This window comes from Myxine glutinosa, chromosome 2 (genome assembly GCF_964187855.1).
Source record: "Myxine glutinosa chromosome 2, kmMyxGlut1.1, whole genome shotgun sequence".
Taxonomy (NCBI): domain Eukaryota; kingdom Metazoa; phylum Chordata; class Myxini; order Myxiniformes; family Myxinidae; genus Myxine; species Myxine glutinosa.
In genome coordinates this window covers 178,712,375-178,784,463 of record NC_136262.1, presented here as the reverse complement: position 1 = coordinate 178,784,463, position 72,089 = coordinate 178,712,375, and the positions used below count along the sequence as shown (strand labels likewise).

Here is a 72,089-nt window from a genome sequence, read left to right as displayed (position 1 = left end):
CATCTCCCCCAACCTTCTGCCTCGCTCTTCCCCCTCCTCAAATAACACCTCATTGTGGCTCACCCAATCACCATCAAACCTTTTGTCCGCCCCATCCTTCCCTTTCTCCGAGCTATTCTGAAATCTCTGACACACCTTCAACAGCTCTCCCTACCTCTTCCACCTCTTCCACATCTTACCCTACCCCTCCTCCCCCCTGTTCTGTATCTGATGCTCCCCCTTCCTCTTCATTAACGGTATGGACCTCAAACATCCGGGGCCTTCGTTCAAACTTAACTGATCTCTCCATACAGGTTGCTTCTGTCAAACCAGACGTGATCTGCTTAACAGAAACTTTCCTCCTTTATGATGTCTCTGATTCCATAGTATCTCTCCCGGGCTACTCCCTCCTCCGGTATGATAGACCTGAGCTTCGTCCTGGAGGCGGGGTTGCTATCTTTATCAAAAACTCTCTTCCTCACTCGCCCTGCACTGCACTCTCTCCACCTCACCCCCAGGAATACCTCTGGCTACGGCTTCCCCTTCGCTCCCACCTCTTGTTCATATGTGTGTTGTACCGTCCACCAAACAGTGATGACTCCATCTACATCTCGCTGTCTGATGATATGGACCAACTTCTATCTGCTCATCCCAACTCTCTCTTCCTCATATGTGGTGATTTCAACTGTCATCATGCCAGTTGGCTGGGTGTGGGTACCTCTCTCACCAGCCATGGCTCCTCAGCAAAGGACTTCTGCGACTCACTGGGACTGACACAATCTGTCAATTTCCCGACCCGGATCTCAGTCAACGGAACATCTTCTCTTCTGGACTTGGTTATGACTAACTTCCCTGAAAATGTCTGCTGCTCTTCTTCTGCTCCGATCGGATCATCTGATCATGTCCTTGTTAAAGTGGACATCTCTCTGACCATCCTCAGGGAGCCTGCTCAGCGTCGACGAGTCTGGCATTTCACTCAGGCCAACTGGCACGGTCTTCAAGCAGCCATCAATCATCTGGACTGGTCTCCCATCTCTACCACCTCTGACATCAACTCATCCTGGGAATTCTTCCAAAGTAAATTGCTCTCTCTCATGCACAGATTTATCCCATCTCGTCTTCAGTTGTCATACCCTTCCTCCCGTCCATGGTACACGGAATCTTGTGGTGAGGCTGTTTCCCAGAAACAACTTGCCTTCGTCTCCTGGAAAGCAAATCCAACGGAAGGAAATCTCATTTCCTTTCACAAAGCCCGAAACAAGTGTGTGTCCACCCTCAGGAGAGCCAGGAAACAATATCTCTCCATTCTCAAGACCGAACTCTCTTATCTGTCTCCCTCTTCCAAATCCTGGTGGCGTCTGGTCAAATCCGTTTCTGGTGTTTGTTCCCCCTCCATCCCCTCCCTTACCTCAAACGGCTACACAGCTGACTCCGCACGTGAAAAAGCTGAATGCCTCAACTCTGTGTTTGCCTCTAAATCTTGTGTCCCAAACCCATCCCTCTCTGTACCCACCATACCCAGTCGTACCCTGCTGCTCCTGGGCTCCGTGTCCTTTCCTCCTGACAAGGTGGAAAAGTTTCTGTCAACCCTCGACTCTGATTCTGCAACTGGACCCGACGGCATCAGCCCACGGGTCCTAAAATCCTGCTCTGCTGCTCTATCTCACCCTCTCTCTGTTCTCTTCACCCTCTCTTTTGCTCAAGGTCAACTGCCATCTGCTTGGAAATCAGCCAACATCACCGCTTTGCACAAAAAAGGTGCAAAAACAGATCCTAGCAACTACAGACCAATCAGCCTTCTCCCAATTATCAGCAAAGTCATGGAATCCATCATTGCTTCGGATATGAAATCTTTCCTCTTCTCCAATGGCTTGATCTCTGATCATCAATTTGGTTTCAGACCAGGTCACTCTACTCTGGACATGCTGCTTCTGCTGTCTCAACAATGGATGGAGGTCCTCAATGCCAAACAGGAAATTAGAGCTGTCTCCCTCGACATATCACGTGCCTTCGACACGGTCTGGCACCCCGCTCTGCTCACCAAACTCTCCTCCTTTGGTATCCATGGAAATCTCCACGCATGGCTGGCGGACTTCCTCTCTAGTCGTCGTCAACGTGTGGCCCTGAATGGGTTTCTCTCATCTCCTCTTCCTGTTCAGGCTGGAGTTCCCCAAGGCAGTGTTCTGGGCCCCGTGCTTTTTCTGGTCTTCATCAATGATCTCTCTGACTCTCTCGAAAATCCTCTCTATCTCTTTGCTGATGACTCCACTCTCTGCCGCTCCATTCCTCTTCCCTCAGATCGGCAGTCTGCTGCCTCCTCACTCTCTGAAGACCTGGACAAAATCACAGACTGGTCAAACAAGTGGAACATGTCTTTCAATCCTGACAAATCTCACACTCTTACTATGTCTCTCCGAAAAGATCGACTGGACAACCCTCCCATCTACTTTCTCAACAATCCTCTCCAAGAAGTTCTGTCGCTCAAGATTTTGGGTCTCACTATCTGCCATGATCTTTCTTGGGAAAACCACATTTCCAAGCTGGCCTCCAAAGCCAGTCGCCGACTGGGCATCCTCCGTCGTGCGAAGTCCTTCCTCGGCACACCTGAGCTCCTCACCACATACAAGGCTTTCATCCGCAGCTCAATGGAATACTGTTCTCCCCTATGGGCCGGTGCTCCTGCCTCACACCTAGCTCGGCTTCACGCTGTTGAAACCAAAGCTTTCAGAATTATTGGAATCTCCCGCGATGAAGCTATCTCTGAGGGCCTTTCACTCACTCACCGCAGGCAGGTAGGTGGTCTTTCTGTCTTCTACCGACTCCTCTCCGGCCTTGCACCCCCAGCTCTCTCTGTGCTCTGTCCCCCAAATATTCCTACAGGTCGCACAAGATCTGCCAGCAACCCTCTGATGGTTAAACTGCCGAAATCTCGGCTCTCTGCTCACCTTCACTCTTTCATTCCTCTTTTCTCCCGCCTCTGGAACAAACTCCCTCACTCCCTTCAATCCCACTCCTCCCTCCAGGTCTTTAAAACAGCTGTTCACCACCATCTCTTATCTTCCCCCATCCAAAACCTTGATCTTTTCTACCCCCGCTAATTCACCCCAGATCCACCTTGTTTGAAATTCCAACTTCTTTCCTGGAAGTCCTGGCAGTGTCCATATGTTTTATACCTCTCCCACCGCCCCCTTCCCACGCCCCCCCCCCCCAAAGCCCTCGCCCTCTCTCAGATCTCTCGATGTCTCCATGTCTCTCAGTCCCTGCTCTCAAATGTTGTGTTTGTGTCCTTCCCCCTCTCTCCCCATCTTGTCTACCGCTCCCTATGTTATATGTTTTATGTGTCGGTTTGTCTTTCTGTGTGATTAATGTTCGCTCTTTCACGAGCCTCGACCTTGTATACAAAAAAAAAAAAAAAAAAAAAAAAAAAAAAAAAAAAAAAAAAAAAAAGCCCGGCCTTTGTGTACAAGCAAGATACGCTACGATGTATGACATATGGTGAGGATAGATGTGTGAGGAAAAAAGTGAAGAAGGCGCTGCACTTGAAGGGTCTGGACTCTGGACAAGAGTGTAAACTGTGGTGAGAGGAATCAGAGAGTGTGTTTGGTTGGCAGGATGGCTGAGATGTACGCAGATATCGTCTCGATGTTGTCTCACCTGGGTTCGAATCTTGACCCAGCTATAAGCTGTCATCCTGGTGTTTCACAGTCAAGGTGATTCATCAATGTGTGTGTCATTCCTTGGATGGACGTTAACCTGGGTGTCCCGACCACCGTCATTAGTTGGTGGATGTTAAGGATCCCACGGTGGTCTTTGGAAAGAGTAGGAGAGCTCATCTCTGCTGCTGAGATACTGGGGAAGCTGAGAGCTCTTTCATATGGCCCCGATATAAATCCCTGACTATGACAGTGCCTGTGGGGCGCTACAATTGACCTTTGGCCTTGGGCACCACAAATCCAAATTCCACCACTTCCTACAAGTCCTGCCAATATCTGTGTACCCCTTTGTCTACAATGCATATCGGTACAAACAATGCCTATAGAAAAAGTGTACAACCCCCTTTCAAAATTTTCACGTTTTGTTGCCTTATAACCTGGAATTAAATTGCATTAAAACAGACGTTTTCTACGTTTATTTACACATCGCATCCCACAACTTCCAAGCGAAAAACAAATTATACAAATTTCAGAAAATTCATTAAGAATACAAAACTAGAAAGGGGTTACGATGTGCAAATATAGGTGGAAAAAGTCTGATTAAATGCATTTTGATTTCAGGCTAGAAGGGAAGAAAACGTGAAAATTTTAAAAGGGGTGTAGACTTGCTTGAGCAGTGGTTCTTTTTAAAGGCGCCGAACCCTAACGAAACCCACCAAACACTCGCAGAACCCATCAAATTTGACAAAGGAGATCTCGGAGACGGTGGGAGGGATTTTCGAAGCTCCACACGGTCTCCACGTTTTTCGAAGTTGTCTGTTCACAATTGTATTTTGTCGAAACTGTATTTATCTTTCGGTGTGTGAAGTTATTGTGTGCAACTTTGGTTGTTTCTCGGTGTTTATCTTTCATAAATTGATCGTCTGTTTGCCGTGTCGTGTCTTGAGGCCTTGTACAGTGTGCACTGTACAACCTTGAGGCTTTGTTTTTCTCTCAGCGGTCCGTCGTTTGTGATCCAATAACTTTCGTTCTCTGTATTCCCAGGCTTTTCACCCATAGCCTACTTCCTTGTGTAAATCTCAACTCAAAAAAAAAAAAAAAAAAAAAAAAAAAAAAACATTTCCTTCTCTGTTCTCATTCGTTTATTCATTCTTATTCGTTCGTTCGTTCTTCGACCACGTGTTTCTCCCCCATTTCCCCAGATAGTTTTCACTCATTAACCTTCAATGTTTACACTTTCCCCTCAAGTTATGTATTCCGTCATATTTTATAACACCTTTTTCTTCTTCTTCTTTAAAAGGCTGCTTTCAACTTGCTCACCAAATCAATTCATCCCAACAAAAATATCCATCTCCTATAGTGCCTTTTTTCTACATTCCCTAAACTCTCCTGCACTCCATCCTCCATCCAGCGTCCTTAAACGTATTTTTAACTCGAAGGTCACAAGGAACTCATTTTGCAATAAATGTTCGTTTCCCATAAATCGTACACTTTCAAAAATCCAATCTCACCCCTCCCCTCCAAATCTTCCCCATAACCCCTCCCCTCCAAATCTTCCCCATCACCACTCCCCTCCAAATCTTCCCCATCACCCATCCCTTTCAAATCTCCCCCCTTGCCCCCTCCCTCCTAAACTACCCCCTCACCCCTCCCCGCCAAGACGCCCCCTCGCCCCTCCCCTCCTAGACTCCTGCCTCACCCCTCCCCTCCAAATCTCCCCCATATCCCATCCCTTTCAAATCCCTCCCCTTGTCCCTTCCCTCCCAAACTCCCCCCTCACCCCTCCCCTTCAAATCTCCCCACCCTCATTGCTTCTCAATTTCCCCCCTCTCACTCCCCCTCCTCAAAGCGTCCTCCCCGCTTCTTCACCCTTAAAACTCTCACCTCCATCTCCCCCAACCTTCTGCCTCGCTCTTCCCCCTCCTCAAATAACACCTCATTGTGGCTCACCCAATCACCATCAAACCTTTTGTCCGCCCCATCCTTCCCTTTCTCCGAGCTATTCTGAAATCTCTGACACACCTTCAACAGCTCTCCCTATCTCTTCCACCTCTTCCACATCTTACCCTACCCCTCCTCCCCCCTGTTCTGTATCTGATGCTCCCCCTTCCTCTTCATTAACGGTATGGACCTCAAACATCCGGGGCCTTCGTTCAAACTTAACTGATCTCTCCATACAGGTTGCTTCTGTCAAACCAGACGTGATCTGCTTAACAGAAACTTTCCTCCTTTATGATGTCTCTGATTCCATAGTATCTCTCCCGGGCTACTCCCTCCTCCGGTATGATAGACCTGAGCCTCGTCCTGGAGGCGGGGTTGCTATCTTTATCAAAAACTCTCTTCCTCACTCGCCCTGCACTGCACTCTCTCCACCTCACCCCCAGGAATACCTCTGGCTACGGCTTCCCCTTCGCTCCCACCTCTTGTTCATATGTGTGTTGTACCGTCCACCAAACAGTGATGACTCCATCTACATCTCGCTGTCTGATGATATGGACCAACTTCTATCTACTCATCCCAACTCTCTCTTCCTCATATGTGGTGATTTCAATTGTCACCATGCCAGTTGGCTGGGTGTGGGTACCTCTCTCACCAGCCATGGCTCTTCAGCAAAGGACTTCTGCGACTCACTGGGACTGACACAATCTGTCAATTTCCCGACCCGGATCTCAGTCAACGGAACATCTTCTCTTCTGGACTTGGTTATGACTAACTTCCCTGAAAATGTCTGCTGCTCTTCTTCTGCTCCGATCGGATCATCTGATCATGTCCTTGTTAAAGTGGACATCTCTCTGACCATCCTCAGGGAGCCTGCTCAGCGTCGACGAGTCTGGCATTTCACTCAGGCCAACTGGCACGGTCTTCAAGCAGCCATCAATCATCTGGACTGGTCTCCCATCTCTACCACCTCTGACATCAACTCATCCTGGGAATTCTTCCAAAGTAAATTGCTCTCTCTCATGCACAGATTTATCCCATCTCGTCTTCAGTTGTCATACCCTTCCTCCCGTCCATGGTACACGGAATCTTGTGGTGAGGCTGTTGCCCAGAAACAACTTGCCTTCGTCTCCTGGAAAGCAAATCCAACGGAAGGAAATCTCATTTCCTTTCACAAAGCCCGAAACAAGTGTGTGTCCACCCTCAGGAGAGCCAGGAAACAATATCTCTCCGTTCTCAAGACCGAACTCTCTTATCTGTCTCCCTCTTCCAAATCCTGGTGGCGTCTGGTCAAATCCGTTTCTGGTGTTTGTTCCCCCTCCATCCCCTCCCTTACCTCAAACGGCTACACAGCTGACTCCGCACGTGAAAAAGCTGAATGCCTCAACTCTGTGTTTGCCTCTAAATCTTGTGTCCCAAACCCATCCCTCTCTGTACCCACCATACCCAGTCGTACCCTGCTGCTCCTGGACTCCGTGTCCTTTCCTCCTGACAAGGTGGAAAAGTTTCTGTCAACCCTCGACTCTGATTCTGCAACTGGACCCGACGGCATCAGCCCACGGGTCCTAAAATCCTGCTCTGCTGCTCTATCTCACCCTCTCTCTGTTCTCTTCACCCTCTCTTTTGCTCAAGGTCAACTGCCATCTGCTTGGAAATCAGCCAACATCACCGCTTTGCACAAAAAAGGTGCAAAAACAGATCCTAGCAACTACAGACCAATCAGCCTTCTCCCAATTATCAGCAAAGTCATGGAATCCATCATTGCTTCGGATATGAAATCTTTCCTCTTCTCCAATGGCTTGATCTCTGATCATCAATTTGGTTTCAGACCAGGTCACTCTACTCTGGACATGCTGCTTCTGCTGTCTCAACAATGGATGGAGGTCCTCAATGCCAAACAGGAAATTAGAGCTGTCTCCCTCGACATATCACGTGCCTTCGACACGGTCTGGCACCCCGCTCTGCTCACCAAACTCTCCTCCTTTGGTATCCATGGAAATCTCCACGCATGGCTGGCGGACTTCCTCTCTAGTCGTCGTCAACGTGTGGCCCTGAATGGGTTTCTCTCATCTCCTCTTCCTGTTCAGGCTGGAGTTCCCCAAGGCAGTGTTCTGGGCCCCGTGCTTTTTCTGGTCTTCATCAATGATCTCTCTGACTCTCTCGAAAATCCTCTCTATCTCTTTGCTGATGACTCCACTATCTGCCGCTCCATTCCTCTTCCCTCAGATCGGCAGTCTGCTGCCTCCTCACTCTCTGAAGACCTGGACAAAATCACAGACTGGTCAAACAAGTGGAACATGTCTTTCAATCCTGACAAATCTCACACTCTTACTATGTCTCTCCGAAAAGATCGACTGGACAACCCTCCCATCTACTTTCTCAACAATCCTCTCCAAGAAGTTCTGTCGCTCAAGATTTTGGGTCTCACTATCTGCCATGATCTTTCTTGGGAAAACCACATTTCCAAGCTGGCCTCCAAAGCCAGTCGCCGACTGGGCATCCTCCGTCGTGCGAAGTCCTTCCTCGGCACACCTGAGCTCCTCACCACATACAAGGCTTTCATCCGCAGCTCAATGGAATACTGTTCTCCCCTATGGGCCGGTGCTCCTGCCTCACACCTAGCTCGGCTTCACGCTGTTGAAACCAAAGCTTTCAGAATTATTGGAATCTCCCGCGATGAAGCTATCTCTGAGGGCCTTTCACTCACTCACCGCAGGCAGGTAGATGGTCTTTCTGTCTTCTACCGACTCCTCTCCGGCCTTGCACCCCCAGCTCTCTCTGTGCTCTGTCCCCCAAATATTCCTACAGGTCGCACAAGATCTGCCAGCAACCCTCTGATGGTTAAACTGCCGAAATCTCGGCTCTCTGCTCACCTTCACTCTTTCATTCCTCTTTTCTCCCGCCTCTGGAACAAACTCCCTCACTCCCTTCAATCCCACTCCTCCCTCCAGGTCTTTAAAACAGCTGTTCACCACCATCTCTTATCTTCCCCCATCCAAAACCTTGATCTTTTCTACCCCCGCTAATTCACCCCAGATCCACCTTGTTTGAAATTCCAACTTCTTTCTTGGAAGTCCTGGCAGTGTCCATATGTTTTATACCTCTCCCACCGCCCCCTTCCCATGCCCCCCCCCCCCCAAGCCCTCGCCCTCTCTCAGATCTCTCGATGTCTCCATGTCTCTCGGTCCCTGCTCTCAAATGTTGTGTTTGTGTCCTTCCCCCTCTCTCCCCATCTTGTCTACCGCTCCCGATGTTATATGTTTTATGTGTCGGTTTGTCTTTCTGTGTGATTAATGTTCGCTCTTTCACGAGCCTCGATCTTGTATACAAAAAAAAAAAAAAAAAAAAAAAGAACTTAAGAACAATTGCATATTCATGCGTTTTCTGTTGTTCTTTTCGGGAGGCGATCTGGGAAATGCGTGGTTTTGTTTTGGCAAGGGCCACCTTCAAATCATTTTCGCATGAAAGCCTGCTCCTTTTCTTTGTTTTAATGTCCACCAGTTTCGAAAACGCATGCTCGCAGAGATACGTTGTAACGAACGGCGTGAGGATCTCGAGGGCAATTTTAGCGATGTGAGGATACCCTTTCATTTGGCGGCACCAAAACGATGAGAGCGTTGTTGTGCCAAAGAGTTGTTGTTGAGTCTGGCTCTGCTGAAGTTCGATGAGGTCATCGAGGTATTGGTCGTTGACATCTGCCGTTGCAACGTCGAAAGTAAACGGCTGCCGCACCCATGCTGGGTATTGCTTTTGGTCACGGAAGTAGCCATCGAATGACTTTCCCAGCTCATCCAAGTGCGTGGCAATCGCTTGATGCAGCTCCCCCGGTACAGCAGTGGCTCCAACTTCAGACTCATCTTCGATCCCGCTCACGCACTCGTCCAGTAGCGAAAAGTTTGCGAAGTTGTCGTTCTCTGTTCACCGCCTCCACAATGGTAACTTCTTTCGGAAAGCGCTCAGCTTTTCTTCATATTCGATGACATTCACTCCACTGCCCTGCATCTGGCAATTGAGATGATTGAGTGCGTCGAAGATGTCAGCCAAGTACGCCAAGGCGAGGATGAACTATGACTCTTGAAAGTCGTTGCATGGCGATGCTGGTGTTCTCGCAAAAACGGGGCTAATTCTACACGCAAGGCAAAAACACGGCTCACTACCTTCCCTCGTGATAACCATCAAACGTTAGAGTGGTAGAGAAGGATTTCGAATTCAGAGCCGATTTAATTGCACAGCTCTTTGAAGATGCGATGATTCAGAGCATGGCTTCACACGTAATTCACAGTTTCAACGACGATTTTCAGAACATTGGCCAGTTTTGGAGGCAGGGTTTTTGATGCCAGCGCGTGTCTGTGCAGGACGCAGTGCGTGACGATGATGTGTGGTGCATCGGCCTTCACCAGCGCTCCAAAACCAGAGTTGCATCCCAGCATGGCTGGAGCTCCATCCAAGCAAACTGCAGACACCATGTTCCAGGATAGGCCATTGCTTCTGAAGAAGTCGTCCACAAGCTTCTTCACGTCAGCTGCCTTCATAGTTGTTGTGAGAGGCTTGTAGAACAGAAAGTCTTCCTTGAGCTCATCTCCTTTTACATAACGCACAAATAAGATGAGCTGGCTCAAATTCGAAAAGTCGGTGGTCTCGTCGATTTGAAGGCTGAATTTCGTCGGGCTCGCGACTAAATCTGCAACTACCTGGGTGAGGATTTCGTCGCTCATGTCAATGATTCTGCATCTGATGGTGTCATTTGAGAGTGGAACGAGAGACAACTTGTTTTCAGCAGCTTTTCCCAGCATGATGTTGGCCATCTTCAACGCGGTCTGTTTGATGAGTGTCTCGCCAACGGTGTGTGGTTTGCCCTGCATTGGGATCAGGTACGCAACTTCATATGACACGGTGAGGATCAGTTTGTCAATTGGAACGAAGCCAAGAGTGGGCAAGGAATCACTTCCATCGAATCGGACTCTCTTCAATTTGAATTCATCCAGCATTGCGTCTTTGTACTGCCCCTCGCCGTGCAGTTTTTTGAAGTGTTCCTGTAGTTTTGCTGTTGCTAGGCTGGAGTTGCTCAACTTGACATTGCAAAGCATGCATTGAGGACGCTGATTTCTGTCCCGTTCCGTCAAACACGTGAACCCGTACCGAACGTAATCCTCCGACCACTTCCTTTTTTTGCTCGACATACTGCAAAAAAAACAACAAAGTAACAAACTGATCTTAATTGAGTTCGGTCAAATAATTATATGACAAAAATTAAAAAAGGAACATGCTTAAATATAATCAGTACCCCTCTGAAAACTGAGAAATTTTAACGAAGAAAACACAACTTATAGTTACGATGACGGGATTTATTATCTACTCAACTCTATGTCACCTCAAATCCCATTTTAATATTACGTAGAAAACTGCGAATTGTTAGTTTTGAATTGCGACCAAAGGAGTTATATCACCTCCACCTAATTTTCTGAGTAATTCAATCATATTTTATAATCACCATCCACTTTTGACTTTAATATAACTCTGAACCCGCCCTGCATATCCACAAACATTTCCAATTTCCAACAACATTTCCAACAAACATTTCCATTTCCATCCTGGGAATTCTTCCAAAGTAAATTGCTCTCTCTCATGCACAGATTTATCCTATCTCGTCTTCAGTTGTCATACCCTTCCTCCCGTCCATGGTACACAGAATCTTGTGGTGAGGCTGTTGCCCAGAAACAACTTGCCTTCGTCTCCTGGAAAGCAAATCAAACGGAAGGAAATCTCATTTCCTTTCACAAAGCCCGAAACAAGTGTGTGTCCACCCTCAGGAGAGCCAGGAAACAATATCTCTCCATTCTCAAGACCGAACTCTCTTATCTGTCTCCCTCTTCCAAATCCTAGTGGCATCTGGTCAAATCCGTTTCTGGTGTTTGTTCCCCCTCCATCCCCTCCCTTACCTCAAACGGCTACACAGCTGACTCCGCACGTGAAAAAGCTGAATGCCTCAACTCTGTGTTTGCCTCTAAATCTTGTGTCCCAAACCCATCCCTCTCTGTACCCACCATACCCAGTCGTACCCTGCTGCTCCTGGACTCCGTGTCCTTTCCTCCTGACAAGGTGGAAAAGTTTCTGTCAACCCTCGACTCTGATTCTGCAACTGGACCCGACGGCATCAGCCCACGGGTCCTAAAATCCTGCTCTGCCACTCTATCTCACCCTCTCTCTGTTCTCTTCACCCTCTCTTTTGCTCAAGGTCAACTGCCATCTGCTTGGAAATCAGCCAACATCACCGCTATGCACAAAAAAGGTGCAAAAACAGATCCTAGCAACTACAGACCAATCAGCCTTCTCCCAATTATCAGCAAAGTCATGGAATCCATCATTGCTTTGGATATGAAATCTTTCCTCTTCTCCAATGGCTTGATCTCTGATCATCAATTTGGTTTCAGACCAGGTCACTCTACTCTGGACATGCTGCTTCTGCTGTCTCAACAATGGATGGAGGTCCTCAATGCCAAACAGGAAATTAGAGCTGTCTCCCTCGACATATCACGTGCGTTCGACACGGTCTGGCACCCCGCTCTGCCCACCAAACTCTCCTCCTTTGGTATCCATGGAAATCTCCACGCATGGCTGGCGGACTTCCTCTCTTGTCGTCGTCAACGTGTGGCCCTGAATGGGTTTCTCTCATCTCCTCTTCCTGTTCAGGCTGGAGTTCCCCAAGGCAGTCTTCTGGGCCCCGTGATTTTTCTGGTCTTCATCAATGATCTCTCTGACTCTCTTGAAAATCCTCTCTATCTCTTTGCTGATGACTCCACTCTCTGCCGCTCCATTCCTCTTCCGATCGGCAGTCTGCAGCCTCCTCACTCTCTGAAGACTTGGACAAAATCACAGACTGGTCAAACAAGTGGAACATGTCTTTCAATCCTGACAAATCTCACACTCTTACTATGTCTCTCCGAAAAGATCGACTGGACAACCCTCCCATCTACTTTCTCAACAATCCTCTCCAAGAAGTTCTGTCGCTCAAGCTTTTGGGTCTCACTATCTGCCATGATCTTTCTTGGGAAAACCACATTTCCAAGCTGGCCTCCAAAGCCAGTCGCCGACTGGGCATCCTCCGTCGTGCGAAGTCCTTCCTCGGCACACCTGAGCTCCTCACCACATACAAGGCTTTCATCCGCAGCTCAATGGAATACTGTTCTCCCCTATGGGCCGGTGCTCCTGCCTCACACCTAGCTCGGCTTCACGCTGTTGAAACCAAAGCTTTCAGAATTATTGGAATCTCCCGCGATGAAGCTATCTCTCAGGGCCTTTCACTCACTCTCCGCAGGCAGGTAGGTGGTCTTTCTGTCTTCTACCGACTCCTCTCCGGCCTTGCACCCCCAGCTCTCTCTGTGCTCTGTCCCCCAAATATTCCTACAGGTCGCACAAGATCTGCCAGCAACCCTCTGATGGTTAAACTGCCGAAATCTCGGCTCTCTGCTCACCTTCACTCTTTCATTCCTCTTTTCTCCCGCCTCTGGAACAAACTCCCTCACTCCCTTCAATCCCACTCCTCCCTCCAGGTCTTTAAAACAGCTGTTCACCACCATCTCTTATCTTCCCCCATCCAAAACCTTGATCTTTTCTACCCCCACTAATTCACCCCAGATCCACCTTGTTTGAAATTCCAACTTCTTTCCTGGAAGTCCTGGCAGTGTCCATATGTTTTATACCTCTCCCACCGCCCCCTTCCCATGCCCCCCCCCCCCAAAGCCCTCGCCCTCTCTCAGATCTCTCGATGTCTCCATGTCTCTCGGTCCCTGCTCTCAAATGTTGTGTTTGTGTCCTTCCCCCTCTCTCCCCATCTTGTCTACCGCTCCCGATGTTATATGTTTTATGTGTCGGTTTGTCTTTTTGTGTGATTAATGTTCGCTCTTTCACGAGCCTCGATCTTGTATACAAAAAAAAAAAAAAAAAAAAAAAAAAACTTACTTTTAAATTAATCAGTAACTCCAAAGTAAGGCGCGACCAATGACGCACTGCACACGGCAAGCTAATCGAGGCTATTCACTGGAATTTCCGGACACCTGCAAAGTCCAAAATCCAGTAAGTAAGTAAGTAAGTAAGCAAGTAAGCACCATCAACAGAATAATTATCAAGTTGCTCATTGATTCAACTTACTACAGTCAGTGTGAAACAACTTATCTTCAACACAGACCAGAGAAACCATGAATGGGATGGGAATACAATTACAAATAACATTTCCATTCGTTCGTAACATACATAGCAAAATAATAATAATATTAATAATAAGCGTAATTACACATAGATTCAAAATTGATACAAAACTAAAAACAAAACAAAAAACAAATTGCAATGCGTTTCGGCGTTTCGGAGGACCTCCGTCGAACCCCTGAGACTGGCTCACTGAACCCCTGGGGTTCGGTCGAACCCAGGTTAAGAACCACGGTGCTAGAGGCACTGCATCTATTTCCATTTTAAACCTATCTTCTCTTTCTGCTGCCACAAACTTTCTACAAAACACAAGGAAAAAGGGCCATGGCCAATGCACCAGCTGTAGGACAAGCACACCAAAGACAAACTCACCACGTATAATTGACTGAAATGAAACAATGTACAGAGAACCATGAGAACATCCTAATACTCCTCCTCCCCAACCTCGTGCATACATTATTACTGGATTGCTCCTCCACAATACCCCTACCAACATCACGGACATCAACACAATCCACATCAAACAGGAAACTTTGTAGGTTCCTGGAATAAAGAAAGAATAATCAATCACTTAGTTTTAAAAAAAAAGGAATCGACAAAGTCCATGAATTTGTTGATGTTGTTCTGGAGTGTGTCAATGTATGGATGAATCAATGTGCTGTTGAACAAGGATGGGAAACCCCAATAGATCCCCCACTTTTTATAGTGATGAGATGATGCATCACTCATTGGCACATGAGAGTCCTTTTCGCCAAATTGGTATTTCGTTACATCGGCTACCCCATGATAGACTATCCCACTTGGTTTAATCATTACCTTCTTTGGTTTTTTGGCCCAGCTCCGTTCAATTGGCGGAAACATCGTTTTGGCTTTTAAAATGTCAGTCCCTTTTAACACTAGGCCTCCTTCACTCGTCATGGTGTTGTACTGAGCATTGGTTATTGGAAAGGTGTGGTGTAAAAAGTACCAACAGGCCACTTGGGGCATCGCAAGATCTTCCATCATTGCACTCCAATTGTTCCATTTGTGTGGTACAATTATTTCATCAACATCGATGATAGCAATATATTTCGTGCGGTGCTTGTTCCGATACAAACAATCATTGATGGTGGCAATCTGACCAAAGTACTGAATGTCTCCGGGGTGTTTGCTTGGTCTCCATCCAAAGGAAGGCCGCAGGTAATTCGCAATGGGCCACTGGATGACCTCAAGGATACCAATCTCAATGTAAGCCCGCAGGATAATGTCCATGGTGTGGCTCACGCTCGTGTTGTAGACCGTTACACTTGTAGCGCCCAGTATGCGATACATCTCCATGCTCTGAACAAACTGCAGAGTGTTGTCAAATTGACCGAATAACGCTGGTAGGCACACGGCAAAGTCATGTTGAGGAGACAATTTCGGGGGAGCTTGTATTGGCAGATAATTTGTCAGAGGATGGATGGCTTGGTCACACCGGGTGAGAGCTACGTGTGTAAGTTGTAAATTGCTTCGATAAACTTCACAGAAAAAGTTAAAAACTGCAAACTTGAAGTCATAGTGTTTTCCCACGATTTCCCGTTTCGCTTCTTTCAATGACCTCACAGTAAAGCCGTCATTATATAGCAGGTGACAACACAAGCTCATTCTTTGTGCCCACGGAGCAAGAGCGAAGACCCTCACTCTGGGTTCATCTTTGTCACGCTCATCAAGGTAGGCAGAAAAGACCAGTATCGAGCTGTTTTCCACTCTTACGAATGTTTGACCACTCAGATCTGATGAAGTAGAAACGAGATTCACCGACTCGTGGAATTGGTGAAAGAATGGTGATTTTCTTGGGTTTTTGACAAGTTCGAACTGGCCTTGTGTCGCAAACCAAATGAGAATTGAAACAGAACATGTGGAAAGTCCAAGAAAAATCAATTTCATTCTCGAATTTATGACTGCCATGAGTCATTCACCGCAGTGTTTGAAGTGCTGTTCCTGCAAAACACACACACTGTTCACATTGGATTTCCACTTCATGTCAAAAACTCAACTTCTATTCATCATTCAAAAAAATCTCCTTAAACTATATACCATTTATTTAATGCTTCAAGTTGTTGTAGAAAAAAAAATTGACATATAACAATTCTACATGTCACATAAAACTTCATAATAACTGTTCATTTTGTATATTACAATTTATTCTTCGACTGATATTTGAGTTTTGATATGAAACGTGGAGGAAACTAAAAAAGCATTCTTGTAGAAAATAACCTCCTCGGAAATTGGACGAGCGTCTAATTGTAATAACCAATTACAATTGTAATAAACTAAAACAATACGACTGTGTCGCCAATATGCCCCCGCATAGTCCCACAACCGGTAGATGCCATCACTCTGCATACAGTGCATTCAGAAAGTATTCAGACCCCTTCACTTTTTTCACATTTTGTTATGTTGCAGCCTTATGCTGAAATCGTTTAAATTCATTTTTTCCCTTATCAATTTACACACATAATGACATTTACCCCATAATGACAAAGAGAAAACAGGATTTTAGAATGTTTTGCAAATTTATCAAAAATAAAAAACTGAAATCTCACATTGACATAAGTATTCAGACCCTTTGCTATGACACTTGAAATTTAGCTCAGGTGCCTCCTATTTCTCTTGATCATCTTTGAGATGTTTCTGCACTTTGATTGGAGTCCACCTGTGGTAAATTCAATTGATTGGACATGATTTGGAAAGGCACACACCTGTCTATATAAGGTCTCACAGCTGACAATGCATATCAGAGCAAAAACGAAGCATGAGGTCGAAGGAACTGCCTGCGGAGCTCAGAGACAGGATTGTGTCGAGGCACAGATCTGGAGAAGCCTGCAAAAAAAATCTCTGCTGTATTGAAGGTTCCCAAGAGCACAGTGGCCTCCATAATTCTTAAATGGAAGAAGTTTGGAACAAACTGTACTCTTCCTAGAGCTGGCCACCCGGCCAAACTGAGCAATCGGGGGAGAAGGGCCTTGGTAAGAGAGGTGACCAAGAACCGGCTGATCACTCTGGCTGAGCTCCAGAGATCCTGTGTGTTGCTGGGAGAAACTTCCAGAAGGACAACCATCACTGCAACACTCCACCAATCTGGGCTTTATGGCAGAGTGGCCAGACGTAAACTCCCTGCCTTGTTAGCAGCTTCGGAAGAGATGAATCCGCCCCGACGATGAATCCGGATGAAGATTTAATGAACAAGATGAACATGATGATGAAGATGAAGAAGATGATGAAGATGAAGAAGCTGATGAAGATGAAGATGAAGATGAATCTCACAACATTCATTGGCGGTGTGTCTTTTGTGAAATAGAATAAAACTTTAATTATTAAAGTGACACGCCAAGATAAGGTGTTTGAACTTTATTTTAATCTTCATCGTGAATAGATGATGAACTTAAAATGTAACATGAACTGATAAACAAAACAAGAATAACTTTTACTGAAAAAACCCGATATGCATCTGAACTTATATCCAGGTTCAATGTTCCTTATCATGAACAACATTAAATAAACAACTTTCACTGATTAAACCCGAAAGTGAAACTTACAAGCCTAATTTAAATGTTCCGTTAGCAACATTGTAGATGTGGATTATCCACATCAGTGCCATGGTTGACTTTGCATATTGGCTACGATATTCAAGGTGAACCCGTAGTTCAGGAACACAAGCTGATACTTTCGAGCCATGGCGAGTACCTTACGCTCACAGCTCAATCTTTCGAATGAAAAGCAATGGACATTCGCGTGTCGGAAACTAAACGGATGATCTGACTGACCGGATGCACGCGTGGTACATCGCGGTAGAAGAGTCCACACTATAAAGTTTGTGTCGGCGTTCGTTTGATCTCTGTTCTGTTGAGTCGGGAGAAGTAAATCGTAGATAAAGTTTTTTTCCCGCGATTTCTGAAACGATCGTGCGACCCATTGAAAATCCTTCGCGACCCAAACATTGGGTCGCGACCCATAGGTTGCGGAATGTTACATTAGAGTATCAATTATCCCAACTCCTTTATTTCTAAATTGATGACCCACACCCCGTTGTCTCTTAGGTTTATAGTATCCTCCACCAAGAAACATACCTTCACCCTTATAGTATGGTGAAAGGAACATCCCATCCCCTGTAATTATTTTATATTTTCCCAACTCGTGTTTACTCACAATAACCATTATTTATTTATTGGAAAACTTCACGGAGGTGAATTCTGATGGATATAATTTCTTCATTAAAGGAAATCATACGATTATCTCGATCGGTTATCCTAAAATTTACTCTGTATATGGTTTTTCCTGACACAGATAAATAGACAAGATTTTTCGGTTCCATATTGAATTTATAACCAATCAGGGTTGAGTATGCGCTGAATGAAAATATTGTATTTGTTCTTATTCCATCGTTATAAGCACCATCAATCAAATCACAATGAATTAATATAGAATTTATACCGGAGGATATTTGAATGACATTATCACTGTAAAACGTCCCGTTAGTTTCAATCTTTTTTGAAGAGAAACCCAATAGCTCTCTGAATGAATTTTCAATCGTGAAATCAACGTTATAATTATTTTTAAGTTTAACAGTTGATTTTAAAGTATGTTTTTGAATATCTATTACAATCTTTTTCGGTTCATCACCTTGGTCTTTCATAAGGCGGGCAATTTCAGAAGATATTTGAGAAATCTCGTATGCTCCGGATGAAACTGTTATAGTTTTATATCCACTTCCTGAATTATAACTAAACTTGTTGTTTTTCTCTGTGATATTAAACAAAGTATTATAAGTTTCCATCGACAATAAAGATGCCTCATATTCTTTTGCGGGGTCAAGTTGTTGTGGGTAAGGGAATGAAGCCGTGTAATCACTCGTTGTGAAATCAAACGTAAGCATTGTGCTTCTTATCTTTTTCAATATGTAATAAAATATCTTTGTATTGACATTTATTATTTATTTCCATCTTCATCAACTGGGCTAAAATGGCTGAGCCTTCATTAAAACAATCGCTGTTTCCAGCCTTCTTACTACCTAACAGCCTATTAACTAATTGTGATGGGTCATTTGGAAGAAAACTAACACCTGAACCAAGCTTACTTAAAGCATCAATAATATGTTTCTCCTTCTCATTGTCCCCCGTCGCACCGCGGAGCGAAAGGGGGACTATGGTTTTCCCCTCCGTCCGTGTGTCCTTCCGTCCATCCGTCTGTCCGTGCGTGCGGGCGTGCGTGCGTATGTGCGTGCGTAAGCGAAGGACCACATTTGAATTTGGTGTGTGGGTGCAACCCACGTCAAATCCAAGATGGCCACCGCCATGTATGTCTGACACCATGTATGTCTAAACATTGTGAGAGGAATATCTTGAAAAATAAGCGAAGTACCAACTTCTAATCTTGTGTGTGGGTGTATCTAGGCATAAGAAAGAAAGCTATTGAAAATTGGGTCGCCACGTCAACATCCAAGATGGCCGCCGCCATGTATGTCTGAACCTTGTGAGCAGAATATCTTGAAAAATAAGCGAAGTACCAACTTCTAATCTGGTGTGTGGGTGTACCTAGGCATCAGGAAGAACGCTATTGAAAATTGGGTCGCCACGTCAACATCCAAGATGGCCGTCTTGCGTCTTCCACTTTGTCGACTCACATCACTTCACCGATGGGGGACCTCGGCCTAACGCTTGTTCTTCTTATTTTTACCAGCAACATAAACCCCATAATCAAAAGAGTTTAGTAAAGCAATATATACTCTATCATCTTCATTTTTCATATTCCATGGTTCATCAAAATAACGTGAATTACGGCTATTACTTGTTGCTTGTTTTCCATCTTTTGTTAGAAGAAACATTAATCTCGTGGTTAATTTAATAGGGGGTTGAGCAGAACTCAATTACATCAATTCCTTAATTATGTCTCAATACCTTTTCTTTCACAAGATGAAACACTGCTGTTTCTTCTGTTGGTATGAGACCCGTGATGGTTTTTGTATCTGTTGAATATTCGTTGTTTAAAATAGCCTTCACAATAAAATTGGGGGGTTGATTTGTCTCTTCAAGTTGCCGGAATAATCCTTCATCATCATATTCTAATTCTCCAAGTTCTTGCTCTGTCATTTAACTAACATCTTCAAGCAATTGAAGTTTTTTCGGAGTGTAATCTATCGCAGGGATTGTAGAGGGTTGAGAAGTTTTTAAAAGTGGTTTAAAATTTTTATCTTCTTTTCTTTCAAAGGCTTCTTCACCAGTTAGTTTCTGTCTCCGTTTCTTCTTTATCTCTTCCTGTTGTTTAACAACTTTTGAAACTAACTCCTGACGTTCCTTAAATCTTCTTGCTCTTTCTTGCACATTCATTTGTTTATTTTAAAAAATATCATTTACTGAATTGTAACGGTCAATCGAAATTTTTTCCTTTTTTTTATCATCAAAGTGGATGTGTTCAAATAAATCCTTTTCTTCAAATATTTTATCAAATTCTTCATTAGCATTAATACGAGTTGTAATTTCTTCTTCACAAATACTAGTATCTCTGCTTTTCATACATTGGCGTTGAGTTTCTTCATCAATATCAAAACCAAATGATAAAACCTTAACTCCATTATCACTCAGATGTTTCATAATTTGTCTCATTCCTTCTGGATTAGTTTCTAAAGTCCCAAGACCACCAGATTTTAGTTTATTTAACTCACTCTTACAATGTGAATATTTTGTCATGCCAAGAGAGACCTCCTCAAATATTTGACCTTCATTCTTCAATCGCATATGTTCCTCCATTGAAATGTATTAATAATCTTCACCCTCCACTTCTCCTGGTCGCATTGCTCTGGTTGTTGTAGATACAATATGAATCATAGGGTGTTTCTTAAAAAAACTTACAATCTTTTCATTTTTACTCTTCAAGAGTCTACATTTATGAAAGTTTTTTCCTGAAGTAGATTTACCCACAAGATTAATAATGATAGTTGTCATTTATGTGTGTAATTATTTATAAAAGAAAAATATATCAGTTAGTATCTCATCTTGTTTCACAACAATATATTTATATTTTCCAATCGTGTGTTTCATATTCTCCTCAAATTCTTTTTTACGACAAATTGCAGAGCAATTGTCTCTCCAAAAATTATTTATATCTATTGAATTTAACTTGAACAAAATAAAAGTATTGGCATTGTTTCTTATTGAGCGACAAGGGAGTTGAAAGTATGATTGACTGAGATAAATACAATTACAAGAAGAATGTCTCACTCTTGTATAGTAGCTATCCATAACCGTTTGATTTCTCTCATTAACACAATCATCAAAGATAACGAGGTTCTTTTTTGATTTATCTAAATCTTGGCGTGAAGTTATGTCATTCGTATTATCACTGAGAATACAAGTTATGGGTTTTGTTTTCGGTTTTGATATTTTTGTGTATCACAAAATAGTTGTATTATATCCTCAATGTTATAATCATTTAGTTTGTTCTGATGTTTAAATAAACCGATTATATCTTCTTTTTGAAGACCCGCATTAAAACCTTGTGATAGTAGTTGATACTCGGGTTGAAAACTTGACTTTGTGAAAATTGTTAAATTATCATAATCTAAAAAGTTGGGGGTAAGGAGCATCTTTAAAAGCAAACAGGTTTTTTCATATCCGCTTGAACCAACTATTAGACATTTTAATGAATTTGGAAGATTTTTATGGTTGTTAAATTTTATCTTGCTTTCCAAAACAGGTAAAAATCATTCATTTATATATTTGGAAAAAAAGTCATCTAATTTTTTATGAGCTTTTTTAGAAACTATATTTTATCCTGAGTTCAGGTTTAATTTCAAGATAATTCATTATTTTATTTATATAATATCTTGTGTTGATATTTCCCTGAAAATGACAATCGTTGAAGACCACGGCGAGGTCTTTTCGAAGCTGTTCCATGCGCTCACGCTTTCGAAGCTAAGTAATCTTTCACAATTGTGTTTTTGTCGAGACTGTATCTATCTTTCGGTGTGTGTACCTATCGCGTATCTTTAGGAAAATTTTCGGTGCTAATTTTTCGTACATGTATACACAATCGTCGGTTAATGCGTATCGAGTATTCTGAGGCCTAGTACTCGTAGGCTTAGGCTACCGTACCGTCTCCGACCTTGTGGTTTTGTTTTTCTCTCAGCGGTTCGTCGAATGCGCTGCAATTATTTTCGTTCTCTGTTTCGTCCCAGTCGTTCACCCCATACCTCCTTGTTTAATATCTCTACTCAAAAAAAACAAAAACCCCAAAAAAAGATTTCCTTCTCAGGTCTTATTCGTTTATTTGTTGTTCTTATTTGTTCGTTCGTTCTTCATTCACGTTGTTCGCGATCACGCGATCACGTGGTTAGAAATGTATAATCTCTCCCCTGAACAACTATTTTCTCTCATATATTATAACACCTTTTTCTTCCTCTCCTATAAAAGGATGCTTTCGTCTTGCTCACCAAATCTATTCATTCCAAAAAATATATATAATACCATCTCTTACAGTTCCTCTTTTCTACATTCCCTAAACTATCCAGAACTCCACCCCTCCTTCAGCGTCCTCAAACGTATTTTTGACTCGAAGGTCTCAAACTCATTTTGCAAAAAATGTTCGTTTCCCATGAATCGTACACTTTTCAAAATCCAATCTCACCCCTCCCCTCCAAATCTTCCCCATCCCCCCTTCCCTCCAAAACTTCCCCATCCCCCCACCCCTCCAAAACTCCCCCATCACCCCTCCCCTCCAAATCCTCCCCATCACCCATCCCTTTCAAATCTCCCCCCTTGCCCCTTCCCTCCCCTCCCTCCTAAACTCCCCCCACACCCCACCCCTCCGAGACTCTCCCTCGCTCCTCCCCTCCTAGACTCCCCTCTCACCCCTCCTCCTCAAAGCATCCTCCCTGCTTCTTCCCTCTTCCAACTTTCACCTTCATCTCCCCCAACCTTCTGCCTTGCTCTTGCCCCTCCTCAAATAACACCTCACTGTGCCTCACCCAATCTCCATCAAACCTTTTGTCCGCCCCATTCTTCCCTTTCTCCAAGCTATTCTGAAATCTCTGAAATCTCTGACACACCTTCAACAGCTCTCCCTACCTCTTCCTCCTCTTCCACATCTTACCCTACCACTCCCCCCCCTCTGTTCTGTACCCGATGCTCCCCCTTCCTCTTCATTAACGGTATGGACCTCAAACATCCGGGGCCTTCGCTCAAACTTGACTGATCTCTCCATACAGGTTGCCTCTGACAAACCAGATGTGATCTGCTTAACAGAAACTTTCCTCCTTCATGATGTCTCTGATGCCTTGGTATCTCTCCCAGGTTACTCCCTCCTCCGGTATGATAGACCTGAGCCTCATCCTGGAGGTGGGGTTGCTATCTTCATAAAAAAACTCTCTTCCTCACTCGCCCTCCACTGCCCTCTCTCCACCTCACCCCCAGGAATACCTTTGGCTAGGGCTTCCCATTCGCTCCCACCTTTTGTTCATATGTGTGTTGTACCGTCCACCAAACAGTGATGACTCCATCTACATCTCGCTGTCTGATAATATGGACCAACTTCTATCTACCCATCCCAACTCTCTCTTCCTCATATGTGGTGATTTAAATTGTCACCATGCCAGTTGGCTGGGTGTGGGTACCTCTCTCACCAGCCATGGCTCTTCAGCAAAGGACTTCTGCGACTCACTGGGACTGACACAATCTGTCAATTTCCCAACCCGGATCTCAGTGAACGGAGCATCTTCTCTTCTGGACTTGGTTATGACAAACTTCCCTGAAAATGTCTGCTGCTCTTCTTCTGCTCCAATCGGCTCATCTGATCATGTGCTTGTCAAAGTGGACATCTCTCTGACCATTCTCAGAGAGCCTCCTCAGCGTCGACGAGTCTGGCATTTCACTCAGGCCAACTGGCACGGTCTTCAAGCAGCCATCAATCATCTGGACTGGTCTCCCATCTCTACCGCCTCTGACATCAACTCATCCTGTGAATTCTTTCAAAGTAAATTGCTCTCTCATGCACAGATTTATCCCATCTCGTCTTCAGTTGTGATACCCTTCCTCCCGTCCATGGTACACTGAATCTTGTGGTGAGGCTATTGCCCAGAAACAACTTGCTTTCGTCTCCTGGAAAGCAAATCCAACGGAAGGAAATCTCATTTCCTTTCACAAAGCCCGAAACAAGTGTGTGTCCACCCTCAGGAGAGCCAGGAAACAATATCTCACCATTCTCAAGACCTAACTCTCTTATCTGTCTCCCTCTTCCAAATCCTGGTGGCGTCTGGTCAAATCTGTTTCTGGTGTTTGTTCCCCCTCCATCCCCTCCCTCACCTCAAACGGCTTAACGGCTGACTCCGCATGTGAAAAAGCTGAATGCCTCAACTCTGTGTTTGCCTCTACATCTTGTGTCCCAAACCCATCCCTCTCTGTACCCACCGTACCCAGTCGTACCCAGCTGCTCCTGGACTCTGTGTCCTTTCCTCCTGACAAGGACCGAGGGTTTCCTCAACCCTCGACTCTGATTCTGCAACTGGTCCTGACGGCATCAGCCCACGGGTCCTAAAATCATGTTCTTCCGCTCTTTCACTCCCTCTTTCTGTTCTCTTCACCCTCTCTTTTGCTCAAGGTCATCTGCCATCTGCTTGGAAATCAGCCAACATCACCGCTTTGCACAAAAAAGGTGCAAAAACAGATCCTAGCAACTGCAGACCAACCAGCCTTCTCCCAATTATCAGCAAAGTCATGGAATCCATCAATGCTTCAGATATGAAATCATTCCTCTTCTCCAATGGCTTGATCTCTGATCATCAATTTGGTTTCAGACCTGGTCACTCTACTCTGGACATGCTGCTTCTGCTTTCTCAACAATGGATGGAGGTCCTCAACGCCAAACAAGAAATAAGAGCTGTCTCCCTTGACATTTCACGTGCCTTCGATACGGTCTGGCACCCTGCTCTGCTCACCAAATGCTCCTCCTTTGGTATCCATGGAAATCCCCACGCATGGCTGGCGGACTTCCTCTCTGGTCGTAGTCAACGTGTGGCCCTGAATGGGTTTCTCTCATCTCCTCTTCCTGTTCAGGCTGGAGTTCCCCAAGGTAGTGTTCTGGGCCCTGTGCTTTTTCTGGTCTTCATCAATGATCTCTCTGACTCTTTGAAAATCCTCTCTATCTCTTTGCTGACGACTCTACTCTCTGTCGCTCCATTCCTCATCCCTCAGATCGGCAGTCTGCAGCCTCCTCACTCTCTGCAGACCTGGACAAAATCACAGACTGGGCAAACAAATGGAACATGTCTTTCAATCCTGATAAATCTCACACTCTTACGATGTCTCTCCGAAAATACCGACTGGACAACCCTCCCATCCACTTTCTGAATAATCCTCTCCAAGAAGTTCTGTCACTCAAGCTTTTGGGTCTCACTATTTGCCATGATCTTTCCTGGGAAAACCACATTTCAAATCTGGCCTCCAAAGCCAGTCGCTGACTGGGCATCCTCTGTCTTGCGAAGTCCTTCCTTGGCACACCTGAGCTCCTCACCACATACAAGGCTTTGATCCGCAGCTCTATGGAATACTGCTCTCCCCTCTGGTCTGGTGCTCCTGCCTCACACCTAGCTCGTCTTCACGCTGTTGAAACCAAAGCGTTCAGAATCATTGGAATCTCCCGCGATGAAGCTAACTCCAAGGGCCTTTCACTCACTCACCGCAGGCAGGTTGGTGGTCTTTCCGTCTTCTACCGACTCCTCTCTGGCCTTGCCCCCCCCCCCCAGCTCTCTCTGGTCTCTGTCCCCCAAATATTCCTACAGGTCGCACAAGATCTGCCTGCAACCCTCTTATGGTTAAACTGCCAAAATCAAGACTTTCTGCTCACCTTCACTCCTTCATTCCTCTTTTCTCCCGCCTCTGGAACAAACTCCCTCACTCTTTTCAATCCCACTCCACCCTCCAGGTCTTTAAAACAGCTGTTCACCACCATCTCTTATCCTCCCCCATCCAAAACCTTGATCTTTTCTACCCCCGCTAATTTCGGTCCCCTTGTGTTTTACACCTCTCCCCACCCCCCTTCCCATGCCTCCTCCCCCCAAGCCCTCTCCCTCCCACACTTCTCCCTGCTCTCAAATGTTGTGGTTGCGTGCTTCCCCTTCTCTCCCCATCTTGTCTTCCGCTCCCTCTTTTTGTATATTTTGTTTGTCTGGTTGATTTGTTTGTGAAATAAATGTTAGCTCTTTCACGAGCCTCGATTCAGTAAAAAAAAAAAAAAAAAAAAAAAAAAAATCGTGAATAGCAAATAACATTAAACCCCCACACAGTTCCTCAATACAAATAGTCTCTTCCCTTGTAAGAAATGGTGTATTATCATCATCATAATGTTACGGATTCGTCACTTCCATTGTTGTGGTTCTCATCCACTGTAAACATTTTTGGTTCCATGTACTATTATTGTTATCGTTTAAGTGAATTGGAGATAACTGTTTTCAAAAGGAAAAAAAATTAATGTTTTAAAAAGAAACCGGAAACCGGATCGGGCACTGGACGAAGAAGAAGAGGAAGAAGAAAAGAAAAAAGAGGCCGAGCAAGTGAGGTCGGAGAACGATCCGAGCTGCTTTGAGGTCTGGAGCAAACGCTGGCGAACGGGGGTCATTAGCGAACTTTGGGGTTTCCTGGGAAAGGGATTCCTGCGACAGAGTTGTTATCGCTGTGACAGATAAACCTGTGTGACAGGTTTTGCGGTTGATTCCGAAGAGAATCATTTGAGTGCCGTTACGTCTCGAGAACGGACAGTTGGCCATTTTGCCTCGCACCTGATTTCGCATCGCTCCAGGTTTTTCACCTCGCTCCAACCATTTCAACGCATCCAGCCGTTAGCTTGGTTTGCATGTGTAACGTGGATTTTGAGTGGGAATTTGCGGTTCACCGTGTGGGGAGCCGTTGAACATCCATACCCGAAGGTGTGATTTCCCAGTCACCTCTTGAGGACACCTTTGCCTATCTTTGGCAGTGTGACTGTCAACCGAGCGGGATTCTGGTCTCGATACAACATCGTTCTGACGATCACTGGAGCATGGATCGACTTTGGCTTGAAGCCGGGACAGAGACATTGGGAATGTTATTTTCACTCACTTGGAGCACAGTGAGTTATATTGTACGACACTGATGGTACCATCATAGGAATGATATATTGGTTGTACAATTGATTAATATTGTTATTGTGCTGTTATTCTTGTGTGATCTTAATACAATACTTGTTTGTTGGTAATAATTGGTGTGGTTTCACCATTGATCTTTGACACACAGGATAACACATCTTTCTGCCGTGACTCCTCTCGAGGCTCGGAGGTACACCATGACCTGGGTTTGGGGAGGAGCACGTAACAGAAATTGGGGGCCCGTCCGGGATATAATTCCCTAACATTTCCAAAATTCCCAAATTTGGAATTTTCTAACATTCCCAAATTTTTCAAAACATTAGATTTTTTTTGTGTGAAGGTTACAGGTGCTAACTGATAGTCACCATTGTGTTTGACGCAGAATAGTTTGCGGCGTCCCCTAATGAGGCACAGTTCCAGGCGTTAAAAAGATCGGAACTCATGATATTGGCCAAATATTTTAACTTGGAGGTCCGCGTTAATATTAAGAATGCAGAGATGCAGACATTGGTTGTGGAGTCTTTAGTGGGACAAGGAACATGGGAAGAGGTAGCCTTGGATTGGTTACCAGAGGAAAAAGGAAATGTGGAGCTCCAGAAAATGGAGATGCAACTGCAGAGCCAGGAAAGGTTAGAGGAAAGAAGAGCAGATGAAAGGAGAACTTAAGAAGAAAGAAGAGCAGAGGAAAGAGCAGAGGAAAGGAGAGCTGAAAAGGAAAGAGCAGAACAGGCACGAGAACTCGAGGAGAGAAGAGCAGAGGAAAGAGCAGAGGAAAGGAGAGCCGAAAGGGAGTTAAAGAAACGTGACATGTCGTAACAGAAGGAACTTAAACTCAAGGAGCTGGAATTACTGGGAGAACGGAGAGAAGTAGTATCCATGCCGGCTAGTTCGACAACTAGTGAGAACTCTTGGTATGTTGGTAGGCATGTGAGGCTGGTTCCACCCTTCAATGAAAAGGAGGTAGTCAAGTTCTTTTTACATTTTGAGAAGGTGGCTCAAATGCTAAAATGGCCTTTGGGGTCCTGGACTATGTTATTGCAAAGTGTTCTGGTGGGTAAAGCTCAAGATATCTATTCGGCTTTACCGATTGTCCAATGTGCAGATTATGATATAGTGAAGAAAGCCATTCTCAAAGCCTATGAATTGGTCCCTGAAGCTTACCGGCAAAAATTCAGGAATGCCAGGAAGAGGGAGAGTGAGACCCATGTGGAGTTTGCCAGAATAAAGGAAACCATGTTTGATAGGTGGTGTGAATCGAAGGAGATTGTGAAAGACTTCAACCTGTTACGACAATTGATCTTGGTGGAGGAATTCAAAGTGTGTTCACGTGGACATTAAAGTACATCTGGATGAAAAGAAAGTACCAGAGTTGTATAAGGCAGCAACTGTGGCAGATGACTATGCTTTGACACACAGGATGGGGTTCCACAAACCTAACTTCCCGCCTAGAGTTAGCCAGGGGAGTTACAGTAAATCAGGTTCGGAGAACAGATTTTCATGGAGGCGGCCTAGAGAGGACTATGGGGACAAATCTGATACCGCGACTTTTAGGGATCAGAAGACTGCAGTTCCAAGACATACCTATCTTCCAGGGGGGCCCGAGGCAGACGACGAGTTTTTCCTCCGGGCCTACTTGCACTTTTTGCAAGAAACCTGGGCATTTGATGTCCCAATGTTACGCCCTGAAAAGGAAAAATCAGGAGCTGAGTCAAACTAGTGCAACTCCGAATGCATTGGCTAATGCGAGAAATCGTCCTTGGAGGACAGTGCCTTGTGAAGGTTCCCGTGCCAAAGTTACGGCATCATAGAACGACCTTGTTCAAGAGGCAAACCTTTTATTTCAGAGGGGTTTGTGTCACTAGATGGGGACTTAACGAACCAGAGACCTGTTAGGGTATTGAGGGATACAGGAGCACATCAATCTTTGATGCTTGAAGGCATTTTGCCATTGAAAGAGAAGACGGCAACTGGTGTTTGTGTTCTTTTACAGGGGGTTGGTGGCTATGTTAAAGCTCCTCTTCATGTCATCCATTTGAAGTCTGATTTGGTGTCAGGACCGGTCACCGTAGGTTTACAAGCCACTCTTCCTGTAGAGGGAATCTCTTTTATTATCGGGAATGATTTGGCCGGTGGTCGAGTTTCTGGTAATCCAATGTTGGTTGAAAAGCCCAGTATGGAAAATACCACCGCACAGTTAGAGCAGGAGATTTCGGGTATCTTTCCACCCTGTTCAGTGACTCGTGCTATGGGTAGGAAGCGCTCTGAAGAGAAGGAGAAGGAAGGCGATGTGGATTTGGGTTCCTTCGAGGTATTGGAGGAAAATTCAAAAGAGGAAATGGAGTGTCCGTCGGAGACATCTGGGAACGAGGTTGAACAAACGGTGCTGATCCGAAAGAGACTTGTTGAAGAAGAACACGGAGATTCGGAGCTCCGGAGTTTAATAGGTAAAGCCGTTACAGAGGAAGAGGCTATGAAGATACCTGTTGATCACTTCATGAAAGGGGAAATACTAATGAGAAAATGGAGACCACCGGAGGTGCCAGCAAATGACGAGTGGAAAGTTCATTACCAAATTGTGGTGCCACCGCCGTACCGGAAGGAGATATTGAGTTTGGCGCATGAGACACCTTTGGCCGGGCAACTTGTGAAGGCTTGTGAAGTTGCGAGAAGCAACTTGAAGGTGACACAGGATAAAATGAAAGTGAGACATGACAAGAAATCTCAGATAAGAAATTTCAGTCCTGAGGACCGAGTGTTAGTGTTGCTTCCTGTCCCAGGTCAGCCACTACAGGCTAAATATTTTGGTCCCTATGCAATCGAAAGGAGGGTTAATGAAACAGATTACGTGGTGACAACTCCCGACCGACGGAAAAAGCGGCAGTTGTGTCATGTCAACCGACTGAAGAAATATTATGAGAGGAAGCCTGTGGAAATAAATGGTTCCTGTCTCACCTGTCATGCCTGTAGTCGGGGTGCAAGAGAATCCAGAGTTAAAACTCTTCACTGATCAAAATCCCTTAACCTTCATTCAAAAAATGAAAAATAAAAATCAGAGGTTGATGAGATGGAGTTCGGCTTTGCAGGAGTTCAACTTGGAAATTGAGCATGTAAAGGGCAGGGACAATGTCGTTGCTGATGCTTTATCTAGAGTGAACTAACTTTGGAAATTCCTGTAGGTTGTTTGGAAGTTTTGTTGCTTTATTTTGGGGAATATTAATTATTGTTGCTCACGTGAATTGATAATTTGGGGGTGAGTTTTACTTTTGTTTGTTAAAAGAGTTTTTGCATGCAAAGAAAGTTTTTACTATGTTCCAACTTTCTTTCTTGAGGGGGGGAAGTGTTACAGATTCGTCACTTCCGTTGTTGTGGTTCTCATCCACTGTAAACATTTTTGGTTCCATGTACTATTATTGTTATCATTTAAGTGAAATGGAGATAACTGTTTTCAAAAGGTAAAAAAAATTAATGTTTTAAAAAGAAACCGGAAACCGGATAGGGAACCGGACGAAGAAGAAGAGGAAGAAGAAAAGAAAAATGAGGCCGAGCAAGTGAGGTCGGAGAAGGATCCGAGCTGCTTTGAGGTCTGGAGCAAACGCTGGCGAACGGGGGTCACGAGCGAACTTTGGGGTTTCCTGGGAAAGGGATTCCTGCGACAGAGTTGTTATCACTGTGACAGATAAACCTGCATGACAGGTTTTGCGGTTGATTCCGAAGAGAATCATTGGAGTGCCGTTACGTCTCGAGAATGGACCGTTGGCCATTTTGCCTCGCGCCTGATTTCGCAGCGCTCCAGGTTTTTCACCTCGCTCCAACCATTTCAACGCATCCAGCCGTTAGCTTGGTTTGCATGTGTAATGTGGATTTCGAGTGGGAATTTGCGGTTCGCCGTGTGGGGAGCCGTTGAACATCCATACCCGAAGGTGTGATTTCCCAGTCGCCTCTTGAGGACACATTTGCCTATCTTTGGCAGTGTGACTGTCAACCGAGCGGGATTCTGGTCTCGATACAACATCATTCTGACGATCACTGGAGCGTGGATCGACTTTGGTTTGAAGCCGGGACAGAGACATTGGGAATGTTATTTTCACTCACTTGGAGCACAGTGAGTTATATTGTACGAAACTGATGGTAGCATCATAGGAATGATATATTGGTTGTACAATTGATTAACATTGTTATTGTGCTGTTATTCTTGTGTGATCTTAATACAATACTTGTTTGTTGGTAACAATTGGTGTGGTTTTACCATTGATCTTTGACACAGAATAACACATCTTTCTGCCGTGACTCCTCTCGAGGCTCGGAGGTACAACGTGACCGGGGTTTGAGGAGGAGCACGTAACAATACTGAACATTAATTTCTCTTATTAATCTTGTGAAGTAATTCATATTTGGTGTAATTTTAAAATAGTTATATTTATTTTAATATCTTTTATCATCATTAATGAAAAGATAATCACAGAATAAACATTGTTTATAGGCTTTTCATTCTGTATTTAATCCCACTCTATCACAAGCCGGACATTTCTCTCATTTATCATATGGAGAATCAGGGAATTCAAGAGGCTCAATATCTGATATGTCGTTTGGATTTATCATATTTATATAGTAAAAGATTACTTCAACTAAAAATCATCAGTATCTTTAGTATATAGTTGTATAAGTAGTAGTAGTAGTCATAGTATAATCATCATCTTCATCATCCATAAAACTACTTTCATAGCTATCATTAGAACACAAACTCTCACTTTCATAACTGTCTTCTGTTCCAATAGAGATACTATCATCACTATCATACTCCCCAAAGTCTTCACTTGAATATATATATATATATATATATATATATATAATAACCACCTTTAGAGGCCATTTTTCCCCACAAAGCAGGGGTTGGCCTTTTTCAGGGACCGTGGTTGTTGTTGTTTTTGGGTCCCCTTTTTGAAGCAATGTTTTACGGCCGGATGCCCTTCCTGACGCCAACCCTTTTTGCCGCCTTTTTACGACACACAGGGAATTACCAGTGAACTGGTACTCAATTAGCCGACCTCAGAAGGATGACAGGCTGAGTCAACCCCCTGGCGTTAATTCAGTGATCGGCCGGGATTCGAACCCAGGATCCTAGGATCCTAAGCCGGCACCCTAGCCGCTCACCCAACACCACTTGAATAATGACTCATATTTAATTAGCAGAAAAAAACATTACCATCTATATCCATATACTTTTTTCATTAACAGATTCAACGACTATTTATCGAATATTAAAGGTAATTTTAAAATAGTTCCTAACTATTGAGCGAAATGACATTTCGCCTGTTATATTAACATCTCTCATTTCATCAAGATTAACATCTTTACTCATATTATTTACCTATTGATTTTTGTCTTTTTGCACTTGTTTTTTGTACTCTGTCAAAGCGTCTTTGGGCTTCTTGAAAAGCGCTATATAAAATAAATGTATTATTATTATTATTATTAGACTTATTAAAGAATATATAAATTTCGCCGTGTTTAGAGATAATAGTTTTATCCTCCTTTTCGATAGCTTCAGTAAAAAGAGTTTTGTTTTTTGCTACTTCTAGTTTGTTAAAGATCTCCATAGATTTTGGTGAAACTTTTGTTGTAACTACTTTAATTGATAGCTTCCCAAAGACAGAGAATGCTCTTCCTTTAAAAGGTATTGAGTAGGTCATATTAGCTTTCATAATAGGTTTAATCCAAAAGTTATTGTAATAATCTTTATTCAATTTTACATCAGTGCAATATATTTCAGTATCCTTTTTAAATGAGGAAATTGATTGAAATTTGTCTTTTTTTTTTGAAACATTGTATTTATTAGGTAAAAAGTCTTAAACCTTAAACAGTCTCCTCCAAAATAAAAATTGAAAAATAAGGTTTAAAACCTTAAACAGTCTCCTACAAAGAGACAAACTATTTTTGGAGCTGTGCCAAGAATTGATTTTTTAGTTTAAGCAAAGTTTTGTTATATAAATATAGAGATGAAAATAACGCATTACGACATTTGTTATCACGAGTACAAATATTACAAAAAACACCTCCAAACCCACAAAAAATTCAATCTTTTTCAGCTGATATCCCCGCTTGAACGAGAAACAAAACATTGTGATGTCTGTTCTAAGGATGTCTTGAAGAAGGGTTTTCCTAGACACCTTCAATCATAAAAAAACACAAGAAGAATGAAGAGTCAGTTGGATACTCCATTAAAAACTCTGATTGAGCATTTAAGGGACATTATAAGATAAGGGTTTTTGAGTTTGAAACTCCTGGACCAAAATCAATAGCTGAGGCGATTGAGATGGTTAAACCTGCTGTTGAAACACTTGTAAGAGATACGTTGACTGAGATGAATACATTAAAGTTTTATATGGGAGTAAAAATGGGTATGGTAAAAGATGGTGTTGAAGACAGACCCTCACTTTATCACATCATTCCAAGATTTCTTATCATCAGGTGTTTATGGTGAACTTGTAAAACAGGAGCAGGATGTTGATAATACAATTGTAGGTAGTGGATATAGTATTAGTAAAATCATTTTCTTAGATATACACATTCTAAAATCAGACCCTCTTAAAGCTTCTTCTTACATTGATTTACCAAGGGTTGTAAATCTTTAAAAAGCAGTTGTTAATATTAAATATTGTTGTGCGAATCCCTCACGGTTAACACCAGGGACCGCGGAAGACCGAACGGCTTTAACTGAGGCGACGAACAAATACGGATTTTGCCATCAACCGCGGGAAGAAGAGTAAAGGGGAAGAGGCGGAAGCGCTTTCTGAGAGCGAACCAATGGCAGCTCCGAACCTGCAGGGGAATTAACTCAAAACGGGAATCCGGGGTAAAATGTGCAAAAACAATGATTTATTAAACGGAACCCGATACAATGTAACGCGACGATGAATGAATAATGATCCTAAATTGGGATCCCACACACCTCACTTCAGAAACGAACAAAGGACTGAATTAATAAAAGAAATGTCTCGTCGTGTACTTGTGAAATGTGGTGCATCTTATCTTTGTCTGTATTCGTGTCCGCCATCCAACGTGGCTCCAAGCTCCGGCGCGAAGAAAACCTTCATCCGCTCGCTCGCACGCTTTGCCAGGCCACGATGCGACTCGCTCCACGGCACGCCACGAGGTCCCTCGCTCCAGTACCAACAGCACCGGATCCCACTCCAAGCACCACGACGAACCAACGTCACCCAGCACGAAGCATGAAGGTCCAGCACGCGAGAAGGAAGAGCCAATGGAGACCAGAGACAAGCAAAGAAAGGGAAGGGCTTCAAGCACAGAGAGATCTCCAATACGAAGGGGTCCAGCGCGAAGAGAGCAAAGAGAGAGGGGCAAAATGTTGTGCAGCGCCAAGAGAGCAAATGTCGTCCAGCGCGTCCCTTTGTAACCTTCCCTGTGACGTCAGTCTTGGCGCGCCACCAACCAGGGCCTCGTAGCTTCCCGCTGTTTGCCAAACCTAGTCGCACCTTCCGCGCTGATTGGTTCCAGGTTCGCGCCTTCCGCACTAAACAATCACAGTCCTTCTGGGCATGGTTCCAACTCGGCTCACACGATGTTGCTAGGCCAGCTGGTGGTGCGGCTGGTGGCGGCTATCCGGTGGTGCCCCGATCTGGCTTCCTGCCGGTCTTCTTCCAAGGTCATTGTAAGGGAAGGGAACTAATTAACGTGTGCACTAAGGACCTATCTAAGTTTTTATATGTGTGCGTTGCCATAAGGGACAAAGGAATGATTACCAGGTCTGACACACAGGGGTTTATCTTAGTCCCTACAACTATTTAACACACGAACATCCTCGTATGTTCACAGGTATACACTTACCCGACAAACCACCTAAAAACACAGAACTTATTACAGGGTAGATTCCCTATCACGACAATCTACCTGGCCTGAGAGCATGTCACTTATACAGATCTACCTGGCCTGAGATATTCCTTTACCCCCCGACATAACACAGCCCCCCCCCCCCCCCCCCCGGAACCATAGCTCCTGCTAGGTTCACTGCAGGCGATACCATTCCAGTCTTAACACTTACTGTCTCACACTTAATTAACCTACGAAATAAACAGGAGGGCTGTGGGAAGTGAGCCGGAGCTACTTACCTATCCTCCTTAACAAGCTAATCCCCTTAACAATCATGCAAATATGCACAATGATCTTAATTGGTCAATCCTGCGAGGGAGGAAACAAAGAACACACCAAAATCCTACCTCAACCACAAAACTTAACCAAACTTACAAAAATTCAGAACTCTGTAAAACATTTGTACATACCCCAGTTTACAGACCGCTTTCCCCGGTGGATGCCACAAGACGCAACCTTACCTGTGGGGCCATCCCAATGCACCCCTAAATTTCCACGGGCCCTGTCCAGGTTTTACAGGTGAGTGACATGGCTCGGTGGGTTTCGCCAACATTCATACAACACAACTCCTTAACCACTCATACTCATTCCATAAGTCATCACAACATTTGACAACATCACAACAACATTCATCATTTGAGTTCCGGTCTGTGAGAGGATGCTGGCACTGCTTGTTCGCCGCTTCTCCGACTGGATATATGTATATGGTCTATTTCCTCTACTTTTCCGACCTGACATCTCACATCTTTCCTGCCTTTTGTTGATTGTGGATTGGATTGTGAACTTCGTGGATTGTGGACTTTGATTTGTGGATTGTGGACGCCACCACGTATGCCGTGTGTGGGGTCGTTGGTGCTGTTTGTTCTCCAACGGAAGGTGCACGTGCCGCGCGTTCTCCGGCTGGATAAAGGTACGGAATCTGCTTTTCTCGCAATCTTGGCGGCTTTTTGGCCGACGGGTCTGCTCTCTGCTTGATCCTCCCAGCTTCACCTGCCGGGTGAAGACTTCACCTTCACCTTCGCCATCCTGCCTGGCTCTTCTGCCGCTGCCTCCTGCCCGCTCCTGGGCATCTCGTACCTGTCCTGCCTTTGTTTTCTTGGATTGCTCTCCTGTGGGTTGCCTGGACGGCTGGCTGGCTCCCTGTTGGCCACTGCTGCGGTCGTCGAGCTGCAGGACACTCGTTGGCTGTTGGCCCTGGCTGCTGCCTGGCTGCCTCCTCGGCTCCTCGGCTCTTGGCCTGCACGTCCTCGGCTCCTCCCGGCCTCTATTGGTCCTCGGTCTCTATTGGTCCTCGAGCTGCTCATCTTCATTCCTCGACCCTCCTCGCGTGTCGTGCTCTGGACCAGCCTGTTGTGCCTTGCGTTTTGGTCAGCCAGCCTGCGGCTGCCGGCTGCCCTCTCCGGGCTCTGTGCCCCTTCACTCCTGCCTGGCATGGCTCTGAGGTACTCCGCCGCTAGGCTTCTTCAACTCAACAACCACTTCACTCTGCCATGCATCTCTGTCATCAAAAACCACGGACTCCTACGACGACCCAGATACATCCACAGAGGCTCCGGTCGCAAGTTTGTTTATTCCCAGACAGGTCACTCCATCCCCTCACTCTGGTTATCTGAGCGCACTCTCACCCGTCGATTACGTCATCACAACAACATACACGAACGCGCCCCCTGTCTGCAAGCTCTGGCAAAATCACCCGAGTCCATCAACACCATACAAAGCAATATGAAGCTTACTCTGTTCAATACCCGGTCCCTCAACAATAAAAGCCACATCCTAAACGACTTCATTCTGGACAATAAAGTGGACTTTCTCTGTTTGACTGAAACCTGGCAACAACCTCTGGACTACCTCTCACTCAACCTCACTACACCCAATGGTTACTCATACATCAACAAACCACGCTCGGAGGGCCGAGGTGGTGGAATTGCTGTAATACACCGACAGGACATCAAGACCAGCCTCATCTCCATCTCATCTGCTGCATCATTTGAACACCTGGCTTTTAAACTTTCTGGTCACACACAGTCAGTCATGGCAGTTGTCGACCACCCTCCCAAACCACACCCATCATTCCTGTCTGACTTCTCTTACTTTCTGACCCAGCTCTGTTCCTTCTCCCCCTCAACCCTCCTCCTCAGTGATTTCAATATCCACATGGACTCCACTGACTCCACAATAACCGCTGACTTCATTGATATTCTTAATTGCTTTAACCTCACTCAACATGTCAACTTTCCCACCCATAACCGTGGTCACATTCTGGACCTTGTCCGTTCTATTGGACTAAATCTACACCACCTCTCTGGCTCTGACCTCACCCTCTCCGATCACTTAGCCATCACTATGACCATCAACATTCCCACCCCAGCACTAAGGCAAAAACGCATAATCAACTTCCGTAAGCTAAACTCTTTTTCACCTATATCATTCTCATCTTCCCTCTCCGAAAAAAATGTCCACCTCTACCTTCGTTGATTTGCACAGCCCCTCTGACCTCACTGACTACTACAACCACACTCTTTCCTCCTGCCTTGACCAGCTTGCGCCCATAAAAACCAAAACAGTTTCCTTCACCCATTCTGCTCCCTGGTTTACCCCTGAACTCCGCCTGATGAAAACCCGTGCCCGCCAACTTGAAAGACTCCGTAATAAAACAGGTCTCACAATCCACTCCCAAGCCTACAAAGACCACCTGCAGCACTACAAGGATGCCCTCTCCCACGCCCGCTCCACCTACTACTCTCAAATAATCCACTCTGGCTCCTGAAACCCAAAAGCACTTTTCTCCACAATAAACAAACTCCTCAGCCCCCTGGTTACCTCCACCCAGTAATTCACAGACGACAACTGCATTTCTTTCCTTTCATTCTTCCAAAGCAAGATAGACAACATCTACAGCAGCTTAACCACCACCGCACCTGCTCCCCCTCAAACCACCTGCCCCCCCTTATCCTGCCAACCCCTATCTCAGTTTTCCCCAGTCTCCCCTACTGACCTCTCTGAACTCCTCACAGGAATGAAAACTGCCACCTGCACTCTGGACCCCATCCCCTCCAGCTTTGTTAAGGCTTGCCTTCCTGCTCTCTCTCCACTTATCACTGCAACGATAAACTCCTCCCTGTCTACTGACATCGTCCCACCATCCCACAAAATCGCTGCTGTCACCCCAGTAGGGAGATAATGGGGCTTCCAGGACACCCATGTATTTAGATGAGACTTTTCCCCAAACTGCCCATTTTTCCCCTGATTACCGCGACACCCCTTCTCCTTTTACATGTAAGTGAATGGGGGAGTCCTTACTTAACCTCCAAGGACCACGCGACATTCAAAATTCTTCATTGATCCTATGAATATTTGCTCATTTTCTAATTTTTTAAACAACTCCATTCTCTTATGGAACTCATCCCCATCTAGGATATTGATAAACTTTACATTAAGCACCTTTCTCTGTGCGTTTATAAAATGATATGTTTCACGGAGGGACCTGGTCTGTCCTCCTGCCGATCCACATACCATTTTAAAATTATAATATTTATTATCCGGTTGATAACCATCAAAGTTCTCACTCCACTCTAATATATTTTTCTTCCCGCCCTCCATTACCCCACTTAACAAATGAATACGTTTATCCGTCTTGAGGACCTTCTGACCCTCTCAACCTCTCGGATCTGGTATTTCTCACATTCATTATGTTTTCCATTTATATACCAAGGTTGATTACACCTCCACTCTTGATCCATTTATATATAACCAAAAGGTACACACATGACACTACCATCTAAAATATATCGTTTATCATCATATGCTCCTAGTGCTAGTTTATTTATCTCTTCTGAATATAATTCATGCTTATAACTCCTAATCCCTTTTACCTTTTTATACTGTTCCTTCCCACTCATCAAACATTGATAATAATGACCAAAATTTATACTTTCTTTAATTACATTTTTCTTAATCCCCTTGAGCTTCTGATCACACTTCTCCACATTCCCAACTCTATATTTATACGCATAAGCCTTTGCTCTCAATGCTATGAACTCACTCAGAATATTTCCACCAAGCTCATCCTTGAACTTTCCAATCACCTTTTTATTTTGATTCGAGAACAATTCACTCTTTTGACCATAGTTGCTTGTATCATAAATTACAGAATCAGCTTTCATATCATCATAGACGTCATCTGTCTTGATACTCAGAATGAAGCTGTCCGTATCCATATACATCAACATGACGTTATCATCATACTTTGTTTTCAAATTCTCATAATAATATTCATACATCAGTAGTTTTGATAGATCGAGAACAGTAGTACCAATATAAATCGGTTTATCCATCTCAATTTCTCCTTTCATCATATGAACAGCACAAAAGTTTTCTGTAAAGATTTCAACACGCTCAAAGCTCGGTCTGTTGATTAGTTTGGAAGTTTGTTCCCAGGAAGTTGTCAACTTGATATTTTGTCTCTTTCTAACATTTTCCATAGTCTTCCCAAACACCGCGTTATTCATCAACTTATAAAAATCTTTCTCAAAGTCAGTCTTTCCAAGCGTTCTCTTTTGAGTGTTAAAATCAATATATTTCATTAACCAATAACTCTGTTTGAATTTCAGAACCCGATGAACTTTCTCAACAATTAGACCATGTTTCACAAATTGTAAAAGATTTCTCTGATGTAGTACATAGTTCTTCTTATCAAAGAATGTTGTTAAAAGTTTTTCTGTTCTTGATTCCTTATGAAATGATTTCTGATATTCACTCAACCACTCTGGGTTTGTTAATTCTTTCTCACACCCGAAAGGAAGATCTTTATGTTTGTCAAAGAGTTCTTTTGGATACTTTAGATCAACCTCCAGGAAATACCCTTCTTTCCTTTCATCCAACTCTTTTTGTGTTGAACTCAGAATCTTTTCTCGAACACCTTCATGATCACTCTCCCATTTCAATCCTCCATAAGGTTGTGCTTGGGACATTGCCCACCCATAGAGGTTGTTGGCATCATAATACATGAGATAGGAACTATCTTTCTTTGGATCATAATCTGGAAGATATTTGTTATTTGCTTTTGAATATCTTGATGAGCAGACTTGTGAAATTCCCCCTCTCTTTGCTCTCTCTATCATCAGGAGCATATCAACATCGGTTATCAAATCCAAATCTTGTTTAGTCATTTTTAACATAGCACTCCAAGCAAGACCCGGTGCTGTGAAATAATGAGCAGGGTCCAAGCTATATCCAGAAAGACACACGGATCTAAATGCTTCGAATACATCTGCTAGAAGAAGGACATCAGTCTTGAGATAGAGATCATGATAATCACCCATATTATTGATATAGTATTTTTTCCAAACATTTTGAGCATGTACATAATCATCATCTGAAACATTGCTATTATTTAGAATATTATAAAAATCTTCTTTTGGAGAAAGTTTCTTTTCATCAAATCTTTTAAATGAATCCATATAGTCGTACGGGTAAATTCCCTTTTGTGTTAGGAGTTCCGTATCCTCATAATTACTCTCCAAACATGGAAATTTTTTCAAATTTTTAACTAGGTTAGCAAGAGGACTAGCCATGAATTTATATGTATCCAAGAATCGAATTCTTGTAGTTGGTCTTGTTGGAATGATTTTTGTAAAGGAGATGTATTTTTGATCTGTACTTGGAATAGCACTGATACTCCCAGGAGTCTTTGACAACTCTTTAATAAACAAGTGTGTATCATAATGAGCGTTGTTATGAAGAAAGACAGGAATGAACGATGGGAGTTTATAATTAATATTACAACTTTGATGAGCCGGACCTCGATATTTACCAGTGAAATGGCAATGATCTCTAACCTTTAGGCTTTCACCAATTTTCTCCTCACAAATATGACAGACATTGTTTTTTCTAAATTTCCTTTTCTCTTCACTCGTCAAGTACATTGGTTTATTGGTTTCTCTCATTATCGTGGTTAATCGAACACAGTCTTTTTCTAGTCGTTTCACAAACTCCTCTGGGGCATTTGAGCCTATATACTCCTCTAACTTGTTATATTCACCACCACAGATGATTTGATATAATAACAAAATCCGCAAGGAGTATGTTTTTGATACTTATTTGTGTATGATTCTTTTGGATCTGGAGCCGCTGTTGCTATTTTCTCCAAGATACTCTCAAAATCAGCATATATTACAAAAGGATGTTTAATTGTTTTATTTTGATCTTTGAATGAAATTTTAGAACCAGGCTTTGGAAGTGTAATGACTGTTGCTTTCTCATTTGAACAATATTGTTTATGAGTATCCAATCTCTCCTGTGAATGAAATGTATTCAAACACCGACGACATGGATAAACTTTACATTTTCTAGAATAGACTTGTGATTTAATTAATCTTGAAAAGTTCTTGATATAAGCATAATGTTCAATTTCACCAGATCAGAAATACAAGAGATCAACATGTTTTTCTTTCTCATCATCTGAGATTTGTAAAATCTGCACTTTATTCTTTTCAGTCAACCCATAGACATTTATAGAAATATTATTTAACTTTTCAAACTTTGGAATATTATTAAGAGTCATCGGAAATTTCAAATTTTCCATATTCAATTCATTTTCATATTTCATATAATTGCTCACTCTTTCAGCATGTTCTTTTGCTGGATGTAGATATGCTAGTACAGACCACAAGAAACACTTGTTATCAGCATTCTGAATATTTACTATAGCATTTTTATCTTTGATGATTTTAGGAAGTTGAATATATGATCTTGCTTGTAGTGGATCAGATTTAAAAATGTGAACATCAACAAACAGAACCTTTTCAACAGTGAGACCGCTTCCGACAATAAGATCATCAATATCAAATTCACTATATTTAAGCTCATTAAAGACCTGTTCTTTATTTCTATCATAATCATTCTTATTAAGTACCATATAAGTTGTTGTATGTAGGTAAAAGTTAAATGGTGGATCTTCCTTTTTACGAAGAACCAATTTAGCCCCCAAATAATATTTACAACTTCCCATTTCAGATATAGTCTCATCAATCTGATCATCTATTCCTTCCTTTGTAAGATCAACAGCAGCTCCCAGAGAACGGGGGACTGGATCTTTGAAACGGAACAATCTAATTTTAATATTTCCTTTGAAAGCACCATCTAAATTTTCAATCTCATAATATGGAACTTGGTGTTTCTTTGTCTTCTCATGACACTTCCAATCCTTCTTGAGGATGTAGTGTTGACAGCGCTCACAATAGACCTTTGGAAGAACCTTTGGTTTGAGATTCTTCAAATGTTTTTGAGTGTCTAAGTGTTGATCATACCCACTTCTCAGGACCCATGGCTTACAAATCTTACAATACTTATTATCTTTACTCTTTAAATGTTTTTGTGTTTTATAATGTTTATTGATATGTTTGTAGTTCTGCTCACAACTCTCACAGTAAGTAGAATTCATCATATTTATATAGTAAAAAAACTTCACGATTTACTAGTTATCTTTTACTTAAAATAAAACATGAAAAAATTGAAAACAAGAGTCAGGAAACTCAATTAAATTTGGGGCAACTTATTCATATGATTCTTGGTTAGGATGTGATATCTATAACTAGTCTTCTTCATATCCTTATCACAAAGATCACAATGTTCCATCTCTTCTTCTTTATAACCGTTAAGAACATTATCTAAATGGTGCTTTGTTTGTTTATGTTTCCTTTTATCAAGTACTCTAATTAGCTTATTACAAGGTTCACATCTTATCATATTTTTACTCTTATCAGATGTATTGATAGCATGTTTAATGGTCCTGATATGAGTATCATATCGATTGTACTGTTTATCACAGGCGGAACAATAACCAGAATTCATGCTATTTATACACTGAAAAAACTTCATATTTCTCCATCACTAAACTCTATATAGTAATCGGAATCATCAATAAAACTACTCTCATAACTATCATCTGAACAGATACTAAAGCTTTCTTCTGATCCGAGGCTCTCAGTATCAAATTCAGAATCACTGAAAAAGCCTTCTTCGGAATAACTACTCATTTAATTAGTAAGAAACACAATTTCCATTTATATCAATACACTTTCTTTCAATTACAGAATCAACTACAACATGACTCAAATTGAATGTAATTTTCAAATAATCATGAATAATAAGTGTTCTGAGAGACAAAGTCCCAGAAATATTTACATCTTTATTTATTTCAATACCTTTGGGTTTATTAAGGTATATACAAATGTCTCCACGAGAATTGTCGATGGTCTTATCATACATCTTTAAAGCCTCAGGATCAATTTTAGATTCTAGTCTTGTCAGAATAGCCAGTAGAAGTGGAGATACTTTTGTAAGACTTACCTTGAGTGATGACTTTACAGGATAGGCTCTTCCTTTTAATGAAATAGAGGGACTCATGTTATTTTCCATAACTGGTTTTACCCAAAAATTTCCATATTTATCTTTGTTTAATTTAACATCTTTGACATATTTTTCTATATCTTCCACTGAGGTAGAGATTGATTGAAATTTGTCTTTTGTGCTTTGAAACATTGTATTTATTGGCTAATAAACTTGCGTTTAGTTGAGGTAAAAATTTACCATATAAATATGATAAGTTCTGAAGGATATTTAGAATTTCCAGACTCTCCATATGATAAATTAGAGAATTGTCCAGCTTGTGATAGAATAGGGCTTAATAATGAGGGTTCATATAAACAATGTATTTTCTGTGATTTAATTTTAATTAATGATAATAAAACATATAAAAAAATATATAACTCTTTTAAATTAGAACCAAAAATGAATTACTTTACAAGATTAATAAGAGAGATGAATGTTAAGTATTGTGATGATAATACACCATTTCTTTCAAGGGAAGAGACTATTTCTATTGAGGAAATGTATAAGGGTTTAATGATATTTATTATTCAAAATAATTTTAATGGAAATGTTAATACAAGATACTATATAAATAAAATAATGAATTATTTTGAAATTAAACCCGAACTCAGGATAAAATATAGAGTTTCTAAAATAGCTCAAAAAAAGTTATATGACTTGTTTTCCAAATATATAAATGAATGATTTTTTTACCCGTTTGGGAAAATAAGATAAAATTTAATAACCATAAAAACATTCCAAATTCATTGAGATGTCTAATAGTTGGTTCAAGCGGATGTGGAAAAACCTGTTTGCTTTTAAAGATGCTCCTTACCCCCAACTTTTTAGATTATGATAATTTAATAATTTTTACGAAGTCAAGTTTCAACCCGAGTATCAACTACTATCACAAGGTTTTAATGCGGGTCTTAAAAAGGAAGACATTATCGGTTTATTTAAACTTCAAAACAAACTAAATGATTACAACATTGAGGATATAATACAACTATTTTGTGATACACAGAAATCAAAATCAAAACCCATAACTTGTATTCTCAGTGATAATACGGATGATATACCTTCACCTCAAGATTTAGATAAATCAAAAAAGAACCTCGTCATCTTTGATGATTGTGTTAATGAGAGAAACCAAACAGTAATGGACAGCTACTATACAAGAGGGAGACATTCTTCTTGTAATTGTATTTATCTTAGTCAGTCATATTTTCAACTCCCTCGACGCTCAATAAGAAACAATGCCAATACTTTTATTTTATTTAAGTTAAATTCAATAGATGTAAATAATTTTTGGAGAGATAATTGCTCTACGTTATGTAGTAAAAAGGAAATTGAAAATTATATGAAACACACGATTGGAAAATATAAATATATTGTTGTGAAACAAGATGAGATATTAAAGGATGTATTTTTATTTTAAACATAATTACATTTATAAATGATAACTATTATTATTAATCTTGTGGGTAAATCTGCTTCAGGAAAGAACTTTCATAAATCTAAACTCTTGAATAGTAAAAATGAAAAGATTGTATGTTTTTTTTTAAAACACCCTATGATTCGTTTTGTGAGTACTACAACCAGAGCAAAGCGACCAGGAGAAGTAGAAGGGAAAGATTATTACTACATTTCAATGGAGGAACATATGCCATTGAGGAACGAAGGTCAAATATTTGAGGAGGTCTCTCTTGGTTCTACAAAATATTCACATTGTAAGAGTGAGTTAAATAAAGTAAAATCTAATGGTCTTTGGATTTTAGAAACTAATCCTGAAGGAATGAGACAAATTATTAAATAATTGTGTGGTGATGGAGTTAAGATTTTATCATTCGGTTTTGATATCGATGAGGAGACTCAATGCAAACGTATGAAAAGCAGAGATACAAGTATTAGTGAAGAAGAAATAACAACTCGTATTAATATCAATAAAGAATTTGATGAAATATTTAAAGAAAAGGATTTATTTCAACACATTTACTATAATGATGAAGAAAAGGAAAATTTTCCCATTGACCTTTACAATTCATTAAATGATATTTTTCAATACTAAATGAATGCCGAAGAAAGAGCAAGAAAGTTTAAGGAACATCAACAATTAGTTTCAAAAGTTGTTAAACAACAGGAAGGGATAAAGAAGGAACGGAGACAAAAACTGACTGGCGAAGAAGTCTTTGAAAGAAAACAAGAGAAATTCTTTAAACCACTTTTGAAAACTCAACACTCACCTACAGTCCCTACGGTATAATTTACTCCAAAAAACTTCAAATGATCAAAGATTTTAGTCAAATGACAGAGCAAGAACTTGGAGAATTAGAATATGATGATGAAGGATTATTTCGGCATCTTGAGAAGGTAAATAAACTTTCCAATTATATTGTAGAAGCTCTTCAAAACAATGAATATTTGAAGGGTTCAAAAACCAGAGCAGGTCTCATTCCAACAGAAGAACCAGCACAGTTCCATCTTGTGAAAGAAAAGTTATTGATATTTAATGATAAATTGGTGTTCTTAAGTTCTGACCAACCAAATGTTGAATTAACCCCAAGATTAATGTTTCTTCTAACAAAAGATGGACATGCTAATTCACCTTATTTTGATGAACCGCTTGATATGGAAAGAGAGGAAGATAAAGAGTATATTGAGTTGCTAAACGCACTTGATTATGGAGTTTCTGTTGCTGGTAAAAGTAAGAAGAATGAGAAGGAGAAACATATTATTGATGCTTTAAGTAAGCTTGGTTCGGGTGTTAGTTTTCTTCCAAATGACCCATCACAATTAGTTAATAGGCTATTATTGTTGTTAGGTAGTAAGAAGGCTGGAAACAACAATTGTTTTAATGAAACATCCGCCATTTTAGACCAGTTGATGAATATGAAAATAATTAATAAATGTCAATACAAAGATATTTTATTAGATATTAAATAAGATGAGAAGCACAATTCTTAGTTTTAATTTTACAACGAGTGATTACACAGCATCATTCCCTTACCCACTACAACTTGACCCCTTTACCTCATATGAGGCATCTTTATTGTCGATGGAAACTTATAATACCTTGTTTAATATCACAGAGAAAAACAACAAGTTTATTTATAATCCAGGAAGTGGATATAAAACTATAACCGTTTCACCCGGAGCTTACGAGATTTCTCAAATATCTTCAGAAGTCTCTCGCCTTATGAAAGAAAAAGGTGATGAATCAAAAAATATGGTAATAGATATTCAAAAACACACTTCAAAATCAACGATTAAACTTTAAAATAATTATAAAGTTGATTTCACGATTGAAAATTCGTTCAGAGAGCTATTGGGTTTCTCTTCAAAAAAGATTGAAACTAATGGGACGTCTTACAGTGATAATGTCATTCAAATATCCTCCGGTATAAATTCAGTATTAATTCATTGTGATTTGATTGATGGTGCTTATAACGATGGAATAAGAACAAATACAATATTTTCATTCAGCGCATACTCAACACCGATTGGTTATAAATTCAATATGGAACCAAAAAATCTTGTCTATTTACCTGTGTCAGGAAAAACCATATACAGAGTAAATTTTAGGATAACCGATCAAGATAATCGTATGATCTCCTTTAATGAAAAAATTATATCCATCAGAATTCACCTTCGTGAAGTTTTTTTTGATAAATAAATAATGGTTATTGTGAGAAAACACGAGTTGGGAAAATATAAAATAATTACAGGGGATGGGATGTTCCTTTCACCATACTATAAAGGTATGGGTAGAGGTTATTATAAACAAAAGAGACAACGGGGTGTGGGACATCAATTTAGAAATAAAGGAGATGGGATAATTGATACTCTTATGGGTATTGGTTCAACCATTCTTAAACATAAAGACCTAATTGGTTCAACTGCTTCTGTCGTGGGAAATGTAGCGGGTGCTATAAAGAGTATAAAAGATGCTCAAAAGGAGTCTCATAAATTACAAGCAATCAAAGAAATTTAAAAAGGTAAAACTCAACTATCTTCACAAGAACGGCAAAAAATCATTAAAATACTCGGGTCTGGGTTTCAACGATTTTAATACTATATAAATACAAGTATGGAAGCGATTGATAGTATCTATGATTTGGATGATACAATTATCATTTCAAACTCCACGAAAAAGGAAGACTATTTTAAGGTAAATGCTATAACAGGAACAGACTGGAATTCAAACGGAACAAAAAGTTTTGAAATAAATAATCAACAAACTTACTTGAATATAGCTGATAGTTTCTTGCTGTGTAAATTTAAATTCACTAAGGCTGCGAATAATACTAATGCTACACTCGTAAATGATTTCTTCTGGAAAATGTTTGATAGTGTTTGCCTGTATATTGGAACACAAGAGGTTGAAGCAGTTGATTATGTCTCTGCTACATCTGAAATGATGAAATTTGCACTATATTCGTTTAGTGATAGAATGGGTAAGGGAGCTGTTGAAGGTTTTATTCCTGATATGTCAACGCGTACAAACACAGACCCTGGTTATAGTCAAAGGAAGGCAATGTATAATGATGACACAAAACCAGAGAATAGCTTTACTGTAGCAGTACCTCTGAAAGGTATATTTGGATTTTGTGATTATGATAAAGTTTTGTATGGTCTTAAAATTAGATTTCAACTACAAAGGAATGATAATGTAAATAGGTTGCTTTTTGGGGTTGAAAATGCTTTTGGAGACAACAATAAATTTGTTATTAATGATTTGTGTTGGTATATCAGTGAATATACTCCTAATCTTAAAACGGAAGAGATGTTAAATAGAAGACGTAACTCAAAGACCCCACTAAATGTATCATACCTTAAAAGAAGATGTCAACACGTTAAACTGGAACACACTACCTACACTTGGAATTTAGGTGTTCTTCAAGGAAAGCCCCGATACCTCTGGCTCATTTTTAAGAAACCAGATGGAGAGGAGGGTACTGATAAGTATAATGCACTGAGTGATAATGCTAAGGTGAAACAACTTCGGGTTTCTCTTGATGGTACATTTTATCCACGAGATAGATTGGAAATTGATTGGGAAAAAAATGATTATGGGGAAGCCGACAAGTCTTACCAAAAGGTGTGTGAAAGCAATGGTAATAATGATCCTATTTTGGATATGGTTGCATTTAAAAAACTTTATACAATCTATACAATTGACCTGAGTTCACAAAAATAAACTATAAAGTCTAATAGAGTGGATACTTCTCTATACATTGAAAGAGGAGAGAATGAAGAAGTTAACGCATATTGTTTGCTTTTGGAAGAAACAGAATTACAGATTAATACAGATAATAGTAGGGTAATAATGTTGCTTCTGGGACAGCCCGTTTAACATGGGAAATCCCTATCTAATGTCGTTTACCCCTATTTGGGAAAACACCCCTATTAATCCAAAAGACTATGGGCCCTTTGACCTTATGAACCATGAGTCAATTAATCTACTTGGGCTAATACATAATGAATATATTTTAATTGAGCTAGGGATGGGATTGGGTTGGGGGCTGTATATTATTATGACTCACACATACACAAAAGTTTAACCTCAACTTTAGTTGGGGTTTAACTTATGTGTATGTGTGAGGGATAGGGGTTCACAGATCTCTAGTGTGAACCTGTGATCCTTTTGGACCATGAGTCAATTAATCTACTTGGGCTAATACATAATGAATATATTTTAATTGAGCTAGGGATGGGATTGGGTGAAGGTTAGGGGTTCACACATACACACAAGTCCCAACTGGAAAGTTGTGGGATCCTTCTGGCCTTATGAACCTTTTACTCTGGTGAATATAACCCTACAAATATTTGTTTATGCGTGAGAAATATTTTAACCTCCCTCAATGTTCTTGTCTGAGCGCCTCCAGTGCTACATACCATTTTTAAATTAAAGTATATATCAAGGTTGATTACATGGTACTTGGTTCTATCATTTATATACTTATGGTAGCCCGTTAGCTTATCACTTATATACTTATATATGGATGGTTGTTGTTTAATGGCTTATCAGTTTTGTTTTTTGTAATTCTTGTGAGTAAAATGAACCCAATATTTCTTCCTCATTCATATCATATAATTTGTAAGTCCAAGGGACTGTATCCATTACATCAATGATTTTAAATAATTCACGAGTCCATTTTTGTGTATAACCTTTCTCAAAATGGCTTTTCCATCTGTATATTCTTACAATATCACCAACTTTAAACTTGGGCTTTCTCAAATTAATCTCCTTTTCATATTCTAATTTTGTAAATGTTTCTGATGGTTTTGATTTTGTTGATGAATGAACTGTATTATTGTAATTATCTACAATATCCTGAATTAAATAGACCCATTTTTGAGAACCGAGTTGTGTGAATTTTTTATATAATTTCTCTTTTAAAGTACGATTAAAACGCTCAATAACAACTGCTTTTCCTTCATTAAAGGTGCTGTATAATTTAATACCCTTCCCCTTAAGAAATTTCATGAATATTTTGTTATAGAACTCTGTTCCCTCATCAGTCCATAACTTCTTTGGTTTCCTTTTATCCCGATCAAATATTAGCTTAAAGGCTAACATTAAAGTATCACCCCTTTTATTTTTTAAAGGGACAACCCAGGCAAATCTACTCCTCAAATCAATAACGGTTAAAGCATACCTGTATCCCCTGTCATTATTCAATTCAATTAAATCAGCGGACCATATGTGGTCGGTGTATTTAGAATAAACCTTCCTTCTTTTAAACTTTGTGATTATAGGTTTGTGTAATTCTTCAGCCAAAAGCTCCTCAGTCTTGATGACATCATTAGAGCCTAATAGTTTTTTGAGGGTGAATAACCAAGACCAAGTTTCAATTTAGCATTTATCAAATTTCTCACAATAAACCTATCAACTTTCTCTCTCAACGTAGGATTTCGTATCAAAGACAAATTATACAACATTTCTCTGTCTGCTTCATGTTTTTCATCCAATGTAGTGGTATTCCCATAAGCAATATCATGCTTCATACACACTTCATCAACCCTATTTTTTGGTCTGGACCAAGGTTTAGGATTGTCAGCCTCATCTAATCTTTTATCCAAGTTTGTTCCTGGGCCACAGAAAGAATATCCAGGTAGATGTAGTTCCCCAGGAATTCCAGTTGTTGTAAATTTACTTCCTGACAAAAACTTTTGTATATCCCCTCCACTTTTAGGTGAGATGAATTGACACTTTTTAGAACCACACACTTGACATATTCCTTTTTGATAAACTCTATTATTTTTAGCTTTAACATACAATACACTTTTAGATTTAGTTTTCTTTTTACATTTGAGACAATAACTCATATTTATTTATCAGAAAAATTCCGACAGAGTATCAAAACCTTTTTGGTTTTCAACATATACATTTCAATCTTTATTTTTAAAACATAAAGAATCCTAAGGAATGCCTTCACTCTCTCCTCCATTTATTTACAAATAAAACTAACTAAAGTCAATACCACTTTCTCGTTTAGATCTCCTCCCTGAAATTGAACTCATCTCATCCGTTTTTAAAACCAATTTTTTCACAAGAGTCATTCTTTCTTTATTTTCCTCTTCGGTGCGTTGAGATTGATTTATTTGTTGTAATACATTTAATCTTTTACGAATCTCACTGATTTCCATCTCCCTCTCCTCCCTCTCCTCCTCCTCCTTCTCTTCTTCAATTCCTTCCTCAGCCCTTACAACCCTTGAGCTTGAGCCCCAAATAATATTATACATATACTCATCTGGATTTTGAGATATTCTTGTATCTATAATTATTTTTCTCATAATAGGATACCAATAAGATTTGTTGACGATTTCTAAAAGAGTTTTATATTTCATAACTTTGAGAAGTTCATTTTTATTTAATACTTTAAACAAGTCTCTATTTGTGGGTTTAACAATATCAGTATAAGGCCAGTTTTTAATGACAAAATTTCCATGTGTATGTTCCAATTCGTACGGTATGTAAAACCGAGCACCCTTTTCTTGTAGGTATCCTTGAATACAAAAATTATAATTCTCTTGTAGTCTTATTCCTGCCATTTATGTATCAGAAATATATGTGAGATTAATATTATGACAGGTAATACCACCCCATCTTCCCACTACCAAATTGGTTTGTATTCCTTGGCTTTCTATCCTTATCTCATTACCTTCCTTCTTTGTCATGCGAATCATCGCTATACTATCATATATTTTTATTTTCTTAAAATCACGTATTTGTTGTTTACTAATTGTACTTCCACATAAATCCTTATCTTCACCAAGTGGATAATATTCTTCTTTACGAGACTGATTTAAATCATGTAGGTCTTCTAAGTTTATTGAAAAAGACCAATTATACCCTAAATCAGGCATATCATACCCCCATTTATTAATTCGCATATTAACTAAATGTCCTTCTTTATAAAATTCAATTGTAAGCAGGTAGTTAAATTCAATGAGGAAAGGTGTATGGTCAGTATAACCAGGTGTTGTGGTTGTAAATTTTACTTGTTTCACAAAACGTGCTGTTTTATTTAACAAGTGTGATAAATCACTGAATCTAATTAAGTCATTCGCATCTGTAGGGTTTGGATAATTGATTAATTTATAAGTATTCTTCATATTAATATTTTTACTTATACTATATTTTTGTCGTTCAGCCTGTGCCTTTGTATAATAATTTGATAAATCAATATCCTGGGAGGATTTTCCAAAGATAGAACCATCTTTTCCAACATAAGTCATTTATATTAGATTAAAAATGATATCATAAAAATTTTCATTATTGTTGAGTTGAAATAATACATATAAACATAATTGACCACAACATTTAGAATTAATTTCTTGAACTTGAAATGTTTGATAAACACCATTCTGTAAGAATTGTATTACTTCAACAGGTGGTGGCATACCATAACTATCAAAATAATATTTATCCTGACTATTATGAATACAAACCCAATGAGAACCATTCTGTGTGTCTAAATTCATAATAATATTCTTTGTATTCTTATTTATATGTATTAATTCATCTCTCATACAAATAACCACATTATCAATTTTTAGTGTTTTACAATACTTGGCTAGTTCTATATTTGACGTTGTATTCTTTCCAAATTGTTTAAACCATTTATCCATTTATTTATGAGAAAGATACAATCCATTACCCCGTTTAGTTAGTTTAACACCCGCTTGAGCGATAGAGGAAAGCATATCACCAACCAACAATCTAGCTTTATCAGGTAGACTTTCAAGTTTTTGAGCAAAATCTACAATTACACCACTTCCACTAATTTGTTTCTCCAACTCCTTGTTATGTCTTTCCAATTCTTTTTGAGCTTTTAGTTGTGCCTTCCTTTCGTTAGCAGTTTTTACCGCTGCTGAAATACCACCAGTCAATGCTCCCGCCGCACTTAAACCAGCAAATAAAGGAATTAGAAACGGGAGAAATCCTCCTCTTGACTCGTCTATTGAATATTTCTTTAACATAGGTTTCGTCATTTTAATTTTAAGTGATCCAACATCATTTAGTGTTTTTACTTGTGTGTGTGTGAGTAAAACATCAATTCTTACAGCTCCTTTTCTTTGAATTGTATTAACATTAATAATACAAGGCTTTTGATTTTGAATACAAGATGTTAATTTATTAAGATTGATTTGATTAACATATACCCCTACCATTTATTTATGAGAAAAAACCTATGTGATATTAATCATAACACCATTATCTGTATTAATCTGTAATTCTGTTTCCTCCAAAAGCAAACAATAAGCATCAACTTCTTCATTCTCCCCTCTTTCAATGTATAGAGAAGTATCCACTCGATTAGACTTTATAGTTTCCTTTTGAGAACTCAGGTCAATTGCGTAGATTGTATATAAACCTTTAAATGCAACCATATCCAAAATAGGATCATTATTACCATTACTTTCACACACCTTTTGGTAGGACTTGTAGGCTTCCGCATAATCATTTTTTTCCCAATCAATTTCCAATCTATCTCGCGGATAAAATGTGCCATCAAGAGAAACCCGAAGTTGTTTCACCTTAGCATTATCACTCAGCGCATTATTCTTATTAGTACCCTCCTCTCCATCTGGTTTTTTTAAAATGAGCCATAGGTATCGTGGCTTTCCTTCAAGAACACCCAAATTCCAAGTGTAGGTAGTGTGTTCCAGTTTAACGTGTTGACATCTTCTTTTAAGGTATGATACATTTAGCGGTTTCTTTGAGTTAAGTCTTCTATTTAACATCTCTTCCGTTTTAAGATTAGGAGTATATTCACTAATATACCAAAACAAATCATTAATAACAAATTTATTATTGTCGCCAAAAGCATTTTCAGCCCCAAAAAGCAATCTATTTACATTATCATTCCTTTGTAGTTGAAATCTAATTTTAAGACCATACAAAACTTTATCATAATCACAAAATCCAAATATACCTTTAAGAGGTACTGCTACGGTAAAACTATTCTCAGCTTTTGCATCATCATTATACATTGACTTCCTTTGACTATAACCAGGGTCTGTGTTTGTTCCCGTTGACATATCAGGAATAAAGCCTTCAACAGCTCCCTTACCCATTCTATCACCAAACGAATATAGTGTAAATTTCATCATTTCAGATGTAGCAGAGACATAATCAACCGCTTCAACCTCTTGTGTTCCAATATACAGGCGAACACTGTCAAACATTTTCCAGAAGAAATCATTTACGAGTGTAGCATTAGTATTATTCGCAGCCTTAGTGAATTTAAATTTACACAGCAAGAAACTATCAGCTAAATTCCAGTAAGTTTGTTGATTATTTATTTCAAAACTTTTTGTTCCGTTTGAATTCCAGTCGGTTCCTGTAATAGCATTTACCTTAAAATAGTCTTCCTTTTTAGTAGAGTTTGAAATGATAATCGTATCATCCAAATCATAGATACTATCAATCGCTTCCATACTTGTATTTATATAGTATTAAAATTGTTGAAACCCTGACCCAAGTATTTTAATGATTTTTTGTCGTTCTTGTGAAGATAGTTGAGTTTTACCTTGTAATTTATGAGACTCCTTTTGAGCTTGTTGTATAGCACCCGCAACGGAGCCCACGGCAGAAGCAGTTGAACCAATTAGGTCTTTATGTTTAAGGATGGTTGAACCAATACCCATTAGAGTATCAATTATCCCATCTCCTTTATTTCGAAATTGATGACCCACACCCCGTTGTCTCTTAGGTTTATAGTATCCTTTACCCACATACCTTGTATAGTCTGGTGAAAGGAACATGCCCTCCCCTGTAATTATTTTATATTTTCCCAACTCGTGTTTTCTTACAATAACCATTATTTATTTATTGAAAAACTTCACGTAGGTGAATTCTGATGGATATAATTTCATCATTAAAGGATATCATACGATTATCTTGGTCGGTTATCCTAAAATTTACTCTGTATATGGTTTTTCCTGACACAGGTAAATAGACAAGATTTTTTGGTTCCATATTAAATTTATAACCAATCGGGGTTGAGTATGCACTGAATGAAAATATTGTATTTGTTCTTATTCCATCGTTATAAGCACCATCAATCAAATCACAATGAATTAATACTGAATTTATACCGGAGGATATTTGGATAACATTATCACTGTAAAACGTCCCGTTATTTTCAATCTTTTTTGAAGAGAAACCCAATAGCTCTCTGAACGAATTTTCAATCGTGAAATCAACTTTATAATTATTTTTCAGTTTAATAGTTGATTTTGAAGTGTGTGTTTGAATATCTATTACAATATTTTTTGGTTCATCACCTTTTTCTTTCATAAGGCGAGAGACTTCTGAAGATATTTGAGAAATCTCGTAAGCACCGGGTAAAACGGTTATAGTTTTGTAGGCAGTGCCTGGATTATAACTAAACTTGTTGTTTTTCTCTGTGATATTAAAAAGGGTATTGTAAGTTTCCATTGACAACAAAGATGCCTCATATGAGGTAAGGGGGTCAAGTTGTAGTGGGTAAGGGAATGAAGCGGTGTAATCGCTCGTTGTGAAATTAAAACTAAGAATTGTGCTTCTCATCTTATTTAATATCTAATAAAATATCTTTGTATTGACATTTATTAATTATTTTCATGTTCATCAACTGATCTAAAATGGCTGAGGATTCATTAAAACAATTGTTGTTTCCAGCCTTCTTACTACCTAATAACAATAATAGCCTATTAACTAATTGTGATGGGTCATTTGGAAGAAAACTAACACCCGAACCAAGCTTACTTAAAGCATCAATAATATGTTTCTCCTTCTCGTTCTTCTTACTTTTACCAGCAACAGAAACTCCATAATCAAGTGCATTTAGCAACTCAATATATACCCTATCTTCCTCTCTTTCCATATCAAGTGGTTCCTCAAAATATTTTGAACCGCTGAATCCGGGGTTTGTTAGAAGAAACATTAATCTTGGAGTTAATTTAACATTTGGTTGAGTAGAACTCAAGAACATCAATTCATCATTAAATATCAATACCTTTTCTTTCACAAGATGGAACACTGCTGGTTCTTCTGTTGGAATGAGACCTGCTCTGGTTTTTGAATCTGCCAAATATTCATTGTTTTGAAGAGCTTCCACAACATAATTAGGGGGTTGATTTACCTGCTCAAGTTTCCGAAATAATCCCTCGTCATCATATTCTAATTCACCAAGTTCTTGTTTTGTTATCTGACTAAAATCTTTGAGCATTTGAAGTTTTTTCGGAGTAAATTCTACCGTGGGAACTGTAGGTGAGTGTTGAGTTTTCAAAAGTGGTTTAAAGAATTTCTCTTGTTTTCTTTCAAAGGCTTCTTCACCAGTTAGTTTCTGTCTCCGTTTCTTCTTTATCTCTTCCTGTTGTTTAACAACTTTTGAAACTAATTGTTGATGTTCCTTAAACTTTCTTTCTCTTTCTTCGGTATTCATTTAGTATTGAAAAATATCATTTAGTATCTCATCTTGTTTCACAACAATATATTTATATTTTCCAATCGTGTGTTTCATATAATTTTCAAATTCTTTTTTACTACATAACGTAGAGCAATTATCTCTCCAAAAATTATTTACATCTATTGAATTTAACTTAAATAAAATAAAAGTATTGGCATTGTTTCTTATTGAGCGTCGAGGGAGTTGAAAATATGATTGACTAAGATATATACAATTACAAGAAGAATGTCTCCCTCTTGTATAGTAGCTATCCATTACTGTTTGGTTTCTCTCATTAACACAATCATCAAAGATGACGAGGTTCTTTTTTGATTTATCTAAATCTTGAGGTGAAGGTATATCATCCGTATTATCACTGAGAATACAAGTTATGGGTTTCGATTTTGATTTCTGTGTATCACAAAATAATTGTATTATATCATCAATATTATAATCATTTAGTTTGTTTTGAAGTTTAAATAAACCGATAATGTCTTCCTTTTTAAGACCCGCATTAAAACCCTGTGAGAGTAGTTGATACTCGGGTTGAAAACTTGACTTTGTAAAAATTATTAAATTATCATAATCTAAAAAATTAGGACCAAGGAGCATCTTTAAAAGTAAACAGGTTTTTCCACATCCGCTTGAACCAACTATTAGACATCTCAATGAATTTGGAATGTTTTTATGGTTATTAAATTTTATCTTATTTTCCCAAACGGGTAAAAAATCATTCATTTATATATTTGGAAAACAAGTTATCCAACTTTTTTTGAGCTATTTGAGAAACTCTATATTTTATCCTGAGTTCAGGTTTAATTTCAAAATAATTCATTATTTTATTTATGTAGTATCTTGTATTAACATTTCCATTAAAATTATTTTGAATAATAAATATCATTAAACCCTTATACATTTCCTCAATACAAATAGTCTCTTCCCTTGTAAGAAATGGTGTATTATCACCATAATACTTAACATTCATCTCTCTTATTAATCTTGTAAAGTAATTCATTTTTGGTTCTAATTTAAAAGAGTTATATGTTTTTTTATATTTCTTATTATCATTAATTAAAATTAAATCACAGAAAATACATTGTTTATATGAACCCTCATCATTAAGCCCCACTCTATCACAAGCCGGACAATTCTCTAATTTATCATATGGAGAGTCTGGAAATTCTAAATATCCTTCAGAACTTATCATATTTATATAGTAAATTTTTACTTAAACTAAACGCAAGTTTATTCATTAATAAATACAATGTTTCACAACACAAAAGACCAATTTCAATCTATTACCGAAGGTTCTATTGATTGTGTCAAAGATGTAAAGTTGAACAAAGATAAATATGGTAATTTTTGGGTTTATCCCGAATTAAATGATAATATTAGTCCATCAATTATGTTTAAAGGCCGCGGATTTTCTATTCCAGCTAAAAAATCGATAAAAGTCCATTTGGATCATGTCTCCCCCCTTCTAATGGCTATTTATGAAAAGATTGGTGAAAAATTGGACGCCACTTCTTTGGAACTTAATGATAAGACCATCAACTCAAGTAAAGGAGATGTATGTATATTTTTTAATAAAACAGATATTGATGTTAATAATAAAATCATAACCGGGGAGATGACATTTAGGTCAATGATAATTAAAGATTATTTGAAGATAACTTTTAATGTTAAAAATATTATTATCCAAAAGGATATTGAAAGAAAAATTATTGGGCTCGATGGAAATGTAATTTAGTTTAAGTAAAGTTTTCATATATAAATGGGGCACACAATTCAAAACACAATTGATTTCTTCAGCGGAATTCTCAGAGATCCTCTTGAAAAAACTGATACGTTATTGAGCCACTCTCCTCCAAGATATTTGGAAAGAAGCTCAATTAAAAATATATCTGATTTAAAATGGTCTGTTGGAGAGATTCATTTTCAGATGTGTAATAAAAAATTTATTAGTGTTGATTCAATAATTATTGATCAAATTAAAAAAGCTTTCAATTTGCTAACCCTTAAACAAAAAACATTTTATGATAAAACTATGGGAGGGTCTTTTGGATTCACATTTATGAATAAAGTTAAAGATACTTGCGGCGGTTATTATTTAAAAGATTATGTTGACCATCTTATTGGTGAGATGGTTTATTGTAATTTTGAAGGCATCATGCATCTATCAAAAATTGAAATAGATCATAAGGAAAGAAATTTTACTTTAATGTTTAATTTAGACAAATTTATACGCTTGTATCCAGATCAACCAGTTCAACCATATCCCAAAGAAGAAAAAAGACGAACGGCTTATGATGATTATCAAGATTATTTGGAAGAAGAAAACTCTAAAAGAATTTTTAAAAAATATATAATTAAAAGTGGTTCGCTAGAAACATATACACGTCTTCATCCAAATTCACCTCTACCATCTGACTCTGAAGAATCAGACTATGAATTGTAGCCCTATAAATATGAGTCAATACAGCAGTGAAGATTTTACTATTTCATTGAACTTGGATGATGGTGATGATAGTATTTCATTGAACACAGATGATAGTTATGATACTAATAGTTTGTGCTCAAATGATAGTTATGAGAGTAGCTTTATTGATGACTCTGAGTATGATTCTGATAGCTTGTGCTCAAATGATGAATATGAGTCAAGCTTTATTGATGATGACACAACGAGTGATTTCTCGAGCTTCCTTGAATCTCAAAGTTCTGAGTCAGATTAAAAGTTGGCTTGGTGTCAAATGTGCTTGGCTTTAAGGAAAGATTCATAGTTAAATGAGTGCCAAAATCTCACAAGATTGTTCACCTATAAATATGGTTTATTGTGATACTTGCGAGAAGGAAGTAAAATATTATAAACAACATATTCTCACCGCAAAACATACATACAACATTCTAAATCAATTATCACCATTTCCTAAGAACCAAAAAAATTGTATTCACTGTAATAGAGATATCCTAAAGAAGGGGTTCAAAGCCCATCTTAAAACAAACAAACACTTGTCAAATTTAATCACTATTAAAAATACTGATGGAGCATTCAAAGGACATATCAGGATTCGAATCTTTAAATTCAAATCTCCTACACCAGAGTCTATAGTTGAAGCTGTAGAAATAGTTAAACCTGCTGTTCAAACGTTGATTGAAAAAACACTAAAAGAAATGAAACCACTTAAATTTTATATGGGAATAAAATTTGAAATGACAAGGGATACAGGAGAAATATTTAAACCATACATGAGAACAGAGCCACACTTTATTTCTTCATATCAAGATTTTAAAACATCAGGAGTCTATGGTGAACTTATTAAACAAGAGGAAAGTGTGGGTAATTCACTCGTAGGAAGTGGATTCACTATAGGAGAAATTATTTACATAGACATTCATATTCTTAAATCAGATCCTCTAAAAGCTTCTTCTTACATTGATTTACCCAGTGTTATCAAAAATAGAAAAGCAGTTATCAATATCAAAAATAAAGACAATAAATGTTTTCTCTGGTCTATTTTAGCACACTTACATCCTCCACATTTTCATGATGAAAGAGTATCTCATTATAAAAAATATGAGAATACATTAAATACGAAAGATCTAAAGTTTCCAATGACTTTAAATGATATTCCTAAATTTGAAAAGATGAATAATTTATCAGTTAATGTTTATGGTCTAACAGAAACAAACAACATTCAGGTTTTAAAGCTTTCTGGCAATTGTAAACAAACTCATATTAATCTTCTATATTTTAATTCAGACGAAAATTCACATTATACATACATTAAAAATATTGCTAAATTAATAAAACCACAAGTCTGTAAGAGAACAAATAAAATATATATTTGTTTGCGTTGTCTTAACTTCTTCAATTCACAAGAAAGATTAGATAAACATTCAAATTATTGTGGCGAACATAAATCAACGGTAATCAACATGCCTAAAAAAGGCTCAAAGATCACATTCAAAGATGCAAAGAAAAAGATCAAACATCCATTTGTTATATATGCTGATTTTGAAAGTATTTTAGAAAAAATTGATACTGCTTCTCCAGATCCAAAAGAATCATACACAAATAAATATCAAAAACATACTCCTTGCGGTTTTTGTTATTATATCAAATCATCCGTTGGTGATAAATATAACAAGTTAGAGATGTATAGAGGCTCAAATACCCCAGAGGAGTTTGTGAAACGACTAGAAAAAGACTGTGTTCGATTAACCAAGATAATGAGAGAAACCAATAAACCAATGTCCTTGACGAGTAAAGAAAAAAGAGAATTTAGACAACCAAAGGCTGCCTGTCATATTTGTGAGGAAAAAATTGGTGAAGGTCTAAAGGTTAGAGATCATTGTCATCTCACTGGTAAATATAGAGGTCCGGCTCATCAAAGTTGTAATATTAATTATCAACTCCCCTCTTTCATTCCTGTCTTTCTTCATAACAACGCCCATTATGATACACATCTATTTATCAAGGAACTCTCAAAGACTTCTGGAAGTATCTCAGCAATTCCAAACACGGATCAGAAATACATTTCATTCACAAAAACAATTCACACATCTCCTATTACTCATATCAGATTTCTTGATACATTTAAATTCATGGCAAGTCCATTGGTTAACTTGGTTCAAAATCTAAAAGAGTTTCCATGTCTTTCAGAGTATTTTTTAGATAAAGATTTTCTAACACAAAAGGGAATTTACCCCTATGACTATATGGACTCATTTGAGAGATTCAATGAAACACAACTTCCTTCAAAAGAAAATTTCTATAACAAATTAAACAACAGTAATATATCTGATAAAGATTATGTACACGCACAAAATGTTTGGGAAAAATATAACATCAAGAATCTTGGCGAGTATCACGATTTGTATCTCAAAACTGATGTGCTTTTATTGGCCGATGTATTTGAAGCCTTTAGATCTGTTTGTCGCACTGGATATGGATTGGATCCTGCTCACTACTACACAGCACCTGGATTGGCCTGGAGTGCGATGTTGAAAATGACAAAACAAGATTTGGATTTGATAACCGATGTTGATATGCTTTTGATGATTGAAAAGGCAAAGAGAGGAGGAATTTCACAAGTCTGTTCAAAGAGATACGCAAAAGCAAATAACAAATATCTTCCAAATTATGATTCAACGAAAGAGAGTTCTTACTTGATGTACTATGACGCAAACAACCTGTATGGCTGGGCAATGTCTCAGGCTCTTCCTTATGGAAAACTTAGATGGGTAAAGGAAAAAGATTACAAAAAGGTTTTACAAGATGTATGTATCTCTACACAAAAAGAATTGGATGATTCAAAGGTTGGTTATTATTTTGAAATTGATTTAAAATATCCAGAGGAACTCCATAACCTACACAAAGATCTCCCATTTGCTTGTGAGAAAGAAAGTCCAAAGAAGGAGTGGTTAAGTGATTATCAACGATCATTTAATATAGGTGAATCAACAGAAAAATTACTTACTACATTATATAACAAGAAAAATTATGTTCTACACCAAAGAAATTTGCGACAATATTTATCAAAAGGTCTAAGAGTAGAGAAGATCCATGGGGTTCTAAAGTTCAATCAAAGTCATTGGTTAAGGGGGTACATTGATTTCAATACACAAAGAAGAACAGAGTCAAAAACCGATTTTGAGAAAGACTTTTATAAATTGATGAATAATGCGGTCTTTGGTAAGACCATGGAGAATGTGAGGAAAAGACAAAATATCAGACTATCAACATCTTGGGAACAAGCATCAAAATTAATTAATAGACCGAGTTTTACTAGAGCTGAGGTCTTTACTGAGAACTTTTGTGCGATCCATTTGGTTAAAGAGAGTATTGAAATGAACAAACCTATTTATATTGGAACAACAATTCTTGATTTATCAAAGTCATTAATGTATGATTACTTTTATAATAACTTGAGGAAGAAATATCAAAATGATGTTAATCTACTTTATATGGATACAGATAGTTTTATTTTGCAAATTAATACTGATGATGTTTATTCAGACATGAAAAAGGACATTAATATCTATGACACTAGTAATTACAGCCCAGAGAGTGAGTTGTTCTCCTCCAAAAATAAAAAGGTGATTGGAAAGTTTAAGGATGAATTAGGAGGAAATGTCATGAGTGAATTTGTGGGATTGAGGTCTAAGGCTTATGCTTATAAATATATTGTGAATAACGTTGAAAAAACTGATAAGAAGTTAAAAGGCATAAAGAAAAATGTCATAAAAGAAACAATAAACTTTAAGGATTATTATAACTGTTTAACAACAAAGAAAGAAGAGTTTAGAAAGATTAATGGAATAAGAAGTTATAAACATCAATTATATTCAGAAGAGATAAATAAGAAAGCATTGGGGGCTTTTGATGATAAGAGGTTTATTTTAGAAAATGGAATTGATAGTCTCCCTTATGGATATATAAGTATATAAGTGATAAGATATACATAAGTGATAAGTTAAAAAGGGGGGGTTGGGGATTTTAACGGGCTACCGCCGCCTTTTTTACTATTATATAAATGATAGAACCAAGTATCAACCAGACTAAAGAGTGGAGGTGTAATCAACCTTGGTATATAAATGGAAAACATAATGAATGTGAAAAATATCAAATAGGTATAATTGAAAAGGCAACTGGTAAAAAAGTTCACAAAACAAATAAGAGAATTAATTTAAATACTGGTGAGTTGGGTAAAAAAGATAAAAATATTTTTGAGTGGACGGAAAACTTTGATGGTTGTCAGGAAAATATATACATTAATTTAAAAATGGTATGTGGGAGAGGAGGCGCTCAAACAAGAACATTGAGGGAGGTTTACCATTTTATCTTAGCTCAGTTAAAATATCTTAATAAAAAACCAAACTCAAACATATTTTTTGTTAATGTATTAGACGGTGAGGAGAGTTGTAGGAGAATTAAATTATTTCCCACACATAAACAAATATTTGTAGGGTCGTTGTTTGAGTGGGTCAAAGATGATTCACCAGATGATATTAAGAGTAAAAGGTTAAAAGATCCATAAGGTCAGAAGGATCACAGGTTCACACTAGAGATCTGTGAACCCCTATCCCTCACACATACACATAAGTTAAACCCCAACTAAAGTTGAGGTTAAACTTTTGTGTATGTGTGAGTCATAATAATATACAGCCCCCAACCCAATCCCATCCCTAGCTCAATTAAAATATATTCATTATGTATTAGCCCAAGTAGATTAATTGACTCATGGTTCATAAGGTCAAAGGGCCCATAGTCTTTTGGATTAATAGGGGTGTTTTCCCAAATAGGGGTAAACGACATTAGATAGGGATTTCCCATGTTAAACGGGCTGTCCCAGAAGCAACATTATTACCCTACTGATAATGGTGTTATGATTAATATCACATAGATTTTTTCTCATAAATAAATGGTAAGGGTATATGTTAATCAAATCAATCTTAATAAATTAACATCTTGTATTCAAAATCAAAAGCCTTGTATTATTAATGTTAATACAATTCAAAGAAAAGGAGCTGTAAGAATTGATGTTTTCCTCACACACACACAAGTAAAAACACTAAATGATACTGGTTCACTTAAAATTAAAATGACAAAACCTATGTTAAAGAAATATTCAATAGACGAGTCAAGAGGAGGATTTCTCCCGTTTCTAATTCCTTTATTTGCTGGTTTAAATGCGGCGGGAGCATTGACTGGTGGTATTTCAGCAGCGGTAAAAACTGCTAACGAAAGGAAGGCACAACTAAAAGCTCAAAAAGAATTGGAAAGACATAACAAGGAGTTGGAGAAACAAATTAGTGGAAGTGGTGTAATTGTAGATTTTGCTCAAAAACTTGAAAGTCTACCTGATAAAGCTAGATTGTTGGTTGGAGATATGCTTTCCTCTATCGCTCAAGCGGGTGTTAAACTAACTAAAAGGGGTAATGGATTGTATCTTTCTCATAAATAAATGAATAAATGGTTTAAACAATTTGGAAAGAATACAACGTCAAATATTGAACTAGCTAAGTATTGTAAAAAACTAAAAATTGATAATGTGGTTATTTGTATGAGAGATGAATTAATACATATAAATAAAAATACAAAAAATATTATTATGAATTTAGACACACAAAATGGTTCTCATTAGGTTTGTATTCATAATAGTCAGGATAAATATGATTTTGATAGTTATGGTATGCCACCACCTGTTGAAGTAATACAATTCTTACAGAATGGTGTTTATCAAACATTTCAAGTTCAAGAAATTAATTCTAAATGTTGTGGTCAATTATGTTTCTATGTATTATTTCAACTCAACAACAATGAAAATTTTTATGATATCATTTTTAATCTAATATAAATGACTTATGTTGGAAAAGATGGTTCTATCTTTGGAGAATCCTCTCAGGATATTGATTTATCAAATTATTATACGAAGGCACAGGCTGAACGACAAAAATATAGTATAAGTAAAAATATTAATATGAAGAATACTTATAAATTAATCAATTATCCAAACCCTGCAGATGCGAATGACTTAATTAGATTTAGTGATTTATCACAATATATATTTTTAAAGAAAACAGCACGTTTTGTGAAACAAGTAAAATTTACAACCACAACACCTGGTTATACTGACCATACACCTTTCCTCATTCAATTTAACTACCTGCTTACAATTGAATTTTATAAAGAAGGACATATATTTAACATGCGAATTAATAAATGGGGGTATGATATGCCTGCTTTCGGGTATAATTGGTATTTTTCAATAAATTTAGAAGACCTACATGATTTGAATCAGTCTCGTAAAGAAGAATATTATCCGCTTGGCGAGGATAAGGATTTATGTGGAAGTACAATTAGTAAACAACAAATACATAATTTTAAGAAAAGAAAAATATATGATAGTATAGCGGTGGTTAGCATGACAAAGAAGGAAGGTAATGAGATAAGGATAGAAAGCCGAGGAATACAAACCGATTTGGTAGTGGGAAGATGGGGTGGTATAACCTGTCATAATATTAATCTCACCTATATTTCTGATACATAAATGGCAGGAAGAAGACTACAAGAGAATTATAATTTTTGTATTCAAGGATACCTACAAGAAAAGGGTGCTCGGTATTACATACCTTATGATTTGGAGCATATACATGGGAATTTTGTCATAAAAAACTGGCCTTATACTGATATTGTTAAACCCACAAATTTGAGACTTGTTTAAAGTATTAAATAAAAATGAACTTCTCAAAGTTATGAAATATAAAACTCTTTTAGAAATCTTCAACAAATCTTATTGGTATCCTATTATGAGAAAAATAATTATTGATACAAGAATATCTCAAAATCCAGATGAGTATATGTATAATATTCTTTGGGGTTCAAACTCAAGGGTAGCAAGGGATGAGGAAGGAGTTGAAGAAGAGAAGGAGGAAAGAGAGAAAAAGGAGAAGGAGGAAAGGGAGAAAAAGGCGAACGAGGAAAGGGAGAAAAAGGAGAAGGAGGAAAGGGCGAAAAAGGAGGAGGAAAGGGAGAAAAAGGAGAAGGAGGAAAGGGAGAAAAAGGAGAAGGAGGAAAGGGAGAAAAAGGAGAGGGAGGAAAGGGAGAAAAGAGAGAAGGAAGAGAGGGAGGAAAGAGAGAAAAGAGAGAAGGAGGAGAGGGAGCAAAGAGAGAGGGAGGAAAAATATAAAAAGATGGAAATCAGTGAGATTCGTAAAAGATTGAGTGTATTTCAGCAAATAAATCAATGTCAACACACCGAAGAGGAAAATAAAGAATTAACGACTCTTACTAAGATAATGATTTTAAAAATGGTTGAGATGAGTTCAGCGAGGAGATTTAAACGAGAAAGTGGGGATAAAGAAGAAGAAGAAGGAAAAGATTACGTGGTTGATGATGTTGGTGTTATTGACTTTAGTTAGTTTTTATTTGTAAATAAATGGAGGAGAGAGTGAAGGCATTCCTTAGGATTCTTTATGTTTTAAAAATAAAGATTGAAATGTATATGTTAAAAACCAAAAAGGTTTTGATACTCTGTCGGAATTTTTCTGATAAATAAATATGAGTTATTGTCTCAAATGTAAAAAGAAAACTAAATCTAAAAATACCTCTTATGTTAAAGCTAAAAATAATAGAGTTTATCAAAAAGGAATATGTCAAGTGTGTGGCTCTAAAAAGTGCCAATTTATCTCTCCTAAAAGTGGAGGAGACATACAAAAGTTTCTGTCAGGAAGTAAATTTACAACAACTGGAATTCCAGGGGAATTACACCTTCCAGGGTATTCTTTCTGTGGTCCAGGAACAAACCTGGATAAAAGATTAGATGAGGCTGACAATCCTAAACCTTGGTCTAAACCTATAAATATGGTTGATGAAGTTTGTATGAATCATGATATTGCTTATGGGGATACCACCACATTGGATGAAAAACATGAAGCAGACAGAGAAATGTTGTATAATTTGTCTTTGATACGAAATCCTACGTTGAGAGAGAAAGTTGATAGGTTTATTGTGAAAAAAATGATAAGTGCTAAATTGAAACTTGGTCTTGGTTATTCACCCTCAAAAAACTATTCGGCTCTAATGATGTTATCAAGACTGAGGAGCTTTTGGCTAATGAATTACATAAACCTATAATCACAAAGTTTAAAAGAAGGAAAGTTTATTCTAAATACACCGACCACATATGGTCCGCTGATTTAATCAAACTAAATAATGATAAGGGATACAGGTATGCTTTAACCGTTATTGATTTGAGGAGTAGATTTGCCTGGGTTGTTCCTTTGAAAAACAAGAGAGGTAATACTTTAATGTCAGCCTTTCAGTCAATATTTGATAGGGATAAAAGGAAACCAAATAAGTTATGGACTGACGAGGGAACAGAGTTCTATAACAAAATATTTATGAAATTTCTTAAGGGGGAGGATATTAAATTATACAGCACCTTTAATGAAGGAAAGGCAGTTGTTATTGAGCGTTTTAATCGCACTTTGAAAGAGAAACTATATAAAAAATTCACACAACTCGGTACTCAACAATGGGTATATTTAATCCAGAATATTGTAGATAATTACAATAATACAGTTCCATTCATCAACAAAATCAAAACCATCAGAAACATTTACAAAATTAGAATATGAAAAGGAGATTAATTTGAGAAAGCCCAAGTTCAAAGTTGGTGATATTGTAAGAATATACAGATGGAAAAGCCATTTTGAGAAAGGTTATACAAAGAGGTGGACTAATGAATTATTTAAAATTGTTGATGTAATGGATACAGTCCCTTGGACTTACAAATTATATGATATGAATGGGGAAGAAATCTTGGGTTCATTTTACTCACAAGAATTACAAAAAACAAAACTGATAAGCCATTAAACAACAACCATCCATATATTAGTGATAAGCTAATGGGGTTCGGAATTTTAAGGGCTACCGCCGCCTTTTTTATAAATAAATAAATGATAGAACCAAGTATTAACCAGACTAAAGGGTGGAGGTGTAATCAACCTTGGTATATAAATGGAAAACATAATGAGTGTGAGAAATACCAGATCCGAGAGGTTGGGAAGATCACTGGTCAGAAGGTCCTCAAGACTGATAAACGTATTCATTTGTTAAGTGGGGTAATGGAGGGCGGGAAGAAAAATATATTAGAGTGGAGTGAGAACTTTGATGGTTATCAACCGGATAATAAATATTATAATTTTAAAATGGTATGTGGATCGGGAGGAGGACAGACCAGGTCCCTCCGTGAAACATATCATTTTATAAACGCACAGAGAAAGGTGCTTAATGTAAAGTTTATCAATATCCTAGATGGGGATGAGTTCCATAAGAGAATGGAGTTGTTTTAAAAATTAGAAAATGAGCAAATATTCATAGGATCAATGAGGAATTTTGAATGTCGCGTGGTCCTTGGAGGTTAAGTAAGGACTCCCCCATTCACTTACATGTAAAAGGAGAAAGGGGTGTCACGATAATCAGGGGAAAAATGGGCAGTTTGGGGAAAAGTCTCATCTAAATACATGGGTGTCCTGGAAGCCCCATTATCTCCCTACTCACCCCCATTCTGAAAAAAACCTGGACTCAACCCTGACACCCCAAATAACTTCAGACCCATCTCCAACCTACCCTTTCTGTCAAAGGTTTTGGAACGTGCTGTAGCCACTCAACTCAAACATCACCTCTCTGCCAATAACCTGTATGAAACATTCCAATCCGGATTCCGCCTCAACCACAGTACGGAAACTGCACTCCTCAAAATCACCAACGATCTTCTTCTCTCCTCCGACGCCGGTAACCTCAACATTCTCATCCTTCTCGACCTCAGCGCCGCCTTTGACACCATCAATCACATCATCCTCCTTACCCGACTTGAAACCACCTTTAACATCACTGGCACTGCCCTTTCTTGGATCAAATCATACCTCTCCGACAGGCACCAGTTCATCTCCATCAATAACTGCAAATCCCCCACCGCTCCCCTCCCCCAAGGTGTCCCCCAAGGTTCAGTTCTCGGTCCCCTCCTCTTCATCCTGTACCTGTTCCCCATTGGTCACTTAATCCGTCGCCATGGTCTCCAATTCCACTGCTTTGCCGATGACATCCAGCTTTTCATTTCCGCCAAGTCAATTTCCACCGTCACCCACTCTATCCTGACAAACTGCATCAATGAAATAAAATCCTGGCTTCAAATCAACTTCCTCAAACTAAACTGTGATAAATCCGAAATAATCATTATTGGACCAAAAACGCTCACCAAATCCACCCACAACTTCACCCTCAATATCGACGGTATCCCAGTATCCACCTCCCCTCACATCCGGAATCTTGGCATCATCTTTGACCAAACCCTCTCCTTCGACAAACACACTAAACAGATCACCAAGACAGCCTTCTTTCATCTGAAAAACATTGCCCGTCTCCGTCCATCCCTCTCCTCCACAGCTGCAGAAACCCTCATCCACGCCTTCATCACTTCCCGTCTGGACTACTGCAACAGCCTCCTCTATGGTTCACCCTCAAATATTATCAATAAACTTCAATACATTCAGAACTCCGCTGCCCGTCTACGCATCCACTCCCGGGCCCGGGACCACATCACCCCCGTCCTTCATAAGCTCCACTGGCTCCCCATCTCCCAGATAATCCAGTGCAAAATCCTCCTCCTGACCTACAAATCCCTTCATAATAAGCCCCATCCTACCTGACTGACCTCCTTCCCAGACACACTCCCACCTGCACCCTCCGCTCTGCTGCTGCTAACCTCCTGTCCCCTCCCCCCCCATCCGGACCAAACTCAGATCCTGGGGGGACAGGGCCTTCTCCATCGCTGCTCCGACACTTTGGAACTCACTATCTCAAACCATCAGAGACTCCTCCTCAATCACCACATTCAAATCATCACTCTTTCACAAGCCCTTTCACGAGCCTCGACTCTGCACACACAAAAAAAAAAAAACACTCAAGACCCACCTACCTGTTCAACACAGCATTCAACCACTGATCGTCTCTTCTCCTTCTCCTTCCTTTCTGTTTTGGTTATTTAATTATGTAGTTTTAGTCTCTTTTGTCTTTGTTTTACGTACCATGTTAAATCGTCTTTGGGTTTCTTGAAAAGCGCTATACAAAATAAATGTATTATTATTATTATTATTATTAACACTTAAATCATAACCAAGCACGTATTTCACCCCCCTGCAGGACCATGGCATTGATGTCATTCATGTGTGTGTATTTCTCTCAACTAGGCAGCGGGGAGGTACCGCACAAGTCAGACGGTGGGGGCGCTTCCGGCTGTGGTGCCCGCAGTCCCAAAAACAAGTCAACCAACTTACAAGTTCATTGCCCCCCCCCCTTTTTACCTATTGGCCCCGTAACAGCCGAACAGCCCTTTCCGCCGTTACCCCGCCGGTGAGGGTCTCCACACACCAGGCTCCGTTGCCTCCTGCTTCAGCACAGCTACACGGGTCACCGGGAGTCTCCTTTAACCCACGGCGCCCAACCAGATCCTCCACCGACGAGCTCCAATTTCCAGATACCACTGGATGCCAGGGGTAATTGCCGCAGAGGGGGGCCGCAGGCATCGCTCCTCAGAGCTTGATCTGTACCTGCGGGCACACACACCTTCCCCAACCACAAGATCTCCAAAACACATTTCCTCCCCCGCTGTCATTCCATTCTCAACACATTTCCATAGAAGATGGTACCAAAAAGATGTTGCAAAAGAGTTGCCATGGCCTGCTTCATGTGAAATCCCCAGTTCACATTTTACCATTACACATTTTCAAAACACAATAATCACTTAACAATCATCACTCATCCATTTTTTCCAACCTCACGACCACATAAAACACATAACCTCTACACATACACAAACGCCACCCACAAGACTCTGTGGCACCCATTCCATCCCCCTCACCGGCCATGTCATCACTCTCACCCGCCCGCAACTCCAAATTACATGTCCCCCAATTTACATAGCCAGTCCTGAAGCCTGGGACAGTAACCATCAAGGCCTTAACCCTACCTTGATGTGCAGGTAATTACCGGTTGGTCAGGTCCAAAAGTGCCATCCACCCTCAAAATCCCAAAATGTATCCTTGGGCCCACCAAATTTCAGCAAATTTTACGTTTCTCCCCACTATACTGGCAGGTATGTGGATCCACATCCAACGGTGATTATCACCACACAACTACCTGTGGCTACGACAGCTCCGCACCTCTACCATGCAAGGGTCATCGGGACAAGCCGAGCAGTCAAAACGCCAACACGGCACGGCCCATGAGTGTCCACATGGGTATGACCCACCATCCATCCTTCGCACCCCCCCCCCCCCCAAGGAACACAGCTGCACTAGCCACAGCTGGCCAATGTGGTGAGCACCTGCCACCAACTCCGCCATCCCCAAGGCCTCGGACCTGGGAGGCATGGTCACAGTGCGTGGCATCCCAACAGCCACGTCCTCTGCACCTCCACATCATCCCCCAGTCCGACCACATGCAGCCCCCAGTGCCCACCCACACTTTACCACACCAAGGTCCAGTCAACAGCCATGCTCCACCAGGAGACCCACCCAGAAGACATGGTCCACACACCTCGGACACCCACAGCACCACGTTGACCCCCAGACTACCCAACTACATCCCCATGACTCCACATCCCAAATATCGGCACAGTCGCCCCCGCAACCAGTTGAAAGCTGTGTCCTGCTACCATGTCAATTTTATCACAGCCTCCAACACTTTGGTCTACACACCTGGATCAATAATGGTGACACTGCTGTCAGTATCCACCATGCCATTTCAAAATTCACCCTTAAATTTACATCTAACCTTAGAATACCCATGCCAAACATTTTTTCACATTTTCCTAACCTCACCAAAGAAAGATGCTTTGCCATACACATGCCAGCCGAGCATGGCCCATATGCTCGGCACTTTACAAATTCCCGATTCATCAATCCCATGGCTCTCTTCCCAAACCGAGAGTCCATAAATCATAACGAGACATCTGTGGAAGATCTTTCTCACCATCATGTTCCACAGATGCCCCAATGGTTGTCTGGCAGGCTATCTCCATCCCTGTCCATGCGGTTCGACCCGCGTCCACAGACCAACACAGCATGGCAGGTCACCACATGATGGCTGTCCCATAGTCTCAGGAAGAGGGTGTCAGGCCGCATGCCTGGGTGGTCACCACGTCAGGCCCAAGTTGGCCGTCCATGGTGCCACCACCAAAGCGCGACCCACAACACCTCCCGCTAGTGGTCCTCAATCTTTGCCATCCCAGGCTTGAGAAACCACCTCGGACCCCCTGGAGGTCTTAACCCCCACCAAGGTCTAGTGACCCTGCCGACCCGAGCCAAATGCTCGGGCAGCACCCCAACGGACAAGGGACGCCACACTCCACCAGACCCCCCATGGGGCCCAGGTCGTACCATGCCACCCTTGGCTGGACCCCACGTCCAAATCTCGCCAGC

General features: G+C 39.8%; 1 protein-coding gene across 1 annotated transcript; it reads right to left on the bottom strand.

Annotated features, from left to right (window-relative positions):
• Positions 1–14,339: 14,339 nt before the first annotated feature.
• LOC144890826 (uncharacterized) lies at positions 14,340–70,763 on the bottom strand. The gene is made up of 2 exons (XM_078772679.1): positions 69,972–70,763; positions 14,340–15,750 (listed from the first exon to the last, which is right to left on the bottom strand). The coding sequence occupies exon 2, from the start codon at positions 15,699–15,701 to the stop codon at positions 14,340–14,342; it is 1,362 nt and encodes a 453-aa protein (XP_078628805.1). The 5' UTR covers positions 15,702–15,750; positions 69,972–70,763.
• Between the last annotated feature and the right edge of the window lie 1,326 nt (positions 70,764–72,089).

Coding starts and splice junctions, on each gene's coding strand:
- LOC144890826 (XM_078772679.1), bottom strand. CDS start 15,701: ATGGCAGTCATAAATTCGAGAATGAAATTGATTTTTCTTGGACTTTCC.